Source organism: Myotis nattereri (assembly GCF_964212035.1).
Source record: "Myotis nattereri genome assembly, chromosome: 8".
Taxonomy (NCBI): domain Eukaryota; kingdom Metazoa; phylum Chordata; class Mammalia; order Chiroptera; family Vespertilionidae; genus Myotis; species Myotis nattereri.
This window is the reverse complement of record NC_138083.1, coordinates 84,132,219-84,202,154: the sequence shown is the minus strand read 5'-3', so window position 1 is coordinate 84,202,154 and position 69,936 is coordinate 84,132,219. Positions and strand designations below refer to the sequence as shown.

At 54.3% G+C, this 69,936-nt stretch overlaps 1 protein-coding gene across 1 annotated transcript; it reads left to right on the top strand.

Moving 5' to 3' along the window:
- The first annotated feature begins 38,800 nt into the window (after positions 1-38,800).
- On the top strand, positions 38,801-68,335 carry SMAD7 (SMAD family member 7). Its single transcript, XM_081097938.1, has 4 exons — positions 38,801-39,884; positions 41,187-41,240; positions 46,894-46,968; positions 66,413-68,335. The coding sequence occupies exons 1-4, from the start codon at positions 39,275-39,277 to the stop codon at positions 66,949-66,951; spliced, it is 1,278 nt and encodes a 425-aa protein (XP_080954064.1). The 5' UTR covers positions 38,801-39,274; the 3' UTR covers positions 66,952-68,335.
- The last annotated feature ends 1,601 nt before the right edge of the window (positions 68,336-69,936 follow it).

Here is a 69,936-nt window from a genome sequence, read left to right as displayed (position 1 = left end):
GGGGGGCAGGAGCTCCTGGGACCAACCACAGGTCTGGAAGAGTCATGCTGGGCTTTTCAGAAAAACATGACTCTCCTCAGTACAAGCAAATTTTGGAAAACTTTTAAACAAAGAAACCACGTGGCGAGAGTGGGAAAGGGAGAGAGGGGAGGGCGGGAGAGGGCAGCTTTTTTCCCTGAGAACACTTATTTCTCTCTGAGTAGCCAAGCAAGGCCTAATCCCAGCAGTTTTGGGGCCAGATTCAATAAAAACCCTGTCTGCAGAGGCCCGAGCAAAGCCACAGAAAATAAATACTTCGTGGCTTGTCCGGTCTCCTGCCGCCCGGAGCCCGGAGGGCCGTTCTGTTGACTCTGGGCCCAGTGGGATAGGGCTGAGTGTGGAATTCTCTCCCCAGCCAATCGACTTCCTCTCCCCAGTCAGGACCATTTAAAAATCATAAGTAGAGTTTCCGGCGAGGAGGGGGAGCAAGAGAGCACATTCGGTTGAAGGAAGAAGAGGACTGCGGAAAGGCCAGCCCCCTTCGCTCGGAGCAGAGGCTGTCGGCTGTCTGGTTTGTGTGAAACCGAACTTGGGGTTGGGCCTTCCCGGGCGCTCACACGTCCACCTGGGGTCTCCCAGCGCGTTCTCGGCTCTGCCTCTGCGGGAGGGAGCCGGTGATCGGAATGCGGCCTCATGGGGCCTTCCAGGCGCCCGGGGCACAGGCCTCCTCCCCACGGGGCCCTGCTCCAGGGGCCACGGGACAACCCCATCCTGCAGGCCCCGCCAGGTGACAACTGGGAGATATAAGAGCACAAACAGCATTGGGAGACCAAGAGAGCAAAATATTCAGGGCCACAAACAGTGCAGAGATGAGCTGAGCCTCACTGGTCAAAATGGAACAGACCTGGCCCTGGCCGGGGAGCCCAGTTGGTCAGGGCGTTGCCGGACGCACCAAGGCTGTGGGCACACACGAGAAGCAACGAATGCATAAACGAGTGGAGCCGCAAACTGAGGTGTCTCTCTCTTCCTCTCTCTCCTCCACTCTCTCTAAAATAAATAAAAATGGGACAGCCGATAGAAGCGGGGAAGTGTGCAGCGCGGTGCTGTGGGATGGTGGCTTTTCCAGGAGCCCTGGGGAGAGCAAGGGGAAGGCACCGTCCATCGGTGGCTGGGTGGGCCAAACAGAAATGAGATGATGGGGGAGGGAGCACTAAACCCAACCAGGGCTGAGTCCAAAAATCCCCATCTTCTTATAGGGTGACAGGTCAAAGCATTGGGACAGCAATCTTGGGGTGTGAAAAGTCCTTATCAACCCCAAGGGCGGGCTGCAAGAATGTGACCTCTTTCCACTGCCTACGTGGGCTAGACTCCCAAATACTGGGTGCTGGGTAGGCTCCAGAGGGTGGGGGTGAATTTACGCTGCTCCCCTCTCTCTCTCACGCCATGTCTGGGAAGAAAGCAATGGTTGGTTCTTGTCTTCCAAGGGGAGGACAAAGCAGAGGGCTGGAGGGCTCAGGCCCAGGGTTCTGCTGGGGGCAGCCTGTCCCCGTGTCCCCCTCTTTCTGCCTCGGCCACCCTCAGGTCCTGGCCGGGCTGCCGGAGGGCCACAGACTCTCCTATAAACACGGCCCAGACTTGACACTGCACCCTCAGAGTGACTCTATTAAGAAGTTAAACACTGCCCTCCTCAAGTTCTTATTTGAAAATGCAAATACTCTTGGGAGGGCCGATTCTGAGAGCCTGTGCCAACTCCTCAGGACCGAGGTGGAGTGTCCCGGCCTGACCCTCTGGGCTTGGGTTCACTGCTCCCCAAAGCTCCCCGCTGTGGCTTCGAAGTCAGGATGTGATGGCTCATTGTATAGAAGACCATCTTAGTGCTGCAGGCAGTTAGACAGACATGAGCAGAGCAAGGACGATGGGCCAGGTACGGAAGGCCACCAGGTGGAAAGCCTCAGGTGCCTAGCAATCAGCTGTAGGGTGGGACCTCGCCCCTGGGGTGACTGTTCCGCCCCTAGCTATCTCCCGTCATGTGGTTTGGACCCCTGGCTAGAGATGTCATCCAGGCCTCGGTTGTATTTTAGCTTCAGGCCCTGATAAGCAACAAAACCAGCCACCGCTGTTGTCAGGGCCAGCTGAGTGGAATCATGACCCCCTGCCCTGGCGCCAGGACTCAATCAGTGGAGACCCAACCCCGAAAGGGCCCACCTGGACAACGGCAGCACCGTCTCCTGAGCTTTCCCCTTGGGACCGCCCTAAACTCTCCCCCTTAAAACCCTTAGGACCCAGTGGCTCTCCATGCCATGCCTGTCCCTGCCCCCCTCCCCCCCACACACACACACACCTTCCCATCAGCTCCTCACTCCCCAGCTCCAAGGCCTTCTTTTACCTCCAGAACTTGTTTGCGAAGCCCACTTCTTCTAGGAATTACTTCTTCTACCTCTGTAACTTACCACATACATGTTCTCATACAGTTTGGGTCTTGCTCTGAATTCTTTCCGAGCCAGAACCCGACCCAACCAGTCATACACCTGGCGACGTTCCCATCGCCCACAACACGAGGTCTGGTCGCCACTTTCAAACCCAGGGGACTTGTGGGTAGTTTAAAAGGGCTTTGGGAGCAGGAGCTACTTAATCTCTTTGTACAGATGACCGAGTGGTGACATGTCAACTAGTCAAAACTCCAAGTATCTAACATACCTCCAAAGGACCAGGATTTAAATGAAAAAAAGTTCTGAGCAGCCAAAATAGATGTCAAACCCCTGCTCCAAGAAAAAAATAAAGGAAAAGCAACAGCACACAAGCTCTCATTGGTAAGATTTCAGTCAAAACCTTTGCACTCCTACTTGATGTGCAGTGGTAACTGCCTGCCTGAGCTGATAGCCAAGCCCACAGATGAATAAAGGGTGAAAGGCTAGGGGGGAGGGGGTACTGTTCAAAGGGAAAAAAAAGATCCAAATTCTGCTTTCTGTTTGCAGCAGGAAGAGGCACTCACCTTCACAGCACTCCAAGGTCACGGCCCAAGGAAATAACAATTCGCAAAGAGGGCCACAGGTCACCGAGAAAGTGTTCAATTCTGCTCGGGTGTGTGTAAGAAGGATTTATACTAAAACTCAAACATGGCTTTGAACAATGAACTTTCTATTTTTAAAAAATATGTTTTTATTGATTTTTAGAGAGAAAGGAAAGGAGAGAGAAACAGCAATTGGTGTGCCTGGCCCGTGTGGCTCAGTGGTTGAGCGTCAACCCATGAACCAGGAGGTTCGATTCCCAGTCAGGCTCGAGCGTCAACCCATGAACCAGGAGGTTCGATTCCCCGGTTGCAGGCTCGATCCCCATGGGGGCTGGGGCGGCGGTATGCAGGAGGCAACTGATCAGTGATTCTCTCTCATCAATGATGTTTCTCTCTCTCTCCCTCTCCCTTCCTCTCTGAAATCAATGAAAACATATTTTTAAAAAAATAAACATCCATGAGAGAGGAGCATCATCAATTAGCTGCCTTCTGCAGGCCCCCTACTGTAGATCGCCTTGACTGGGAATCGAACCAGCAACCTCTTGGTTCCTGGGTTGACACTCAACGGCTCAGCCACACTGGCCGGGCCATAGTTCAAACTTTTAAAGGGATAAACACTCGTTTGTTGGGCCATCAGGTTTCCCCTCCAGCTGAACTGGGAGTGGAGATTTTACTGCCCAAAGCCCTGTCCCAGCAAGCTCTCCACTCCCTGAAACACTGCTGGAGACAAGAAGGGACGTAGACCGTGCCCCCGGGGAATGAGTGAGCAGCCCTGGCCGTGCCCAACAGCCCGCAGGCCCATGAGCTGTTGACCTGTCCAACTGGGGCTAGTGCAACAGAGGATGTTTTCGTTTAAATAGCCACAGCCCTAACCGGTTGGCTCAGTGGGTAGAGCATCGGCCTGTGGACTGAAGGGTCCCAGGTTGGAGTCCAGTAAAGTGCACATCTCTTGCCTGGGTGACCTAGAACTTGACCGAGGACTTACCCTTTCCCATTCTGTCCCCTATTTGTAAAACTGAGTAAATCTCCTTAGCTTCCAGGTCACTGGAAGGTCAAGACAAGCATCACGGAGGAGTGAGAACCTTGAGGTTGGGTGGGAGGCAGGGCTAGGGGCGGGTGAGGAAAGGGAGCCCCCAAAACCAACGCCCTGTAGCCCTTTCTTCCCTTTGGGAAATTTTCAGCTTGGAAAACATTATGTTCTAATTGTATTCTGGTTCAACTGGAACGCATTTAGGAAGTGCATAGATCTGCTTCCAGCTCAAACTGGTTCACTGGGTACTTTGTGAGTAATCAAAAAAGTTGGATTTAAGTAATGAGTCAGTTAAAAAAAAAAAATCTGAGATCAGGATTGAACACTTTGTTGTAGGCGGCGGAACGGCACCAGGAGTCTGACCCGGGGGGTCAGACCAAATCTGGGTTCAGCAACCTCGGTACTTGGGTTCTGGCTCAGAAAGAATTCAAAGTCCAGACCCAAACTGTAAGAGAACATTTATTGGGTAAGTTACAGAGGTAGAAAAAGTAATTCCTAGAAGAAATGGGCGTAGCAAACAAGTTCTGGAGGTAAAGGGAGGGCCCTTGGGGCTGGGGAGTGAGGAGCTAGGCGGAGAGGGGGAGGGAGAGCGCTTGGGGTTCTGTATCCTGGAGGTTTTAGGGGAGGTCCCGGGAAAGATCTTTATTTCTTTTTGTTTGTTTGTTGTTTAATATATTCTTATTGATTTCAGAGAGGAAGGGAGAGGGAGAGAGAGATAGAAACATCAATGATGACAGAGAATCACTGATCAATTGCCTCCTGCACGCCCCACACTGAGGATCGAGCCCACAACCTGGGCATGTGCCTTGACCGGGAATTAACTGTGACCTCCTGGCATTCAACCATTGAGCCTTGCCAGCCGGGCCCAGGGAAAGATCTTAATAGGATATTCAGCAGTACTCTGGGTGTGTCCTTTCGGGGTTGGGTCTCCACTGATTGACTGGCAGGCGCCAGGGCAGGGGGTCATGCTTCCACTCAGCTGGCCCTGACATCAGCGGTGGCTGGTTTTGTTGCTTATCAGGGCCTGGAGCTGAAATACAACCGAGGCCTGGATGTTATCTCTAGGGAGGAAAGGTGTGTGTGTGTGTGTGGGGGGGGTGTCCAAACCACATGACCAGCGATACACTAGGGGGGAACAGTCACCCCGGGGGCGAGGTCCCACCCTACAGCTAATTGCTAGGCACCTGGGGCTTTCCACCTGGTGGCCTTCCGTACCTGGCCGATCGTCCTTGCTCTGCTCAAGGACATCTAACTGCCTACAACAGTTTCAGGTGGAAGGTTTTGATTCATTGGTTCAGTTTAAATCAACTCAACAAGCATTATTGAGCACCTAGTTTGTTCCAAGACTGGGTATGGGACGGCTCAAGGAAGTTGTGCCGGAGAAGGAGACGACTACACAGTCTTACTCCACAAGAGCAAAGGCCCAGGAACCCCCAGGAAGCCGCGAGTTCTGGGTGAGCTGGTGTGTGGGTCCCGGCCCTGAGCAGTGAATGAGGAGGGGTTCCCAGGCAGTGGGTGATGAGAAATGAAAACGTGGCGGTCAGAGAAGCTGCGGGGTGCACATAGTAACAGAAGGAAGGGGGTGCTTTGGGGGCCGTGGGCTTAGAGGGGTGTTTGGAGGATCCCTTGAGGGCCCCATGCTGGGCCTCTGCCCCTGGCCCTGAGAGAGGTAAACAAACAAACGCTTTGGGCAGAAAGAATGGCATTGTGTGTATTACCTGTTTACTTGTTTGGTTGTCATAACAGTTGTATTGAGATATAAGTAATTCACATGCCATGCAATTCATCAATTCAAAGTGTTCAGGCGAATGGCTTTTAGAGTATTCACAGATATGTGCAACCATCACCACCATCGATTTGAGAACATTTTTATCACCTGAAAAAGAAGCTCCATATCCTTTAGTTATCACTCTCCTACCTGCCCCCACCCAAGACCCCCACTTCCACCCCAGCCCTAAGAAACCACACATCTACTTTCTGTCTATACATTTGCCTGTTCTGGACATTTCAAATGAATGGAGGTGAGGCACGATGGTAAGAAGCAGGGGAAATTCCTTGGCATGTTGAATGGGGAAACTGAGACCGCTGCACAAACCGGCCCAGCGATGGACAGCCCACACGGAAGGTCGCCAGGGCAGAGAGCCTGGGTGCCTCGCCATGGGCCAGACAAGCAGGGCGGCCTTCCCTCCACGGGCATATTGCATATCGCTGACCATGTGGTTAGACCCCCTGACCTTTCACGTTGATGGTCCTGCGGTTTAGACCTCCCTGACCTCTCCACCCTAGAGATAACATCTGCCTCAGCGTATTTCAGCTCCAGGCCCAGAAAAGCAGCAAAACCAGGCAGGAGACACCTGGGCCAGCTGCACTGACCAATCAGTGGAGACCGTAACCCTAAAAGGGCACACCTGGAAATGCTGATGAATATTCTATTGGATCCTCCCCTAAACTCTTCTTTTTAAAATTTAATCTTTTAATCTTTTTTTGTCTTGGGGTTAATCCTCACCTGAGGATATGTTTTCCATTGCTTTTCAGAGAGAGTGGAAGGGAAGGAGGGGGAGAGAGAGAAAAACTTTGAGGTGAGAGAGACACATTGACTGGTTGCCTCCCATGCACACCCCTCACTGGGGCCAGGGAATGAACCCACAATCCAGGTACGTGCCCTTGACTGGGACTCAAACCCACAACCCTTCAGGGCTCAGCCTCTAACCGTTGTGCAACACCAGCACAATCTTCTTTAAAAAATACATGTATTGAATTTTTGGAAAATATTTTGTATTTATTTTTTAAAATATGTTTTTACTAGAGGCCGCGTACACAAAATTCAGCATGGTGCGGGGGGGGGGGGGGGGGGCGGTCCCTTAGCCCAGCCTGTGCCCTCTCGCAATCCGGGACCCCTTGGGTAGGGTCCCTAGGCCTGGCCAGTGATCAGGGCCTATCAGGGCTTTCATTCCCCCCACCCCCCACCCCTAGTAGCTGGCAGGGCGTGCTCACGGGTGCAGTGTCCCAGCCCAGGGTGCTGGCTGGAGTTTCCCAGCTTCTGGGAGCTTAAGGACCATTACCGGGGAGCAAGGGGGTACTGTGTCAAAAAAGCTAGCCTTTCCCTGCCCTCACCTCCAGGACCAGCTGGAGAAGCACCGGATTTGATGCTTCACCCTCCACCATCTCCTGCAGGTGGAACAGGGCAACCTGGGCCGATGTGCTGCGGATGCGGCCCCTAGGGGTCTGCTCCACACCCAACAGGTCCCCTGGGCTAGGTGGGGTGAGAGTTTGTCCTCCTCGGGCTCTTGGGGGCGGGCCGTGTGCTCCGAGGGCATGTGGTGTTCGTGGCCGCCTTGCAGAGGTGGGTCTTGCCAAAGTGGGTGCAGGGGAGGGAGGGGCTGTCTACCCGCAGGGCAGCTTCCTGCAGCGTCACTGGTGGCACTGGTAGCACGTGAGGCTGAGCAGGCGACCCCACAGCCCTCCTGGGGGCGGCGCAGCCCCACCCCCATCTGCTCCAGCACCTTGCGGGGCAGCTGCTCCCGCTCCTCCGGTCTGGAGGAGGCCTGGGTGCTCCCCTCGGAGGCCTGGGTGTCAGAGGCTCAGCTCCATGCTCAGCTGTGCTGTGGTAGCTGAGGCCAGCCTTGGACTTGAACTGCTTCTGGTGGTGCTGGCACTTGTGGGGTCTTGTAGCTCCTGACACTCCTCTGTGTGCTTCTTAGGCCCAGAGGGTCTTTCAGGCAACCACGCTGCAGGAGGGGCAGGGGAGGGGGAGCTGGAGCTGGCTGTCGGTCTCCAGGGAGCACAGCCTGGCAGCTCTGCTTTCAGAGACAAGTTAAAGACATCAAGGTCAGGCAGCATAAAGATACATGTTCAGGGTCACGTCTCCTGAGCTCCTACTGTGTACCAGGGATTGCTAAGCACGTAGGACTCACCATGGGCCCCTCACTGCTGTAAACCCTTTCCTGATCAAAATGTTTTACATCCTTCCAGCAACTCTGTGAGGGTGTGCCCGCTCTAACTCCCATGTTTCGAATGAGGGCACTGAGTCAGGGGTGAGCTAGCTTCCCAAGGCTGAATAGTTCGTAATGACAAGGCTGGGATTCAAAGGCAGCCTGTCTGGCTCCCGCATCACCTCATTAAGCCGCCTCAACTATTCTCTCACAAGGACAAGGTTGACATTCTCGTTTCATTGACAAGGACACTGAGGCTGAGTCGGATACCCTTTCCCAAGGCTGAGGACGCAAGCCCAGTCTCCACCCCACGCCAGGGCCTCCCTCTGCAACGATGGGGACAGAGCTCAGCACGCTGAGTCACAGAGACTGGCGGTATAGGCACATGTCTTCACTTAGTGCCGCCTCTCCCAGGAAGCCCTCTCTGACTGCTCACTCCTCCGGTGAGGTTAGAGGTCCCGTCTGGGCTTCTCCAGCTCCCAGACTGCGCCTACCTGGTCCTGTTCACTGTGTGTGACCACTGGCCTGTAGGTGGGATCAGCCCACTGACCCTGAGCTTGACCTCAGCCCCTTTGCAGGTGCCAAACAACTAGGTGGGGGATAAACCTGATGGTGGGTGGGGTCCAGGTCACCATGACAGAAGGGCTCAGGGAGGGAAGACCGGGCTGTGCCTTAAGCCAGGTCCCAAAGGTGGAGCACCCAGAGCAGTGGAGGGGTGGGGGGACCCCCCATGGACAGGGACTTCCAGTAGGAGGACTGGGGTGTGCTCGGGTCCTGAGGTCTAACAGTTCAGAGAGGCCTGGAGGTGGGGGGACTGCTCTGCTGGGGGCACAGGCCAGAGCTACAGCGAGTACAACCCGGGGCCTTCCTCCCTCAGGGACCCCCAGCCCTGCCCAGGACTGGGAGTGTGTATGATGTGTGTGAATTTGTGGTGCAGTTTCTAAATCTCTCTGGCTGGTTGGCCTCTGAACAAGGAGGGGTGGGAAGCGGAGGTGTGAAGGTCCTGCACCCCCAAATCAGAAACCCAGGGTATCTTTTAGAGGAGGTCACAGGGGCTCTCCCCTGCTCCCCAGGAGCAGGGCTGATGCAGGCCCCACAGTGTGCTGGGAGCAGATGTCTCCCCAGTGGGCAGGCCACAGTGGGTCTTCACATCGGGCAAGGCCCTCCTTCCTCAGCCTCCTCCTTAGCTGATGTGGGCAAAGGTCTGGACAGACAGGAAGGAGGAATCTGGGAACTGTTCCCGAGGGGTCAAGGTGCCTGGTCACAAGCCTGTGGCTCAGAGGGAGAGACCCAGGTAGACAGATGGGGTCCATGTCGGGAAGAAGGCTTTGGAAACCAGAGATGCCTAATAATGGAGGGGGGCCCCTCATATAGGAGGGAGGCTCCACCATGGGGCAAATCCCAGCAGAAGCCGGGGGCCCCCGCAGGGGTGTCTGAGGAATCCGTGTGGTGCACACGTGGGCCAGAAACCCCCACAGATCCCTTCAGCTCTGAGGTCTGCAGGGGAAGCAGGGCCTCCTGGGGGCCTCCCTCCCAGGAAACGCATTGCCCTCAATCCCTGGAAACCACTGTCCTTTTCCCCAGCGGAGGCTCCCAATGCTCCAGGCTACCAGGGCGTGGGGGCATTGAGAGCCCACCCTCCCATTTTACAGATGAGGAGACTGAGGCCCTCACAGGAAAGGGACTTGCCCAAGGTCACAGTGGTAACTGGCACTTAGGGGCTATGTTAAACCAGGCCCCCAACTGAGCACTTCCCGGCCTCTCAGTGCACCTGAGGGCACCATCTCCATTTCAGGGACTGAGAGAGGCTGATTTGCCCCAGGTCACATCCCTAGAAGGAGGGGGGAGGTTGGGGGAGACAGTATTCTAACGGGGTCCCCTCTGCCTCCAAAGGCCTTGCTGGTGACTCAGCACCTCAAACCTCCATGTCCCACACACAGCGATAAAATCAGATAAAATCAGCTAAGTCCGCAGAGAAATGCAGACAGTCCCTTTCAGGGATGGCCCCGGGGATAAGTCCAGTGAGGCCAGCAAGTCATTTTACCTTTGTTGTGTAATGGGGATGATAATAGTAACAGTAACATTCGGGCCTGTCCGATTTCAGTAAATAATGTGTGTAAAGCCCTCCCTTGGAGCCCTCAGGAACATTAGTTCTTCAATGTCTTTCCCATCCCAAAGCGGAATGAGTATGATATTTTAACTTACTTCGCTCAAATGTTAAGGATGATGCAAGAGGCTGAGCAGCCACAAGCCCTTGACAAAGTTTCCAGATTTCTGAGACTAACGGCCTCCATTCACTGAGGTGTAATCTGTGTACAATAAAATGCACCCATTTTAGAGTTTGGTGAGTTTTGACAGCTATATAGCACTTCTTATAACCATGTCAATCAAAATGTAGGGCGTTTCTGTCCCCTCAAAGGGTTCCCTTGTCCCCACCCCAAGTCGCCGCCCCTCACCCACCCCAAAGCGCCCAGGTCGGGCTTTCCGCGGAGGATGGATCCGGTTGATCTGCTCCAGGGTCGTTGCAAGGGGGTCCTACAGCCTGTATCCTTTGGTGTGAGGCTCCAGTTCATGCGCTGTTGCTCGTGTCAGTAATCGGATCCTTTTTGTTCTTATGACAAGGATCTAACAGCTGAGCGGGTTGCTCCAAGGTGCACCACGGACAGACGGACAGACGGGGGCCCAAGAACTGTCCGGCCTCCGGCTCCGCCGGCTCCTAACCACGCGGGGCCTGGCCCAACGTGGGCCTTCGCGTTTGTAGCGAGTGAATTAACACGCAATAGTTGTGAAAAGCCTAACAGGCCGGCCCCCGTTGGTGAGTCATTAAATCGCTTTTCAAGCAGCTCCACCGGAATGGAGGGAAGGGTAGCACTTCACTGTGTTGGAGAGGCGAGGACGGTTTAACACAGAGTGTAACCGGCCTGGGGTTAGTCCCTGTGCTCATCAGGGCCCGGCCTTCCCCGCCCGCCCGGGGCCCTGGGATCCTGAAAAGCTCGACGCCGCGGTCCCTTCCCCGGGGAGGCGGGAGGCGGCGGTGCTGCGGTGAATGGGCTCGCAGGAATGAATGAGGACACACTGGCCTCTTTGTTAGGCGGCCGGGGAAACTGAGGCCAGAGGGCGGGAGGGCGGCCGGCGGGTGACTGGCGGCTGGGTCACCGCGTGAGTCAGCGGCGCAGACGGGCAGGATTGCTGTCATTAAGGTTTACAGTCCCCGCCGCCGCCGCCGCCGCGCGCCCGGCCCCGCCCGGCTCGGCCCGCTGCGCTCAGGCCGCCACGCCTCGGCGCCCCGGGGGCCCCCACCCCCCACCACCACTCCAGTGCGGGAGCCGGGCCGCCCGCGGGGGGCTGGGGAAGGGGCTCGGCCGTCTCGGCCCCGCCCAGCCGCATCTCTTCCTTCGCTTGCAGCTTGGCTCCCCTGGCCCATCGCGGGCGGCACGGTGCTTGGGCCCCAGCCTGGACGCTGGAACCTGAGCCCGGGGCGGCCCCCAGCCTCGCCCCGGCCTCTACCTGCGGCGCCCCGGGAGGCGGGCGCCGGGCAGACTGCGCACTGCCCGCCTGGTCCCCGCCCGGCGCCGCGGCTGTGCGCGCTCCCGCCGCCCCCGCCCCCCCCAACCCCCCCACCCCCACACCGCGAGCAACCAGGACCCCTCCGCCACCCGTTACCGCCCCCAGTCCCATTCCTGGATTCCTGGGCCCGCATCCCGGACCCCATTCCCCTCCCCACCCCAACACCGATTCTGGGCGTGCGCAGCCCGGACCCCATTCCCCACCCCTCAACGCCCCCAACACCGATTCTGGGTGCGCGCAGCCCGGACCCCATTCCCCCACCCCTTACCGGCTCCCAGCCCAGATTCTGGGCGTGCACACCCCGGACTCCACTCCCTACCCTCACGGTCCCCTAATCCCGCTCCCGGGGGCGCGGACCCTGTACCCTATTCCCCAACCCCTCACGGTCCCCTAATCCCGTCCCGGGCGCGCGCCCCTGGCCCACTCCCCCACCCCGGCTCCGGGGCGCCAGAGTCCTCGGGGCTCCCTGGGCCTTGTCGCCACCGCCATTGTCACCCAACGGGAATCCTGGGCCGCGCACTCCAGGCGACCGCACGGATTTCTCGGGCCTCGGGGCCCCTGCACCCGGAAGAAGGGTGGGAACCCCGCTTCCCCACCCCTGTCACCGGGATGTTCCTGGCATTTGTTTGAGGGGAGCTGCCAGTATCCCTATCCTCCCCACCCGATTCGTAGCCCGATACCTGCCTCCCCCACCACTAACCCCCGCTGGGAATAATGTGCCCCCACTTTCTCTGTCCCCCTTCTCCCTCCTGTCTCCCAGCCTGACCTCCTTGCCAGCACCCGGCAACGGCGGGGCCCCAGTGCCCCATCTCTCAGCCCCTCCTCGGATAACTGGTCTCTTGGCCACCGAGTGAGACGTGGGGAGTGGGTGTGGGGGGTTAGGATGCAGTTTCTGAGGGTACCGGGGCATGGGGCGCCTCGGGTCGGCAGACCAGGGTCACCGGGAGGGGAGGGGAGGTGGAGCCGGCGGCCTGCCCAGCCTGAGGGGCGGGGGAGGGGGGAGGTGTGGACTGCCGGACTTGGTGTGGACCTGAATATGTCCTTAAATTTTTAAAAATAACCTTGCTGTATAGAGAAGAACACTGGAACCTTTAAGTCGTCATCCCCGCCCCTGAGTCCAAAGTGAAACTCCAAACATACTTATTAAGAAACTGTTGCTTTATTTTGACTCGTTTACATAAATTTTCCACTTTGGGGGGTGGGGGTGGGCTTGTGGAATCCCTAAAATAACTTTTAATGAAGCGAAGCCTTCCATTATGGGAAGCGCCCGGACGCAAAAGGCGCCTGGAGGCCGCGGTTCCCGGCACAGCCCTGCCACCACCCCCTGAGCCCGGGACCTCGCCGCCCTCCTGCCCCTCGCTGCCCTCCCGCCGGGGTTAGGAGAGTGGACACCCCCCTTGAGAAAGGAGAGATGAAGCAAGATGTCTGGACCAGTCAGAGACAGGAGACTGGGTTTTTCTTCCTTCAAAGGCTCTCCTGGTATAGAGACCAAGTGGAGATGAGCTTAAAAATAAGGTGAAAGCGGTTTGCTTTTCTGAATGGCATGCTCTATGCCTAACATCACATTGACCACTCAGTCAAGGTCAAGGTCACCTTCACAGCCTGTGCAGTTGCCATGATCTGTTACCCTACTGCTGAGACCTCCAGGGAGGACTTCATTTCCCATTTCACTTCAGAACCTGTAGATCTCTGCACCGTCCTCCCCCACGGGCTTTCTGGGAGGGGCACCCGGCCTGAGACTTCTGGTCGAGGGAGAGAAGAATGAAGGTGGACAGGTGATGTCAAGCTGCTGTGTCACCGGTCAGGGAGCCATAAAAGGTTTATGGCCCCTCGCAGGGAGGGCCTGCCCGCCCTCCCCCACCCTCCCACCTGGCTCTGACAGGCTGAGTAAGGGGGACACCCTGGGTAGTCAGCCATGAATCTCAGGACTACCTGGTCCTGTGCTCTGGTGACCTTCCTGGCTCCTCTCCCCTGCCCTTGGTTGGGGTGGGGTGAGGGTGGCACCGAGTCCACAGTGGTTCTGTGTGAGGCAAAGCAGGAGTCACAGTGTCGTCGTCCTGTCCCGTCCGTCCCCCCCCCCCCCCATCCCCATGGTCCCCCAGCAGCAAGCACTTGTGTGATGGGCCAGAGGTGGCAGCCGGAGAAAAGCAAGTGGTTTAATTTAAAATGATGAAATGGTGGGAAGAATGAGAGAAGGCCTTCGTGCTCACCTTTGAAAGGACGCAGGGAACAATTACTTTAAAACGTTTTAATTGGTCCTGTTCTGAAGAACTCACTCCTCCTGGGCGAAAGCCCCAGGCCAGCTCAGACCTGCCCCTCTGGATTGCCCAAGCGCCTCCCTGTTTTTCCCCTTTGAACACGAGCTCTGAGATGATGCCTCTATTGCCCTCCCCCTGCTGCCTTCTCCCCTTCTCGTGTGTGTCTGTGTCTGTGTGTTTGTGTATGTCTGTGTCTACCAGGCTACTTATATCTCTTTATATAGCAGTTTTCTAGGCTGGCAGGTGTGTGTGTGTGTGTGTGTGTGTGTGTGTGTGTGTGTGTATGTCTGTGTCTACCAGGCTACTTATCTCTCTTTATATAGCAGTTTTCCAGGCTGGCAGGTGTGTGTGTGTATGTGTGTGTGTGTGTGTGTGTGTGTGTATGTGTGCGCGCGCACGCGCGTGTGCAGCAGGCTACTTATCTCTCTTTATATAGCAGTTTTCCAGGCTGGCAGGTCGGAGGCCCTGAGGGAGGAGGTCCTCTAATTTATTCTCCCGGCGCGGCAGCCTGACTCACGTGGGGCGGGCCTACCTCACAGTCTAAAGCGAGGAAAGTGGCTTCAAGCACACTGAACACCATTCGAGAGAAGGGACAGGAAGGCATGCAGGAGAGTGCATAGCTACTCAAACCCTAACAACAGGCTAAGATCCATGGGACCCCCCCCCCCCCAAAGCGCCACACTGCAAGCGGCTGGTTTGTGCCAGATCATCAGGCCGGGCCAGTTCCCATCATGGGGACTGCTTGCATCTTGAAGGGAAAAGATGGGTCAAAACCAGTCAGTCTGCTCTTTGAACGAACGGCTGATTTGAGGGCTGGGGCCGGAAACACCAGATGAGTCTGGAGCATCTCGTAGTGCCAGGAAGGAAGGAGGTGCCCCAAGATCCAAGGATGTGGGTGTGGCGAAAGGACTCGGGAGCCAGCCTGACCGAGCTCCTGATAGCCGAGGCTGGGACAATTTGAGGGGTAAAATCATGTCATATTGGATTTTATTTTATTTTTTCAATTTATTGATTTTTTTTCTTTTTTTGAGAGAGTGAGAGGGGGAGAGAAAGGAACATTGATTTGTTCTACTTATTTATGCATTCATCGGTTGCTTCTCGTATGTGCCATGACCGGAGATCGAACCCACAAACTTGGCATTCCGGGTGATGCGCTAACCCAGTGGCTGGCAAACTCATTAGTCAACAGAGCCAAATATCAACAGTACAAAGATTGAAATTTCTTTTGAGAGCCAAATTTTTTAAACTTAAACTATATAGGTAGGTAGGTACATTGTTATTAACTTAATTAGGGTACTCCTAAGGCTTAGGAAGAGCCACACTCAAGGGGCCAAAGAGCCGCGTATGGCTCGCCAGCCGCAGTTTGCCGACCACTGCTCTAACCAATTGGGCTACCTGGCCAGGGCCATATTGGATTTTAATCCAGAGAATAAAATAAGTATCCATGAGTGGATCCATGCTGATCCAAATAAATGATAGATTAAGGAAGTCAGTAAGTGAGGAAGAAGACTCCAATCTCCCGTACAGATTGCCCCAAATGCTGTATATAGCCTTTCTTTAAGGAAGTGGGGCTTGGTCCTCCTCCCTGGAGTGTGGCCACACTTAGTGACTTGCCTCCAAAGGGTATGTGTGGAAAGGGCGATCGGAGAGCGAGCACCTTCCCAGTGGAGGGACCTGGCAAACACCGCCTGAGCCAGGGGATCAGGGTCAGCATCATCAGTGGCAAGTCATTTTAGTAGCGTGTGTCCCTGATTTGATGTGGTGAGAACAGCGCTTCACCCCTGTGATCGTCCTCCAAAACCCAAAACCCCAGTCTAATCATGAGAACAGCATTAGACAAACCCCACTGAGGGACATTCTACAAAAGGCCTGACCAGTACTCCAAATGGTCAAGGTCATGAAAAGCATGAGAAACTGGCCCAGCCCAGAGGAGCCTGAGACGGGGATTAAATGTAAGGTGCCATCCTGGATGGGGACTGGGAGAGAAAAAGGGTGTTAGGGGGAAACTAGTGGACTCGGAAGAAAGGATGGAATTTAGTTCATAGTAATGTACCAGTGCAGTTTCTGAGTTGTGCCAAATGGTACCATAGTAATGTAAGATGTTTACAATAAGGGAAATTATATAGGAACTGTCTGTACTATCTTTGTAACTTTCCTGTAAGTCTAAAACAATTCTAAAAGAAAAAGGGTTTTTTGTTTGTTTTTCTTAAAAAGCGTGTCTGGCTTGGCTGTTAGAATTCCAGCTTTAGGTGTTCTCAGGAGGAGAGAGTGGGCTAGCACTGGATCCCCAGGAACCTGAGAGAGACTGCCAAGACAGTGCATTAAAAATATGTGGTGGGCCCTAACCGGTTTGGCTCAGTGGATAGAGCGTCAGCCTGCGGACTGAAAGGTCCCAGGTTCGATTCCGGCCAAGGGCATGTGCCTTGGTTGCGGGCACATCCCCAGTAGGAGGTGTGCAAGAGGGAGCTGATTGATGTTTCTCTCTCATCGATGTTTCTAACTCTCTATTCCTCTCTGTAAAAAATCAATAAAATATATTTTTAAAAAAATATGTGGTGGTCCCATTTCTATAAAGTTCAAAAGCAGGCGGTAGCCATCCCAGGTGTGAGGAGTCTGAAAGCGGCCCCCGCGTTGGGGGTGGCTGGGAGGGAATGAGGAAATGGCTCCTCGGTACTAGCGACGCTCTGGTTTTTGACCTGGGAGCCGGTTAGCTGGGTGTACTCTGTTTGTGAAAATTCATCCAACTGTATGCTTTCCTGTGTGTAAGTTATATGTCAACAAGGAGTTTATAAATCATAACATAAATTGATTTCAAGCATTAAACTTTAGAGCAGGAAGAGACCAACATCCCTCTACCCATCCACCCGCCCACCAAGCAAAATGCAGAAGGCCCAGGAGCTTGCCTAAGGGCACAAAACAGAGGCAGTGGGCCACCCCAGGACCTTGGAGCCGGGCTCCCCCCCGCCCCCCCCCCCCCCCCCGGACCACAGCAGCAAGAACCCTTTAACCTGGGCACAGGCAGGTCTGCAGGGAGGGAGCCCCAAGGAAGGGCAGCATCTGGGGGACCTTAGACCCAACCTGACTCACCTGTGCCTCAGCCTGCCCGCTGGTAAAGAGAGTTTCCAACACTTGCACGCTGTCTGCAGCTCAGCCAGAAAGGCCCTCCCTCATTGTGAGACTAGCCTTGGGCCGTTCGATCTCCCAGATTCCACTGTGTACGGAGGTCCCTGGAAAATAGGGGCGTGGTGCAAATACTGGTGACGATCGCCCTGTAACAGGGGACACAGGGGAGAGGCTGGATGGAGGTGGGAGGACAGAGTCTGCCCGAGGCTCTGTCTCTCCGACCTCAGAGGGTCCTTCAGAGGATGGACGTGTGGTCCAGGGAAGAGGCTGCTGAGGCCACAGGGGTGAAGTGACTTGCTCAAAGTCACCCTGGGAGTGGGATCCCCATTGATCCTTAGCTCAGGCGTGTCCTCTAGCAGTCGGCACTGTAACCATGAGTTTTGTTTCCTTAAAGTAGATTTTTTTTCACAATTTTATTTTATTAAAGAAAATATAGACAAGTGAAAAGCATAAAAAGCTGAATTTACTTGTCATTCCAGGATTCGAAAATGCAATTATCTGAAAGTTTTACTTATACTGTGACATTGCATTTTGTATTTTTAAAAAGTGTTTTTATTTTTTTAATTTTTTTTTTTTTGAGAGAGAGAGAGAGAGAAAGGAGGGCTGGGGGAGAGAAGCGTCAATCAGTGAACCCGCAGCCTGACCCTAGAATCGAACCAGCAACCTTTTGGTGCATGGTGCGTGGGACTACACTCAACCAACTGAGACACACTGGCCAGGGCACATTTTGTATTTTTTTAATATTTCATTTTTGTGGCTCAGTGAAGCAGGAGAATGGGAACTCTGCGTTTGCCATTGTTGGGAGTGCAGTGGGTCTCCTGAGACTTCTGCGGAGTCTGGAGATGGGTGCAGTTGAGTCGTCCTGAGGGAGGAGGAGTAGGGACATGGCCAAAAGGCCTTACATCCAGGAAGTCCTGTGGGGGCCTTGGAGGGGTGTCTCTCCTGAAGAATTATGCCACCAGACATCAAACTCGCCAACCAGTGCTCTGAGAGCCTGGGTCAGCTTTAAGTCATCTTTTTAAAACCTTTATACTTTTTGCTTGTTTTGAGCGTTGTAGCTTCATCTGCAGCTGTAAGAAATATGAGAGAGATCCTGTAGACCAGTGGTTCTCAACCTTCTTAATGCCACGACCCTTTAATACAGTTCCTCATGTTGTGGTGACCCCCAACCATAAAATTATTTTTGTGGCTACTTCATAACTGTAATTTTGCTACTGTTATGAATTGTCATGTAAATATCTGATATGCAGGATGTATTTTCATTGTTACAAATTGAACATAATTAAAGCATAGTGATTGATCACAAAAACAATATGTAATTATATATGTGTTTTCCGATGGTCTTAGGTGACCCCTGTGAAAGGGTTGTTCAACCCCCAAAGGGGTCGCGACCTACAGGTTGAGAACCACTGCTGTAGACCCTTCCCCCAGTTTCCCCAGGGATCACATCTGGAATTAAGTTTGTCTTCTTACGTGATCTGATGGACTTCAGGAGCTGAGTGGAGATCGTTTAGCTAGATCCTCTTGTAGTGATGAGAAAATGGAGGCCTGGGGTGACTGGTGAGTTCCCGGGGTGCACACTTGGGAATACCAGGGTCCTGACCTCTCTCTGCACCCCTATGGCTTCATCAGCATGAGGTTTCGTTTTCTGTCCCCTAGGTGCCTGGGATTGGGTGGTTTGGTAGGTAGAGGTAGCAACCTGTTGTGTGCCCCACCTTCCTTTCCACCCCCCAGCCCCCTGCTAGTAACAGAGGTTTATTTACACACATACACACTGGTAAAGTAACAGGTTTATTTCTCACTTGCCCACGTGCACGTGGGTTGGCTGGGAGGTCTGAGGGTATTCCACCTCTGCAGGCCTGAGTGCCAAAGGCAGGGAAAGGGAACATGGCGGTTGTACAAAGGCTCTTCCACTCGAATTGTCAAGTCACTGGCTACCCCTAACCTCAGGGAGGCAAGGGAGTGTGATTCTGTCTTTTGCCTGTGAATGGAACCAGAACTATTTGTTGAGCAGCCCTAATGAACACCCCAATAACACTCGGTCTGTTAGGAGAGACCAGACCTTTGGGCCAGCCACTGGCCAGCTTTCTTTGCATGATCAGAGTCCCTGTTTTCTGATTTCTCCCCTTCAGCTGTGCAGCCTTCTTTGGCAGTCCCCCAGAGGGGGCCGGCATCTACAGTGGCTCCTGCAGCTTATCTCCCCAGGGAGGGCAGGGATCTTGGGAGGCATGCCTGCACCCCAAGCCAGGGAGCTCTGGAAGCTCCTCTGGGAACTGCTGTGTAATCAGAGGCTGTGTTAGTAAAAGGGAGATGATATTTCTGGTACATAATGACACTAATTGGACTTCATTCATTCATTCATTCATTCATTCATTCATCATGCCTGCCCAGGACATGCCAGATCCAAAACATTGTGATCCAGGTACAAACTGTCAACAGGAATACTGACCAATTGAGGGTCCCCAGAGCAGGGTGACTGTGGTGGTGAGGGATGTGTAGATCCAGGCCTGGGACGATAGCCCGACAGAACCGGGGAAGGATGTAGGAGAACTAACTCTTCAGGCAGGGCTGGCGTGGAGGTGGATTTGCTAGGAGGCTGCTGAAGGCAGGAGTTGGGTTAATGAGTTGAAGTTATAAACAGGCAAACAGTTCACTCTAGGGTCAGCCTTTCCACTAAAAAGTTCATCAGGGGGAGAGCAGGTTTCCTTGAAAGCAGGGAATTTACAGTTCCTGCGTCTCCATTAGGCCAGGTGCCTGTCTTGTCGATTATGTCTAATGCTGTTCCCAATTCTGAGTCCATACTTCCTGAAAAGTAGACTTTCCAGCATCTCTTATTTCAGGATCTAAAATTCCATCTTAAACTAAAAATGGAGTTATCTGCCTCTTAGCATAAGAGCTGGTATTTGTCATATGAGGGTCAAATTAAATGATAATGTATCGGTGGTTGTTGCTTTGCCCTTAGAGAGCACTGACGATGTGTAGGTACTTTCCTAAGTGCTTTACAGATACTGATAAAACTACTGATTTACGTAGTTCTCAGAACAGTCCTACCACCACCGTGCCATGACCACCTTCCTCCCCATTTTACAGATGTCAACACGGAGGCACGTTGCTGGTACGGAGCGAAATCAAACGTGAATCCAGGCAGTCTGGCTCCAGAGCTTCTAACCACTGCCTCTCATGACCCCCTTTTTGGGAGCTGAGGAAATGGTGCCCAGCGGGCATTCGTGATGTGTCCATGGTCACAGGCTTTGTTGAATAGTGGCCCTTAGATCTGGATGGAACCCGGCCTGCTGAGCTCAGTGTGGAAGGCTTCGATCACCCAGCACCCACACGTCCGGTGAAGGTCCTGGACAATGGATTGCATGAAAAGAGGCGATTCTGCTATGAAGACCGAAGCACATGCCCCCATGTCCCAGCAAATTGAGGACAGAGCTGGGATCATCCCGGCGCTTTTCTAACACAGTGAGCCGAATGCCTCTCCATTTCCCAGGATTTGAAATGCTTCCCTCGCTGTCTATCTATGTAAGTCCCACCAAACATTCAAGACCCACTTGCTGCCCACGAAAGTTCCCGAGTCCTAACCTCCGACGGCATGTAGTTTCTGCACATGTTCTGCATGCGTGATGCCCAGGGCCGGGAAAGGGACCATGGTGTTTGCACGAGCAAGGGCATGATGGCTTACGCCAGCAAAGATTTGGGGATTTTATGTAGGCTAAATTTATCCATCTTTTGAGCTTGGACTGAGAAAAACTTTCCCTACCGTGAAATTTTAAAAGAATTTCCTTTTGTGTTCTTCTAATATTATTATGGCTTTAGTTTTTATGCTGAAATCCATGATCCATCTGGAATTTCCCTTGTTATATGGAATGTAGTCGATGACCAGTATTCTTTTTTTTCCATGTCCCCATCGAGCTGTCCCCGCGCTATTTATTTTGGATAATCCATTTTCTCTCAACTGGTTTGAAGTACCATCTATATATAAAACTAAATTCCATATACATTTTGAAATCATTCACAGTCTAGTTGCTCACCACTGTGAAATTAAGACTTAAAAAGATAGCTAGAAAATCCCCCAAATGTTTGGAAACTCGGTAACAGACTTTTAAAATAACCCATGGGTCAAATGGAAAGTAGAACATATTTTTAACTAAATGATAATGAAAATATAAAATATCATCAACACTTGTGAGCTACAGCTAAAGCTAATACTGAGAGAAATGTATAGTCTTATGCATATATTATAAAAGAGGAAAGACTGAAAGTCATTGATCTAAGTATTTATTTCCATTAGGGGAGAAAGTATATTAAGCCCAAAGAAAGCAGGAAGAAAATAATAAAGAATGGAAATTAACAAAATAGAAAACAGACATGTAATATAGAATTTTTCAAAGCCATAAGTTGGTTCTTAGAAAAAAAAAACCATATGTGTTTAAACCAATGTCTGGCCTCTCCATTCTGGGCGCTCTACGCATATGTCAGTGAAAAACTATTTTAATTACTAAAGCTTTATGGTGTCTTAGTATTTGGTTGTGCTAGTCCCTGTCCGTCACTCTTTTTCTAATTTTACCTAGCATTTGCCTTTCATTTAACCGTTAGGCTTCGTCTATCAGCTCGGCCAGTTTGCATGCCTATTTCTTGTTAAACCCTACTGGCAAGTTAAATTACACATTCATTAGAGAAGAGTCGACATTTTTATGATTTCTGAGTCTTACTAAGAACAGGGTATGTCTTTTCAATTATTCAAGTTTTCTTTAGGGTTTGAAAATTTTCTTCATATAGATCAGCAGTTCTCAACCTGTGGGTCGAGACCCCTTTGGTGGTCAAACGACCCTTTCACAGGGGTCACCTAAGACCATGGGAAAACATATATAATTACATATTGTTTTGTGATTAATCACTATGCTTTAATTATGTTCAATCTGTAACAATGAAAATACATCCTGCGTATCAGATATTTACATGACAATTCATAACAGTAGCAAAATTACAGTTATGAAGTAGCCACAAAAATAATTTTATGGTTGGGGGTCACACAACATGAGGAACTGTATTAAAGGGTTGCGGCATTAGGAAGGTTGAGAACCACTGATATAGATCATCCAGATTTGGGGAATGCTTTCCCTAAATATTGTATTTTATTGGTTGCACTGAAAATGGGAGCTTTTCTTCAATTATATTTTGTAGTTTCAGTTGGTCAACTTCTGAGACCTCTATGTAACAGGCAATGAAAATTGTGTGGGACATTTTAGCTGAACCCATATGAATCATACTTGTCAACCACATCCTCTTCAAATGTGAAACATACACCCGACCTGGCGTTTCTTGCGTAATTCTGGCATCTAATCTTGAGGCAATTGCCGTATTTGTCCCAAAAGTTTCAACAGAGCTGCTGCAGATGACCCGAAGCAGCATCAACGACTGAGGGCGGCAGTTGCCTAATCACAGATATTTATCTCAAGTGTCCACAGCGTGCCCTGGCTACTCTGCAGGCAGACAATGTGCAGTAGGGATCTGATCCCCCCCAGGAGAGCTGATGGGAAGCATATGCTGCGGCGCTGCCCCTGCACCAGCCAGCGAGCATCCCCAGGCCCAGCGGGGGTCCAGAGACACTTCCGCCAGCTCTGCGGTCTCTGCGCATTGATTTATCATTTTTCTGATACAAAAGTAATGAATACATACTCATCACAGAGCCATAGGAAACATAAGAAGACGAACACAAGCCTGCGCCTATGAGCCCTGCCTCCCGGGAGAACCACAGTTTCCTGACGGTCTCTTTTCCTTGCCTGTGCACTGGCATGCACAGCCCCGAGTTGAGATACTCTGGGCGGATGGTTGTGAACCCTGCTTCTCACGGATACTTTGCCATCTCATGCATTACGTTCTTCAAAAGCAGGCTTTTCAGTGGTGGCCTGGTGCTTCCTAACGCAGTCAGTCTAGGACCTATTTAACTTACCCATTCTATCATTTTGCCTTTGGGTTTCCGATTTTTCCAAAATAAGACTAAACATCTTTGCCCACTCCTCTGATTATGTCTTTTGAATACATTCCTAGGTGGATTACTGTGTCAGAATGGGGAACATTAAAAAATACCGTGGTAAAATACATAGAACATCAATTTTACCATTTTAATCATTTTTTTAAGGGTTCGGCTCAGTGGCATTAAGCACATTCACACTGTGGTGCAGCCATCACCACCATTTGTCTCTCGGACTTTTTCATCTTGCAAAACTGAAACTCTGTACCCACTAAACACTCACTCCCCATCCCCCCCTCCCTCCGCCCTCTGTTCTACTCTCTGTCTCTATGCACTTGACTACTTTAGGTTCCTCAGATAAGCGGAATCATGTAGTATTTGGCCTTTTGTGACTAGTCGTTACGTGTTAAACAGAGGCATTTATGTAGCAACGCGTCCTCAGGATTCATCCCTATTGCAGCATGTGTCAGAATGTCCTTCCTTATGAGGCTGACTAATACGCCATTGTACATATAGCCCACATTTTGTTTATTCATAGAAGCATTTGTAAGGCTCTAAATCAAATTGTCTACCGCTGTCCAGAAAGATCACACCACTTTACATACTGGCCAGGAATGCCTGAAACTTGAATTCTAAGGTTTATGCACCTAACGCTGTATTTTTAGTAACTTGTGGTCTAATTTATTTGTATTGCACATTCATAGAGTTCCTGCACTGAAAATATGCAGGACCAAGGTATTGCAGAGGGACCCAAGAGGACTCCCCTCCCTCCTGATGTGTGGGATACACATGTACAGCATGGGCTAAGGTAGGTTACAGTTGTGAGTATGAAAAACACAGTTTACTCTCAGATTATTCTTTATTATTGTATTACTAGGGGCCCAGTGCATGAATTCGTGCACCTTGAATGGAACTGTGGGCTTCGAGGCTGTGGTGGGCACAGGGGCAGGTCTCGGCCCATCCTCCGTGCCCCATCCGGCCCCTCCCACCATGGCCCTGGGTCCCTTGTCTGCCAGCAGCCCTGCTGCCACTGCTCCCACATGCTGATGGCGCAGGCCCCGCTCACACCCGCTGACAGCACGGAGCAATTGGGGCTGGCGCCAGCAGCGGGTGTGTGAGTGGCAGCTGCTACCCAATCACCCCTCAGGAGCAGGGGGAGGTGGAAGAGCCCTCGGGGCAATCAGGGCCAGCCACCGCCGCTGGTACCCACCGATGGCTCCCAGTGATCAGGACCGGCGCTGGGTACCGGCAGGGGGTGTGAGCTGGGCCAGCAAGTGGGTGCAAGTGGGGCTGGCGCTGGCAGCAGGTGCGAATGCTGGGCGGGACCGCGGGGTGCGGGAACAAAGAATTTTCAGTAACCACCAGAGGCTTGCTCCGATGACAGTGACTGGAGCCTCGCCTTGGCCTGGCGCCCCCACTCACCTGTTCCACCATCCGGCCGCAGCCAACACCCGCCATGATGGTCAGCGCACGTCATAGTGGCCGGTTGTTCGGTTGTTTGGTTCTGTTTGTTCTGCCGTTTAGTCTATTTGCATATTAGCCTTTTATTATATAGGATTTTCCGTAAAAACAGCTGTTTGTCTGTAACTGAAGGTGAGCATCCTTAGCACTATCAAAGGGTAAAGGAGCTTGCCACAGTTCAGATCAGAGCCATGGAATTTAAACTCGCGTCATAACTGGCTTTTTTATGTTGTTGTTAATCCTCACCTAAGGATATGTTTCCATTGATTTTTTTTTTTTTTAATAGAGAGAGTGGAAGGGAGGGGGAGAGACAGAGATAGAGAAACATCAATCTGAGAGAGACACATTGATTGGTTGCAACCAAGGCCAGGGATGGAGCCTGCAACTGAGGCACGTGCCCTTGACTGGAATTGAACCCCAGACCCTAAGGTCCACAAGCTGACTCTCTATCCACTGAGTCAAACCGGCTAGAGCACAGTGGCATTTGTGCAACTTTGACTTCCCAAGGATTCGTTCTTTTCGATCTGATTCCATTTTTGTGCCTGTCAGGAAAGGCACCAAGAATTTTATTTGGGAGGAAACATCTGGACTTCGTATAGCATCTTAAACTTTTCAAAGGGTGTCACTTACACGATTTCACCTGGATCTACAACATCTGCAGCCCCAGGAGGCAGGCAGGGGGATATTGTCAATCACATTTGTGTAGAAACAGGTTCAGAGAAGTCACACTACCTGCTGGAGGTTGCACAGCGGTCCGGAACCCCGGGACTCAAGCGCCTGCTCGGGAGCCTTGTGGACGGCCTCGGTCCGCTCACTCACTCCAGCTCACTCGCGCTGTTGCCAGGGTGTGCTGCTCCTTTACTTGGCATGTCAAGCCTCCTGGGTTGTCCAGGAATGTACTTTCTTGGAGAGGAAAAGGAAGAGATATTTTAGCCACACACAATACACCGTGCTTGCCAGGCACCTAATAGGGACACTCGATAAATATTAATTAAAAAATGCAGCCACATTGGCTGGTGTGCTGGCCAGATCCTAAAGTGTCAGGAATATTCCGTGAATGGGAGATGGAGTGTGAGCTGGAAGGCTGTGTGGAGGCAGAGAGGGCGGTGGAGTTCTGGAGGGATGAAGCCGTTCTCCTGAGAGTTGAAAATGCCCTCGGGGGTCCCTGTCCACAACCAGGAGGAGAAAGGGAACACACAGGCTTTGAGTGCCTGCTGGGACCCGTGTCTTCCTAGCTGGGCTGGAATTCCCTCTGGCCCCCACCCCCACCCTAGATCTCAAACCAGTGGAGAACACTGGGAGACAGCTGGCTGGGGCTGGGCGAGTGTGAATCGTGGGGTGTGGAGGGGGTAGGCGGAAAATGGAATGGGTGTGCCCACCCTCTGGCATCCTGAGGGATTCACTTCCCATGGCGTAGGTCCCCTTAAGTGTCTCTGCCTTGACAGAGAAGCAGCAGAAGTCTATTTGGTAAGCGGTTCTGGGCTTACGGGCATTTTTGGAGCCTCTCCCGTGGTTGGGGCCCACGGTGGTTCCCAGGAGACAGAGCTGGTGCCCCTGGAGTCCAGGGCCACAGGAGCGAGGAAAGCTAGGCTGGGAGTAGAAGGTGAGGCAGAGGACTGCATGGGCAATCCTTGGGGGGCAGTAGGAGGACTGCCGCCCAGCGGGCTGGTGTGCCAGGAGGAGGCCAGAGTGGGAGCCGGAGGTGCTGACCCCAGCCAGGGCCTGGGACCTCCCTCTCTTCGCATCAGGCTCTGTTAGGTGCAAGAAGCTCATACAAGGAACAGGGACCCGCCCCCAGGTTAGGCCCCGGGGGCTTTTACAAATCAGCTTATACCTGTTTCCTAGGCCTCTTTTGGCATTTATTCTTTTATTTTTTCAAAAGTAAGATTTTAAACAAAACGATCGATTTTGAACAAATGATCAATTACAGATTATTTTAATGTCAGAGGGTTTCTTCACTATCTTCATCAAATTGTACTTCATATGTCCCTCTTCATTCAAGGAGAAAAAGAGGAATGGGCATAAGCTAGAGCAGCGGTTCTCAACCTGTGGGTCACGACCCCTTTGGGGGTCGAACGAGCCTTTCACAGGGGTCGCCTAAGACCATCGGAAAACACATATATAATGACATATTGTTTTTGTGATTCATCACTATGCTTTAGTTACGTTCAATTTGTAACAATGAAATTGGGGGTCACCACAACATGAGGAACTGTATTAAAGGGTTGCGGCATTAAGAAGGTTGAGAACCACTGAGCCAGATATTTGTACATATAGCCATGAAATACTAACACACAAAGGCATTTAGCAGGGAGGCTGCCATGGAGGGCTTACTGGTCAACCAGCCTGTGTACGTAAACACTCCTAGGGTCTGGGTACCGAAGGACTATCCCATGCTGGGTTCAGATAGGACTGATTAGAGTTTCTTCTGACATCATGATTCTGTAGCTCCATCTCTACAGCGTTCCTCCACATACATCATCTCGTTTAATCTCACGGCAACTCTGTGTTGGTGAGTGTCATTATCGCCATTTTTCCATGGGAAAATCATCCATGTCTTTGGTGACACAGCCGATGGTGACAGGCTCTCTGGCTCCACCGCTGGGCTGTTCTGTGCTCCCCCCGATGTATTTGTGTCCGCGATCTGGGGTTTGCCCGTACATTCTGTTTAACAAGCACGGACACTTGGGGGGCCCTGCCCGACCCAGCCCCTCACTAGCTCTCTTTCCCTCAATTCCAGTCCCTCAGCCCCTGCTGTCACCTCCCCAGCCACCCTGGCCTCCCAGCCGATCCTCTCACCTGTCAGCTGACCCATCTCAGGCCCCGGGCCTGGCCCTGGCGTCTCCCTTTCCTAGAAGGGCCCTGCCTGACCCTTGCTTCTCCCCAGACAGGCGTTCCTGGACCCCAGATCGGGAAGAGCCATTCTCAGCCCCTCACCGCCCCAGCCCTGCACTGTTCCCCAGAGCTCTTGTAACTGTGTTCTAGTCTTTGTTCTCTTAGTTATTATCTGCCTCCCCCTGGAACCCAGGCCCCCCTGGAGCCATGCTGGCCACGTCCTTGGGGTGCAGGAGAAGGGAGGAGTGGGCTCCGCTTGCTGGGCTGCCGCCGGCCAGGGTGACGGGCTCGGGACTGTGAGACAGGATCCTGTGAGGGCACAGGGCATGAGCGCTGTTTGAGCCCCAGAAGGGAGGTCAGTGACCATTCATTCGCTCTCACAGAGCACCTACTCCGTGGAAAACAGCCGGGGTCAGCCGGCCAGAGAGAACTGGACTGGCTGTTTTTTTGTTTCCTTTCTGTTTATTTTTTCTTGAATATTTGCTCTGTTTTTTAGATATTCAGGACAACTGCGCATTCCTGGGTGTAGAGACTCGTAGCCGAGCAATAGACGTCTGGACCTGCAGCCCCTCTGACCAGCTGGGTGAGCTCAGAGCTTTCCTCTCCATCTGCACGGAGCCCCTCGGGAGAGAGCGAACGTGAAGAACCTCAGGCGGAAAAGGGATGGAAGGGGCGGACACTGTGTCGGAAGTAATTGAAGAGTTTTAACTAAGTCCCCTCGACTTTGGGGCGCCTTATTCCTCAGTAAGGTATTTAGAATCCTTCATGGTCTTTCTCAGTCTGAGAGTATATGCTTGAGGTGTCAGCAGTAGCTTGTCATCTTTAGGGTTTTGAATTGAGGGACCCTCAGTTCAATTGCCAGCATTTAGTTTTGCCGAATAAGTCTGGAAAGAAACACCATCTGTTACCACCCCCATCTCATAAAGGCAGGGCCCATTCATTCCTGAGCTCAGAAGGACCTCATCTCAGAATAGAGGGTGTGCTCCTTCGTTCTTGGTCACACATTCAGCGGATGTCGGCTGTGTGCTCGCTCTGCCCCGTCACAGTGCTCCATGGACTGTTATACTTACTCCCTGCCCTCGGAGGTCACAGAAATTGCAATTAAATGTACAATTTAAAGATTTAAATACTACAAAAGGAAGATGCCTGGGGCTCTGAGGGTACACAATAGTCGGGGCAGGGCGACCCAATCTCAAAGATTGGGAGCCTGGCCCTAGCTGGTTTGCTCAGTGGATAGAGCATCGGCCTGCAGACCAAAGGGTTCCGGGTTCCATTCAGGTCAAGGGCAAGCACTTTGGTTGCAGACTCCTCCCCTAGTGTGTGTGTGTGTGTGTGTGTGTGTGTGTGTGTGTGTGTGTGTAGGGGCGGTGGGGAGGGAGGAGCATGCAGGAGGCAACCCATCGATGTGTTTGTTTCTCTCAGTCCTTTCCTCTCTTCCACTCTCCCTAAAAACCAATGGAAAAATATCCTCAGGTGAGGATTAACAACAAAAAATAAAGATTGGGAGCCTGGAGGAGCCTTAGGAAAGGAGAGGGATGCATTTCAGGCTGAGAGACAGCCTGTGTACAGGCCCCAGGGTGCGGGGAAGATACTGAGGGCACAGCAAGGGGAGGAGGAAGCTCCAGGCTACTCACGGCTCTGTAGGTCTAGGGAGGGAATTTGTCTTTGTTCTTTTTTATTTTTAAAATTTGTATTTATTGATTTTAGAGATGAAGAGAGAGAGAGATTTGTTGTTCCACTTATTTATGCATTCATGGGTTGATTCTTGTATGTGCTCTATTGGGGATCAAACCTGCAACCTTGGCACTCTAACCCACTGAGCTACCCGGCCAGGGCCTGGCTTTGTTCTAGGGGCAGTTGGAAGAGTGTGGGGTGCTGGTGCGGTCAGACCAGCACTGAGCCAACCTCAGCAGAGGATCTGAGCAGGTGGGTCTGAGTGAGGCAAGGGCAGAAGTGAGGGGCGCGCTGGGTGACAGGCTGGTGGCCGAGGCGCAGGAGGTGGGCGGGCCTGGAGGAGAGTGGATGGGCCGAGAGGCAGCTGGAGGTAAAGTGACAGGAGGTGGAGGCTGTTTGTGTATGAAGGGGGCTGCTGCTGGCTGATGCCCCATTTCCAACTCCCCCCCGGGGGACGAGGGGGGGCTTTCTGGTCGCGGCGCTCTAGAGAAGCCCATTCTGGGAGGAAGATGCCCTGTTTGGGACGTAATGAGCCTCTGGTGCCTTTGAGATGTGTCAAGTGCGCATGTGGATATGTGGGACTAGAGTTCAAAGCAGAGGCGAGACTTTCAACTTGCTTCCTTTTCCATATCTCTGGCTGCCAGGCTGGCCGCCCCCTAAAAGAGCAGGGGGCACCCTAGCTGGTGTGGTTCAGTGGATAGAGTGTTGGTTTGCAGACTGAAGGGTCCCAGGTTTGATTCCGGTCAAGGGCACATGCCCGGTTTCGGACTCGATCCCCAGTAGGGGGCGTGCAGGAGGCAGCTGATCAATGATTCTCATCGTTGATGTTTCTCTCTCTCTCTCTCTCTCTTCCCCTTCCTCTCTGAAATCAATAATATACAATCTATATGTATATGTATATATATATATATATATATATATATATATATATATATAGAGAGAGAGAGAGAGAGAGAGAGAGAGAGAGAGAGAGAGAGAGAGGTAGAAGGAAGCTTTAGTTTTCTCTTTATGCCTCTTTGTACTCTTTGAATTGTGAGCCACTAAGCATGTATTATCTATGCAAAAAAAAAAAATCAACAAAATATCAAAAGAAAACGAAAAATACCAACTATCTTAGCATTGGGAAGAAAGAACGTACTACATGATGCAAACTTGACCCTGGGCGACGGGGTCTGGGGTTTGGACAGGAAACCAGGCACCTCTGGGCGATGCAGCCTTTACACAATCCCTTCCAGCAGTTTTCCTTATCTGCTCCGGTTGGTCTGCCAGACAAGCGATGCTAATTCCCATCACAGTCCACCCACTTCCCCACGAATTTTCATGGGGTGACGGTGATGGAGACCGACGGCCGAGCAGCGTCCTACCACCCGGCCCCTCCTGCCCCGTCCCACCTCCTCCTCGCTGGTCATAATGACCAACAAAGGCATTTCTAGGACATAGGAAAATACTGATGACTCATCGAAATGCCAGAAAAGAACTGGAAAGAGTTTTCTTTTTTTAATTGTGTTCTCACTCATCCCTATCTCGGCCTAAGAAAAAGATTTCCCAGGCTTGTTTGTTTGTTTTTAAGCTCTGATGCTGGTCTTGCTTCTCGGATGCTGGTCCTAGCAAAATCCACACCAAGCCCCAGACACTAGAAAAAGTGGCTTCCTTCTTCATTACCCTATCACCTGGACACTTCACGCCTCTAAAAAGTCATTTCCTAGGCTGGGGGGGTTGTCAAAATGATCTTGCTGGAGGCTCCGACCTCTGCATCCATGAGAATCGGGGGAATTAGCATCTGTATTCCACTTAGTTTACATAGTGCTTGTGCGGCCGAAGTCCCGCGGCCCAGCACCCCTGGTGAGGGCTTTGTTTTCCGAGCCTCCCTCCGGGTCTGGCACACCTAAAACGTTGTTAATTCAGTGTTTGTTGCCTGAGGAAGGCAGCCCGACTACGGAAACGGGCTTTCCTAAGGCCTCACAGCTCCAAGGAGCAGTAAAGTATATTTAAGCCTAAAACTGGGCTGAGGGTTTCTTCCCCGGCCCCCCTGGGTCCTCACCAGTAGGAGTGCTTTGACCATCACTGGGGGGGGGGGGGGGGAGGGCTTTGGTGGGTCCCAGAACGTGCCAGGGGCGGGGTGTGTGGTCACCTCTGACTCGTCACTCCTGCAGCCTGTCCAGCTCACCTTTACCAGATGTGTTCCACTCAGATCCTAACCTGCGCTTACTGGCAGAGGTGAGCGCCAACGGCATCCTTTAATGACTTCCGGCGGAGAAGGGGGAAGATAAACGTATACGAAGTCAGAAAGCAGCACAGGCTACCTCGGCAGTCCCCTATGACCAGGGGCTTGGGATCTGTGTGAGGTGGTGAGACGAAGGAGAGCCACCTGCAACATGGACAGGGAGATGGCACCAGGGCTCACCGGGGGCCTCTGAGATATGTACTGACTTTAGAGAAAGAGGAGGGGAGACAGAGAGAGAAACGGTAATTCGTTGTCCCACTGATTTATGCATTCATTGGTTATTCCTTGTATGTGCCCTGACCGGGGACTGAATCCGCAAGCTTGGCGTATGGGGACGCCATTCGAACTTGCTGAGCTACCTGGCCAGGGGCCTCTGATTCGGCTCAACGTGTACTTCCTTGCTTTGCTGTCTTTCAAATCCATTCTTTTAGTGCCCGTGGGTAGCATCCAAACCGGGCGAATGATCATTTTTCCTCGTTGGCGCCAAGAGCATTATCTAAGTGCCCCATCGCAGGCCAGGTCCCCGCAGAAGGCACGCCCCTGCCACTTGTGTTAAAACCAGCGCCGCTTCCCGACTGTTTGGCACTGTGAGGCCTGGCTGTGGACTTGGGGAGTGGAGGTCACAGAGACGCTCCCCGTTGTTTGAGGAGAAGGGTCCCTGTGACTGTGCATGAGCTTAGGTTGTTGCTGCAATAATTTTCTACAAAGAAGACTCCATTCTGAGGGCCTTCCTGCGGCTAAGGAGCAGTTGTGGGTCCTTATAGATGTAAGTGACAAGCAGGGCTTGGGTTTGTTTGGAAGAGAGCATGAAGTTGACAGAAAACTACAATTTTTTTCCCCTTTCTTTTCTGTTTCCCTGGCTAGTCGACTCAGCTAATCTAGTCCCAAATATTTCTTCCTTTGTGACACTTTTTGAGACCCTTTCCAGACAGAAAAAAAAAATGCCTTGATTTTCTGTTCCCCAGGCAGTGCCCCCCCGTTCTCGCTGCCAGGGTAGCGCAGATGACATCGGGTTGTTGTCATGGTTCTGGTCCTGCCTGAGTGCAGAGGCTGTTTAACATCCCCCAGGGTCTCACCTGGAACCTGGCACCACTTCTTTTCTTTAATAAAAATAAAAATCAATTTATATATATTGATTTCAGAGAGGGAGAGGGAGAGAGAAAGAGAAAAACATCAACATCGATGATGAGAATCACGATCGGTTGCCTCCTGCACACACCACACTGGGGATCAAGCCCACAAGCCGGGCATATGCCCTGACCGGGAATTGAACCGTGACCTCCTGGTTCATAGGTTGACGCTCAACCACTGAGCCACACGGGTCTGGCGCTGGCTTGAATCGGTGCTGCCTACAAGGATTGAGAATCATGGGAACCCATTTCCATTCCAGAAAGCCAAGCTCTCGCTCTCTGAGAGCAGGCAGGCTCCTTCCTGTGTCTGTGTGACCCCGACATCAGTATTTACGAGGCTGTCCGTCCCGGGTCAGGACTTGCACCTGATTGGACTCTAGAATGACTTTTGATCAAGACGGGCATGTTTCCTCGCTGACTCCTGCCAGGGTCATGACGAGGCAGCCTCCACCCTTGCCGTCTGGGATGACACACTGGCCTCCGCTGTCACCGCCTTCCTGTAGTCACTGCCCCACAGAGAGAAGCTGTCTGCAGCCTCACTTCCACGGGGGACCTCGCCAACCCGCCCCTTTCTACAAGGGCATCAGGAGAGCAAAATTCAAGCCTGCCTGGCATGGCTCCGGCTTGGAGTGTCGTGTCATCAGCCCATGCACCAAGAGGTGGCTGATTCAATTTCAGTTCCTGGTCAGGGCACATGCCTGGGCTGTAGATTTGATCCCGTATTCGGAAAGCAACCAATCGATGTTTCTCTCTCACATCAATGTTTCTCACATCGATGTTTCTCTCTCTTTCAGTCTCCCTTCCTCTCTCTAAGCATGTCCTCAGGTGAGGATTGAAAAAAAAGAAGAAGAGCAAATTTCAGGAAATGAGAAAAGCAGGCAGGGATTTAAAAGATAATTTTTAAATCTGTATATTTTTTGAATAAGTAACAGGTTCTCATGGTGCAAAATTCAAAAGGTACAAAAACCATCCACAGTGAAGTTTCCCTCCCAGCTCTGTTCTTTAGTCAATCAGTATCCTTCCCGGGAAGAAACCGCATCTCATGTGACCACATATTTGAATGTCTCTCTTGTCCTGGACTTTTACTTTTTTGGGAGGTTTCTCATGTGTTCTCCATAAGCAACATGCATTTCCGCCTGCCCCTCCCTCAGCTCCCAGTACCTGGCTGAGCGCTCTGGACAGCCACCTGGCAAGTGTTGCGGTTCAGCTGACAGCTTGTCTGGAATACAAGAATACCTGATGAGTCAGGGCTGAGAGCATCTCTGTTGGGTTGTGAATTACCTGCGTTTTCATTCACTTAGGTTCCTGTTCTTCTAAGATAAGCCAAGAAGTACTGATGGTCACATGGGCCTCACTCCCGCCCGCTCCCTTTCCTGAACCATCGCTTCCATGTGTGTGGCTGCCAGTTCAGGATGGTTTGGGGCTCACTCACGCATTTTTCAGTTGTGCAAGAAATGTCAGCATTTTCCAATACTTTTTTGGCCTCTCCGATTGTTTTTCTCTTTTGGCTTCTGCAAGGAGAAATCCTTATCCCTGCCTCATCTCTGCTTCACCCCCGCCCTCACCCCTGTCCCTGGCTCCACCAACATACACCCACTTGCACTTCGGGCCTCCTTCCACCCTTCTTTTCCAGGAACCCCTGGAAAGGAGAAAAACACTGCAAGGAAGAATCCTGTCTTCCCTGGACAGGACTGTCTGTTTGCTTTTTTTTTTTTTTAAATACTTCTTTATTGATTTCAGAGAGAAAGGAAGAGGGGGAGAGAGAGAGAAACATCAATGATGAGGATCATTGATCGGCTGCCTCCAGCAGATCCTCTACTGGGGATCGAGCCTGCAACCCAGGCATGTGCCCTTGGCCGGAATCGAACCTGGGAACCTTCAGTCCACAGGCCAACGCTCTAGCCACTGAGCCAAACCAGCTAGGGCTGTCTGTTTGCTTTTGCTCAGGGTTGCTTGTAGGTGTGCAGAGTTCTATGGATTCTTATTTTCTGCCTTCCTCTTTCTCAAGGCAATCTCCCCTGGCCATTGTGGACAGTTCACCGGTGTGTCCGCCACTTCCCGTGCACTCTGGGGCCCTGAGTGCTGGGGACCAGGGGCCTGGGAGAAACTTCCCTCCGGCTTCCTCCCTCCTCTGGATGCTTCACCAGCGGTCAGTCAAGTGGCAGCCCCCGCAGCCATCCGGGTGCCAGGGGCCGGTGATTAAGTAGCCAGGTCTTGAGCTGACTCCATCCTGGGTTGTCATAACTCGGCTGCAAGTTATTTTGGTCTCCGTGACTTGTGGCTGCACCATGATTTCAGTTTGATATCTATCACCAAAGTGACTAAAAGATGAAAATAGAAGCCACAACAGGAAATAAACAACTGCACATGAGATATTTTATTCCATATTCCCTGCCAGCAAATGATTAGAATCAAACTCATTCACAATAGTTTGGTGAACTTCTAAACTTTTTTTTTTTCTTTCTTCCTTTTAAACGATCAGAATAGTTTGAAACAGGGTGCTTGTCGGTCTCATTTAGGCCCATGGAAAGGAAAGGAACTCCCTTTCTAGGCACCCCAGCCAGTCAGGAGTTCTCTGCGCCCCAGCTTCTTTCTTGGAAAGGAAAGGAATAAGAATGTGACTGGGTGGGGCCCGCTCTCAGGAAGCCTCAGGATGTTAACCGATTCAGGGAATGCCAGGGCGCCAATAAAGCAGCACCAGCATTGTAGCTACTTGCCCAGCATCCCACCCATCATCTACTTAGGGCAGTAAAATGGAGGAGGAAAGCCGCGTGGAGAGGGCAAGAGAGGGGTGACGCCTGAATTAAAACACCCACAATTACACTATATGGGAACATATCTCTGCAAGTGTATGCATGTTCCACCCAGACAAGCTGTGACGTCAGATTCAACTCCTGAAACACCCACTACCCCTCCCTGCCCTGTGTGTGCCTGGCCTCTCCTTACAGAGTGTTAGCACCATTGGCCAGATTTCCAAACGTTCAGATTCTCCACAATCCGAAGCTTACTTTGAGTGATGACATTTGCTTTTCAGTTTAAGTCCTTTCTGTCACTTCGAGAGCCTTGCCTTGCCTCTCTTGAAGAGTGAAGATCTTCTAGGGAGGCCCGAGCAGAGAGAGGAATGGGACCCCGAGCAGGAACCTTGCCCAGGAAGCTTCTAAAACCCTGCCAACTGCTCTCCTGATATGAGGATTACCACCAGTGCAAGTTATTTAACCAGTGAGTGGCAGGGCCCTAGCCAGGAATCAGGTTTTCTGACTTCCAATCTGGTATTTTTTTCGCAGCTTTTCTAAGGTTATACATTTCTCAGACACCTCGAAAATCTCATGTATGCCTCTTCTGTCTTTCCTGGCCTATGCTGATGGGATCACCCACATCTAAACCTTTCCCTCACCCATTTTTCTGTTTTTCTCCTGGGCTTTCCAGGCTGCTACCTTGGCAGGTTGCTTCTTTAGAAAGTTAAACACACACACACACACACACACACACACAGTGTCTTTTCAATAAGCAACATTTTTATTACAAAATTATGAACTTATACAAGTGCAGCCTATGTGGCCTTACAAAGTAATGTATACACTGAATGGCCAGATTATTATGACCACCCCATCAGTACTTCACTGACACTTGCAAAACTGAATATTGAAAACTTCCTAAGCAAATACTCAAGGTTTTATCATTATTATTTTTATTATTTGCATAACTAATTCACTTCATTGTAGTGATGGGGTGGTCATAGTAATCTGGCCACTCAGTGTAGAATGCCAGCTTCTTTCCCATGCTACAATGTTTCTGCACTTGTCATCTCTGGGTAGTCGGGACCCCCTTGCTTGGAGATGATTCTGTAATCAGTGTTCCCGATTTTCTCTCATATTTATATCTCCAAGGGTGCTTTAGGTGGGTTTGGGGTGGGGTCCAAATGGCCCTTTAAGTCCTATCCACTATGTTGATTCCTATGTATTTATTGAGCATCTATTGCATGCCAGACATCTGTAAATTGCTGGAGGAGAGTGGGGCTGAGCTATAACGCAAAGAGTCATTTGTGCTTTTTCCTTTTATGAATGTGTAATTTAGCTGGAAAAATGGAAATAGTACATCTCACCTTTTCTAAAGATCCCTTCAACTCCCCAATCAGTTTCATTGTCCTCCTGATCTCACAATTCTAAATGACATGGAAAAAAATCGTATTTCATGAAATAAGATGTGAGGTTAGATCACCATGCCAACTAGCGGCCTCGTTAATACCGATGCCTATATATTTCAATCAGTACGTTTCTCAGTACCATCTGCTTTCACAAACTAAACGCTTCTGGTCCTCTGCCCTAGCAATGTTTTACCCGTTTCCATGCAGTCATCTGTCAGCGGGTCTACGCTTCCTCCAGATCTGGAGTCAGGGGATAAACTCTCTGACCCTAAGCACCTTGAAAGCCACCGGGCCAAAGAGGGCGCAGAAACAGCCCCGCATGCATATGCATGTCCTGGGCAGGTCTGCTCCAAAGGTAACCTTCCCGCGCCGGGAGGCGGGGTGACTGAGGTCTTCCGGGCTCCAGAGGAAACCTGGCGGCGGCGGCGTGCGAGCCCCTCCCGCTCCCCTTCTCTCGCCTGGATGCTGCCCCTCGCAGCTCGTCAACCAGCCAAATGCATTCCAGAGCTGCGCACAAGACACACTTCTCCAGGCAGTCCTAGAAACCCGAGCTCGGAGCGGGAGAGGGCGGGAGGAGCGCGCGCCCGCCGCTGAGGTCACATTCGCGCCGCCTCCCCGCCCTCGGCGGCCCGGCTGTTCCCTCCAGCGCACACCTCCCAGGGCCTCGGTCCAGTCCAGTGTAAATGTCTTTTAAACCGAGACAGCGCTCTCCTCCCCCTTCCCTCCCGCGCGGCCAAGGGATCTGCCGCCAGGGCCTTTAAAACAAAACGAATGAATGAAGCGCTAGGGCGAGCGCGCGGGACAGCCACGGCGAAGCTCCCCGGGCTGGGTCTCCATCGGGCCACCGACCGGCTCGTTCTGCTCCAAAACTCGTCTGCGAAGCCCGCTGGGTGCCCTCGGGGCTTCCCATTTCTCCTCTGATCGGGCCAGATCTCAGTCGACTCTGGGAGCTTCTTTGCTCCCCACCTTTATTCGCACCCCCCACCAAGGTTCCCCTCTCTGCAAACCCCGGAGGGGGTGGCGGTGGCGGGGGGGGGGCGGGGGGAAGAAATAGCTTTTAGAAACCCGATCTGTTGTTTGCGAAACACAATCGCTTTTTTTTTTTTTAAAGCGACAGGGTGTCTAGACGGCCACGTGACGAGGCCGGAGCCGGGCGCGCCACTGCGCAGTGGAACCAGCAGAGCAGAGGGCCCGCGGGGGGTGGGGGGGGAGGGAGGCGGCGGCGGCTGGGGGCGGGGGCGGGAAGGGGGAGGAAGGAGGAGGGAAGGGGGCGGGGGCGGGAGGCCTTGCGGGAGGCGACGAGCCTGGGGCACACTCACTCGCTCGCACGGCGCGCGGAGGATCCTGTCCCCGAGCCGCGCCAGCCGAGCCAGCCGGGCGCCTTGCTCGGTCCGCTCGCCGCGCCGAGAGAGCTGCTCCAGACAGAGCCAGCCCGCCGGCGCCGAGCTGCCGAGAGCCCGGCCCCAGAGCCCCTGAGCGCGGCGCGGCGAGCCCCCGGAGGCGGCAGAAGGACCCGAGCGCCAGGAGAGGGCGGACGGGGGACAAGGAGGCTCCCGGCGCGACGAGGAGACTCTCAGAGGAGGAGGCGGCGTGAGGACACCGGGGCCTCCTGCCGCCGCAGCCGGGTCGAGGCGAGCAGCCCATACCGAGAGCTTGGCGGCCAGCAGCGGCCAGGGGAGGGGGCGCCGGCGGCCCCCGCACTAGCCAGCAGCTTGCGCCCAGGAGGGCGAGAGCGCGCGACCCGCCAGGGGCCCGCTGCCGCCGCCCCGCCGCCCTCCCCCGCGCTGTCAGCCCCGCCGGGCGCCGCCGCCGCCGCCGCAGCATCTTTTGCCTCTGCGCCCCCGCCAGCCCCGAGGAAGTCCCCGCCGAGGACCAGAGCTCCTGGGAGCGAAGGAGGAAAGACCAGAGACTCCCCTAAAACGCCCAGATGCAGAGGATTGGAGAAGCCTCGCCAAAGCTTTCTGTGGATTAAAAAGATATACGATTTTTTTTTCTTTTGGCAGAAGAAACGGAGAGGAAGACCAGCGGGGATCTGCAAGGAAAAAGGGGAGCTGTAACTCGTGGATACATTTTTTTCCACCCTTCAAACGTCTTGTTCTACTTTGTAAACATTTTCTTTTTTTTCTTTCTTTCTTTTTTTTTTTTTTTTAACCCCAGCTCAAGTCTGACGGCCCCAGATCTCCAGTGTGCGAGGAGGTGGTGGTGGTTTTCATTCGGGGCTTTGCATATTTGGTTATTAGATTTTGAGCCTTTATTTCGCCAGACATCTCATGCGGGGTGAAGTCCGCTCGGCCCCCTCCTCCGAGTCTTCGTGTGCACGGAATTTGAGGAGATCCGGTTACTAAGGATATAGAGGAAAAAAATAAATCGCGTGCCTGCTTTTTTAAAAATTGCCTGCTTCTCCCCACCCCCAAATTAAGTTGCTTAGCAAGGGGGAAAGAGGCTTTTACCTCCCTCCAGCAGCTCAGCCGAACGCCTTCCGTTTTTTGCCCCCGCGGATCTTCCATGTAGGAAGCCGAGGCTGGCGAGCCCGACAGTCGGGAGCCGCTGCGGGGGGGCCTCTTTTTGGGGAGGCGCCGACCCCGGCAGGCTTCGCCGACCCCAGGGAAGCGGCGGCTGCGTTCCTCCGGGGTGCGCCGGGGCCCGAGAGCCGCGCTCGGCGCGGGCCGCGCGGGGTGGGGCAGCCGGAGCGCAGGCCCCCGAGCCCCGGCGGGCGCCTCCGGGCCCCCGCGCGCGCCCCGGCCTCCGGGAGACTGGCGCATGCCACGGAGCGCCCCTCGGGCCGTCGCCGCTCCTGCCCGGGCCCCTGCTGCTGCTGTTGTCGCCTGCGCCTGCTGCCACAACTCGGCGCCCGACTTCTTCATGGTGTGCGGAGGTCATGTTCGCTCCTTAGCCGGCAAACGACTTTTCTCCTTGCCTCCTCGCCCCGCATGTTCAGGACCAAACGATCTGCGCTCGTCCGGCGTCTCTGGAGGAGCCGTGCGCCCGGCGGCGAGGACGAGGAGGAGGGCGCGGGGGGAGGTGGAGGAGGAGGCGAGCTGCGGGGAGAAGGGGCGACGGACGGACGGGCACATGGGGCCGGTGGCAGCGGCGCAGGCAGGGCTGGCTGCTGCCTGGGCAAGGCGGCCCGAGGTGCCAAAGGTCACCATCCCCACCCCCCAGCCGCGGGCACCGGTGCGGCCGGGTGCGCCGAGGCGGATCTGAAGGCACTCACCCACTCGGTGCTCAAGAAACTGAAGGAACGGCAGCTGGAGCTGCTGCTCCAGGCCGTGGAGTCCCGCGGCGGTACGCGCACCGCGTGCCTCTTGCTGCCCGGCCGCCTGGACTGCAGGCTGGGCCTGGGGGCGCCCGCCGGCTCGCAGCCCGCCCAGTCGCCCTCGTCCTATTCGCTCCCCCTCCTGCTGTGCAAAGTGTTCAGGTGGCCGGATCTCAGGCATTCCTCGGAAGTCAAGAGGCTGTGTTGCTGTGAATCTTACGGGAAGATCAACCCCGAGCTGGTGTGCTGCAACCCCCATCACCTTAGTCGACTCTGCGAACTAGGTAAGAAGTTGTTCGGCGCCCACCCCCTCCCCCCGGCGCTGCAGTGATGGAGGAAAGCCCCCTGGGCTGTGTGTGTGTGTGTGTGTGTGTGGAGCCACCGCTCCGGAGGGGAGTGTCCAGCCCTTCCTGGTGGGAGACTTGGGGACGAGTGAAGAAGGGACCGGGAAACTGGAGGGCGTTCCCGGGGGTTCCCTTACAGATGCTTCTCCTGTGCTGTCCCGGTGGCGGCTGTGACGCTGCTCGTGCACACTCTGCAGACACGCGGTTAGAAATTAGGCGTCCTCACTTCCGGATCAGCTAAGGGGTGCAGAGAGAAGTAGGGGTCACGCCTCCCCCGCACCCGGAAAGGCGTTGAGGTGTGTGGCCGAGTTGGATTCGGTCCAAGCCCGCCAAGGAAGGCTGGGAGAAGCGAGCTGTAAAGGCTGGGAAGTCTCTGCTCCTTTAGTCAATACGGAGAGTCACTCGGGCGCGGGGGCCGGGATACTCCCCTGGCCGCGCCGCTTTAGGGATCTGGGGGCAAAGAGGGTTAGGATGGGAGGCCGGACCCTCACAACTCTACCCTCCACGCTGCCAGCCCAGGGTCACAGAGAACCAGGAGTCAGAAGTTGGTTGCTCCCTGCTTCCCTTCCTTCCCGCCCCAGAAAGCACAGCGTTCACTGGAGGGGGTGGTCTGCCGGCCCCCTCGGGAGCTGCCCCTCTCTGCGCTGGGTCTGGATCGAGACCCCAGCCGCCACCTCTCTGTCCGCGCGGCCTCCTCCACTGCTTCCCTTTTTTCTGGGTCTAGGTGCAGCGGGGGGAAGGGTGCGCCCCGGTGCCAACAGAGCCTCCTAAGTTCACCAGCGCACTTGGGGTGTCTCTGGGGTGGGCTGGGAAGGGGAGCCGAGTGCTCCCCCGCGGGTGCCTCCCGGAGCGGCGGGGGCGGTCCGGGGCGGGGGTGTCGGGCGCTGGGAGCGGGGTCTGAAGTTCGGGGACTAGGAAGGGGGGGCTCCATCGCCCCCCGCCCTGGGAACCGAAGTGCGCGGCCCGCAGAGCCGCGGCGGGCCGGGTGGTTTCCAGCCGGGGCCGGCGGAGCGCCGCGGTGGCGTCCGCAGACGCGGAGGAGCGGAGCCCGCGGCTGGCGCCAGGCGGCCTCTTTGTTTATCTGACAGCTAAATATCAAGGCGATCGCCGCCTCGCGGCCCTGCCTCCAGCCCCCACAGCTAAGACAAACAGTTGGGCTGAAAGAATGCCTCTGTTATCGTAAGTTTTTATCTCTGGTTCTCATGGCTCGGCCTTTATTTTCTCTTACTTTCTTAATTCCAGAGTCTCCTCCTCCTCCCTATTCCAGATACCCGATGGATTTTCTCAAACCAACTGGTGAGTGGATGATTTTAAAAATATCCTTCGTCTCTGGAGTGAGACACAGAGCCTCTAGAACGCGGGTCTTTATGTCCTGGCAGCGGCCTGGGGAGGCGCTGGGTTTGCCTGGAGGTGGTTATAGGATTCCTGTGCTGGAAGTTTGGATTTTTCTGTTTTTGTTGTGGCTGGAGATTATATGTATGTATATGTGTGTGTGTGTGTGTGTATAAATTTTTAAAGGGTTTCTTAGATGTGCTTTACAATTTGTTCTTTTTTCCACGTATTTGCACCGGGATCAAATTGGCTCAGGTTTATTAACACGTGGAATTGGATCCACGCAGAAGTGTCTTGGGAGCCAAAGAGGACAGGTTGATGGGAACATTTGGAGGCTTTGTGAGCGCCAGTGGAGTCAGGGGGAAGAATGGATAATTCGGTGGAAGGGAAGGCAGTTTAAAAAGGTGCAGAGAAGACTCTGGTTGGGAGTAAAAGGTTTAGAAGATGTAAGAAACCAAGACAAAACCACCCTCATGGGCTTCCTCTCCTCCCTCCCCTCCCCGGCAAGTCAGCACTCCTCCCGGATTTTCTCAGAATTCTAGGTCGGGGCTATAAAAGTTTCTGGCATAGCTCTGCCTGCCTGTTGCTTTGTCACCGGGTGGCATGGGGCCAGGCCAAAAGCTCATTGGAGACTGGCACCAGCCCTGTTGTGATTGTCTGCATTCAACTCCTGGCTGGCAGTGCAGGGCTCACCCTATGGAGCTGGCAGTGCCCGGGGGAGTGGAGGGCTGGGGGGGAGCGGGGGAGGGTCAGCAAGGCAGGGAAGGCAGGGCCGTGGGGGTGACCAGGGGGTGGCCCTGTGTCCAGGAGCCCCTTCTTACAGAGGGAGGTTCCTCAGCTGAAAAGTAGTGATTGTAGCTTTGAAACTCTGTGCTCCGTGTACTGGATGCCTGGAAAATAGAGTGTTATTTTTTGCCAAGGTTCTGAGAAAAGTGAAGGGTTGGGCCTCATTTCGCTCTTGGAATTCTACAAGTCCTTCGCCTCCTGAGTTTTGCCTGCTGGGCTTTCCCCCCACTAATTAAAAGTTTTGCTGGGGCGTTGTCATAAATTAAATACTTTAATGAACGGTGTAACCGAAGCCCACAGCCCTCCCGGGACTCCGCGCCGCTCCCTCAAGTCGGGCAGGCGTTGCTGCTTGCCTGGTGCCTGTCTAATAAGTGGCCTGCAAAGCATGTGATATTTTGCTTTCGATTTACAAAACACCAGATAAATGGTCATTAATGAGGAGATAACCAGCTCTCTGTATTTGCAGCAAATGTTCACGGAAATTATCAAGCCCGGTTTTCTCAAAGAATAACTTTGACAGGGTTTTTTGGCTTCAAGACCCAAGAATTCTTTCCTGAGGTTAGCTCTCCAAAGGCCACCTCTGTCCTGTTTTTGTTTTTTCCTTCCATAGTCTTCAAATTTGGAAGAGTTCCCCAAAAGAGAGACAGACCAGTCACCTTGACCACCCCCCTGGAGTAAAGGCAACTAAGGGTAAAATGTCCCCAGAAACCTATACCCATAGAAGAAGAGGGTTATATTATATTCTCTTGGGTTTCCTGCAGAGATACCGGAATAAGCCTGTTCACCCGATTTAAGCGGCCATCCTGCCAGGCCAGGACATTTCAGTGAGTGGAGTGATATATTTATTCATTAGCAAGTGTTGACATTAGGTAGCAAAATGTGTGTAAACAGAGAAGCCACAAAGACAGGAGTGTGCCATTTCCAAGGGGGAGAAAAGTTCTGCAGATCAGCCAATAGGAAGTGATTAACCTGCCAATCGGAAACTGAAACAGCTGGTTACTCACCCAAAATGCTTTGTGTAAAATAAAACAACAACAACAACAAAAGAAATGAAGAAACGGTGGTGGTGTTTGAGGACATGGAGGGTGGTAACAGGGGAAGCCCCGGGGAAGGAACTGTCCTGACACTTGGAAGAGGCTGGGGCTGGTTTTGCTGGCTACTCGGGCCAGGGGTGATGAGGTCAGATACACAGAGGAGGGGGCTGCCCAGGTTTTTCTCCTCACCTTATACGTGGGAGAAGAATATTTGGCTGGGGAATTTAGATCTGCCACTTACGTGCATTCTTTATTACTAAAAGTTTTAAAATAGATTTCAGAGAGGAAGGGAGAGAGAAACATCAGTGATGAGAGAGAATCATTGACCCGCTGCCTCCTGCACACTCCACACTGGACCTGCAACCCGGGCATGTGCCCTGACCGGGAATCGAACCCTGACCTCCTGGTTCATAGGGTCACTGAGCCACGCCGGCTGGGCTGCCACTTACATTCTTAAGTTTCTAAGCTCTGGGTGGAATTTTTGGTCTTGGGTTACTAGGTGAGAACCAGTCCTAAGGCTTTTACAATGGACAACTGTTAAAATCTTAACCCGTTGCGCAACTCAGGGAGTCCTTTCTGTGAAGTCCTCCAACTTGAGAAGCGGCAGGGGGAAGGGGGCTGGATCCTAACCTGCAGCTGTCAGAGGGACCCGGGGCTCGCTCCGTTTTGCTGTGGTTCACTGCCCCCTCGGTGAGGGCCTGACGTTTGTGGACCTGGGTGCCAGGCGGTCCCAGCCAGCAGCATTTTCTGGGACGGAGCGTGAGAGTAACCTAGGGGCAGGGTGGCTGTGTGTCCTGGGGCAATCAGAAGTGACGAAGACCCCCTCCTTCCCTCATTGCGCCAAGGGTCAGGGCATGGTGTTTGCAGTGAGATCTCACTTCATGGGGGGGGGGGTGGCTCTTGTGCCCCATGGTTTGAAGCATGGCTGGGGACGGGGGCTGTTGCTGGGGGTTAGGCCCAGGGAGCTAGTGTCCATTGGCAGATGGAGCCTCCAAGTCCAGTTGGGAAGTTAGGGCCCTAACCTGCCTTTACCTGCTAACTCGGCCTACTCTGACCTTTTCCAGGCCTCTTTATAAATCCAGATGGTCAAAGAGTTACCATTCATTTGCTCAGTTTTTGCTTCATTCATTCATTCATTCTGCAGGCCTGATGATGTGCCTGCCTAAAAACTGGGATACTTCCAATGCAGTAGGTTGTCCTTCTGTGACCAGGGTTATGGATTGGGGCAGAGCTGGGCCGCTCCGTGTTTGGTGGTGGTGGTGGCGGCCGTGGGTCCTCTGTCCTGGACAGCGTTTAGGAAGCTCGGAACTAAGTTGACAAGACTATCCTGGCTCTGGACACCTTGTACTCCTCCACTGATCCCCAGGCTTGCATCTCCTAGGACAGTGGTTTCCAACCGGTGGTCCGCGGACCCAGTGGTCCGTGAGGTCCGAGAGGTTGGCGACCGCTGTTCTAGGACTCTCGCTGCTCGGAGAGGGAGTGAGCTCCCACAGGCCCCACACTTGCTGGGTGCTTGGCCGTGTTTAGGCTTTAGGAGTGTGTGCCAGCCTGGGCTCTGGGGAGTGGGCATCACCAGCCGAAGCGGAGCCCCTGGCTTTGCAGCTGTTCTCTGGCTGAGCAAGCGATGGAGGTGTGGCTGCCTTGACCTTACTTTACAAGCCTTGGCCGTAGCTTGGGGCCAGTCTGGATGCGGAAGCCTCTTGGCCTGCCTGCTGCAGGGCAGGGAGCGAGGGCTCTGGTGGCCTGGGGAGGGAGCGTTTGGGACAGGTGCTGAACCCTTGGGCATGGCCCAGCGCACCGGGTGGTCCCTTGGGCTAGTCAATGACGCCTCAGTTTACCTGGGTGCCAGTCGAACAGGTATACTTTGCTACTTCACAGGGGTGGTAGAGAGGCCTAATTAATGTTTGTAAATCCCTCCTGAGATCAAAGACTCTGCAGAAGGGCAGAGCACCATTTCATAAAAACGCTTGTGGTTGCCAGTGCGGAGCTGGCTTACCTTTGATCTGAGACAGGCCGACACCCTGAATGTGGTCCCAGCTCTGCTCTGAGAGGCCGGGCCCTTCCTTTGAAACACACCTTGCCCTGGGATTCAGCCAGCCAGGACTGGGTGGGGGGAGCAGAGCAGAGCGGAGCGCCCTGGATAAGTCATCGTGGTTGATGTGGGAGTGTCTTCCATTTGGGGGTAGGTAGCAGCCAATCTGTAGAACATGCAGAGACCATCCAAGTAGCTTAGAAAGTGCAGGGGACACACCATGCAACAAGCAACTCCATTTCCTGCCCTCCCCCATTGTTTTCCATTTGATTAAGTGTATCCTGTAAAACTGTATATTCCTGTTAGGAATTGTACTTTACACTGATACAATGAGATCAGACACAGGCTCTCCCTTCCCTGCCTCCCACCACTCCTCGTTTCGCCCTCTCCGGGTTAAGAGAATCCTTGAAAAGTTGTTTTTCCAGCCTGAGAGAATGCCACAGGATGCTGGAGAGGGATGAGAGAGAGCCGAGGGGGGTAGGCAGCAGAAACCCAGAGGTGCCTGGGCGTTACCTGTAGGCCCCCTACCTCCCTTTATCAGGTCATGGAAACAGCTGCGGGGCTAGTGAAAGGCTCCCGTGGGCTACTGGCCTCCGGACTGTTCTTTTGCTTGGTTTCCTATTGACCAGGTGGTTTCCGTGGGAAACTGTAAAGCTCATCCAGGTACCTCCTGCTAGTGGCCCGGCCTGGGGACCGGCATCTGCAACGTCCACCCTGGTGTGGTGTTTGCTGCCCAGCCGGAAGCCCCTTCTCTGAGCCAGCCTTTCTCGCTGGACTTGAGTAAGACGGGGTCTGGTGTAGTTTTGTTTCCTGGGACTGATTAGTTCTGATTTGTGGGCATTATTTTTTGTTTTGTTTTAATTGCTTGGCGGGAACTTGGCAAGTCTGTCTGTCGAATTCTCAGCTCGGTTTGTCATTATTCTCATTGGCTCTCAGGTCACTGGGGCTAGTACCTAAGGTTTCCACAGTATAGTGAGCACAGACAGGATCTGAAAGGAACTCATGTGCTGGGTGCCAGCAAGCGAGGGCAGAGAGCCTTGCAGGTCCGGGGTTGCCTGGGAAGGTTTCCAGAGATGGGGAGTGTGGACTAGACCTGGAAGCAGGTAGAGAGCATTTCCCCTCCGGCTGGGAGTCTTGCTGGGAATGTTCTTGCTCTTGATCTGGTGGTGGCTCTACACAGGTGTAGGCATGAGTACAGGTCATGGAGTTATACCTGAGAGGTAGATTCTCTCCTGTGTTTGTTGCACCTCAGTTAAAAAGGAGAAAGAAGCCCCTGTAGCCAACCCCCGTCTCGAGAAAGTCCTAAGAACTGGGAAGTTTGTCTTGAAAAAGATGAGGGTGAGAAGACATTGGACCATGGGGGTGGCAGAGAGACCCCTGGGTCCAGGCAAGGAGGCCCTGGGATCCATAGCAAGGGAGACCGCCGCCAGGGTTGAGAGTCAGAACCTGGGCCCCTTTTGACCTTGGCAGCTACCTGGTTTCCTCGATGGGGGAGAAATTCCAGCCAGTCTGCGATGGAGCCTGACTTGACTAATGATTAACTGGCCTCGGAGGAGCCCAGACGGGGGACAAGGTGCTGTGGTCTGTCTTATGATGGGCAGCGAGCCCTGAGCGGCCCATTCATACTCAGCCTCGTGGCTGGGAGTCAGCAGTTTGGAATGTGTGGTTTCTCTTTAATGCTGGTTAGAATGTGCTTAAAAATTAATCTTGGTGTTTTTATTTATTTGTGTATTAATTTCTTTCTCTCCCCTTTTCAAATCCGCAGCAGACTGTCCAGATGCTGTGCCTTCCTCCGCTGAAACAGGGGGAACGAATTATCTGGCCCCTGGGGGGCTTTCAGGTAAGACACCTTCTCGGATTTTCCTGGCAAGTTCCAAGACCTTGAAATTACTGGAGACGGAGGAACGGGGGGGGGGGGGGGGGTGCGGGGGGGGTGGCCAGCCTTCTGTCACCCCAGCTGGTCTGGGATTCTCACTTTTCTGTGTGTTAAACTGGATGTGATCTTGGTGTCGCTGGGGCCCTTCAGCTCATCATTCTGAAGCCCTGACACACCAGGACACAGGGCCGCTCCCTGGATGAGGAAATGGGGTCCACCTGGGACGGGTGTTGTGCTGTGTTTTATGGTTGTTGTTAAGCAACCCCTGGCTGGGGGCTTCCACTTGGCGACCTTGTTGTCATTAGTTCATAGGTTCCAGCTCTTGTTTTTGCTCTTGTCATGTGGGCTTTGGGCGTCTCCAAGGGGAAGGGGTCCGCTTTTCGGGAACTTGTCGAAGACAGATCCCAAGTGTAGGAGGGGCGTTCAGAGCAGAAGCCCTTGGTGCTTCTCCAAGTCCTGATTCCCCATCCAGGTCAGGGCCTGGGCACAGACACAGGCACTCAGGCTGCTGCTTCCCAGGAGGGAGGGTTTTCCTTAGAGCTGGGGGATATGGGATTGGATGAGGGGCCTTGGGTCGCCCGAGCATCATTGTCCCTGAGAGAGGAGAAGAGAGTAGTGATGAACTCGGAGAAACTCACTAGCAATGTACCTGAGAGGCATTGCTGTTCTTTTCCAAAGCCATCCTGTTTCCACCTGTCTTTCCCGCCCCAGGATGCCACCACTGGATTTTCTAAAAACTAGCTACAGCAAGAGGAAAGTAACCTGGGGGAACATTCCAGCAGAGTCTGGGCATTTGTCCTTTCTTGCCTTTGTTTGGGGCACTGGTGTAGGACCACGGCGGCTCAGAGGGACGCTGTAAGACTGTCTGTGGGGGACTGTGGTGCATCCTCTCCTGTGAGGTGCCCGACTGGTCGAGCGTCGCTCAGGCCCAGGTCATCCCGGACAGTCCCGCCCAGCGCCTCTCCAGGAATGGAGCTTGCGGAGAGTGTCTTCGGGGAGACCTTGTTTGTTTTTATTTCTATGCAGTATATACTCGGAGTGTTATCTGAGACAGAAGGGATTGTTGACTCAAAGCTCCTAATGAAGACTGAGCTGGACAGAGTGGGACCCCCAGAGTGGGGAGGGAGGATGGGAGTGAGCTGGAGCTTGCGAGGAGGGGAGGCCACGCGGGAACGCGGAAACTGTGTCTTTTCTGCTTTCTAAGGCTCCGAGAGTTCCCGAAAGAAAGAAGGCCAGGGAGAGGAAAGGGTCTCGGCACAATAACACTGAGGATGCTGTTAGACGGTTTTGTTTTTAAATCCTGAGCTTGCAGGAGGCACCCGGCCCCTCTGAACCACATGAAGTAAGCGGGGGAAGTGGCAGCTTTTGAAAGGGGGCCTTGGGAAGGCTTGTCTGATTGATAACATCTTGTCTGTCTCCTCTGCTGGAGGAAGTGACGACACCTCCCTCTGCGCCCCACAGCTGAGCATTGCGACCCACTAAACAGGACACCCCACGGAGCCCCTTCTGAGATGGGTGGGCTTCTTGTCCCAAAAGCTTTTCCAGTTCTAGAAAGAAACGGGGTGTGTGTGTGTGTGTGTGTGTGTGTGTGTGTGTGTGTGCACGCGCGCGCAAAACAGTTATTAATCCTGCCCCCCCCTCACCCCCCCGTAATTGCAACCAGTTAGATGAATGAGGAGCTGCTAGGAAGGCGTGCTTGCCTCTGAAGGGATCCCGTGGTTTAACAAAACTGCAAGAAGGAAAAAAAAGGGGGGGGGGGCCTAACATGAAAGAGCATTTGTTTTGAATTTCAGCTCTTGATTTACTAATTCCCAAGGCTTCAAAGTTTGAGCTCTTTCTTCTTTCCGTTCGGAGTTGGAGCAGTTTATTAATAATGTGCCGCGGGGGGGAATTGAAGAAATTGTGTTTTGGGTTGGTGCCCGCGGTTTGGGGGTGTCTGGAGGGGAGGTGATGGGCATGGAGAAAACCTAGGGTTACACCCTTTGCATCGAGAATGCCCCCCAAAAGATGATTGTACTGGCCGGGGGCCAGGGCAGAGGGTTTTGTAAATGGAGACGGCCCAAACCTCCTCCTCTGCAAGAAGTTGATCTTTCCATGGGGGCGTGGGGGGCAGGGCGGGGTGTGTCTGCCTTGCAGAGGATGAGGCCATTGGGGGCTGCGGTGGCTGCAGAGCCGGGGAGGGGGCGGCTGCTGGGCAGGGGAAGGGGTTAGCAGAGGCAGGAGGGTGAGAGCCTGCTTTGGGGATGGGAAGGTAGGCATCAAGGTGCGAGCGGTGAAAGCGCCCACCAGGATTGCCCCCTCCTTCCCCTCCTCCGCCTTGAAATAACCTCTCTGAGTGTCTCTTTCACAGGCCCTGTGTGCTGTTTTCCTTCCTGTCCTGCCCCGGCCGAGAGCGGCCTTAATGAATGGGGCTCAGTTTAGGGTGGGCGGCAGGTCGGCAGCGGGAGCCAGGGCTTGATGCTCTTGGCACGGGAAGAAGGGAATGAAAAACAGCCGAATGTGAAAATGCGGGGCCTCGGCGGTGGGGGTGGGGCTGTGCTCAAAGGCATGCCCCTCCCGAAATGCAGGGTGATTCCAAGGCGGGCCCTTCCCTTTCCTGCGAGGAAGGGGAGAGGAAGGGGAGTGGGCGGCCGGAGCCCTGGGAGCCGGCCTGCTGGCTGCGGGTCGGAATTCCAGCCTCGCAGCGGGGCTGGCCGGGGACAGGCCCTGGCCTTCGGGCCTGCGGCGAGCCGACCCCACCCCTGCACGCTTCCCCGGGCTGGGAAAATGGCACATTTTTAGAAGGCTGGGACTCGGTTCCAGGAGGTCGTACTTTCATTTCTGACAGCCAGCGCTCCGAGACAGATGGATTGCTCCGCGCATGGCGGGGGGGCGGGGGGGGGTGCGTACATGCGCACCAGCAAGCTGTGCTGCCGACCGGGGGTCGCGGGGGTCGCGTGCACAGACCCACGAGCAGACAGGTGCCCGCAGGCGGGTCTGGGACGGGCCTGGGCCCCTCTCGCATGGGATCGATGGCCTTGAGCATGTGCGCTTTGGGGGCAAGGGAGTGAGTGTGGGTGGGTGGGTCGGTCCGGAATTGTGGCCCGAGTTCGGTGCCTTTAGAAAGGCATCCGACTCTACGACTCCAGAAGCGGCCCTTGCTGCTGGGAGGCGTCCTGGCCTAGGAAGACCCGCTTGGGGAGGGGCGGTCCGACCCTGACAGGAGCTTCCAGGTTCGGCTTGCTGTTGGGAGTGGAGGGGATTGGCTCCCAGAGCTCTCGCTGTGTCTCTGGTGATGGAACGCATGTGCTAGACGCTGTCATCTCTGCAGCTCCCATCTGTGGTTGCAGGGAGGGGCTTGTATTGAGCGTGCCTGCTGTCCTGGTTTGGGGGAGGGTGAAAGAAGCACCCTCTCACTTGGAAGTTAGTTGTAGGTTGTTCACCGGTTCTCCGGCCTCCTCCTTGATCTACTGCAGTGCCTGGAGCTGGCTGGGCCTCACCCCTGCAGACCTCCCCGGTGGGGGCAGGGTGTGGAGGCCAGCCACCATTTGCACGTGTTTAAACTTCCAAAGAGATGGCACTGTGGGCTCCCAGGAGGGCGGTGGGAGGCTCTGTCCCACCATCCCAAGGGAGGCCAACTCCTTTGCTAGTCCTTAAGGCCCTTGTAGAGTTTTGTCTGAGTCCGTGGTCGGCAAACTGGCCCCTTGAGTGTGGCTCTTCCACAAAATACCACGTGTGGGCGCGCATGCACAGTACGATTGAAACTTAGTGGCCTGTGCCACGGGGCCAAAGAGCCGCATGTGGCTCGCGAGCCGCGGTTTGCCGACCACTGGTCTGAGTGATGGGAGTGTCCTTACAATGGCAGCCCCTTCCGGAACCCTCCTTGATCCCTGCTGTCATCCATGGTAGTCTCAGGAGTCTTCAGAAATACCTGTATGATCTGAAAATTGGGTCTTGGCTCAGTCCAAGTGGCTTGGGAAAGCTTGCTCCATTTTTTAAGGAAAGCTATTCAGCCTCATGTGAACAATTATGTATTGTCTGGCTTGGGTTGGTGATGGCAAACTGGGAACCCCGGCGGCTGTGGCTGGGTTTTTGGGGTCTCCTTCCCCTGCCTGGGAACAAGCAGCCTGTGGTTGCACTGAGCTCTCTGATGCCAGGTGGGGGTGGGGAGGTGGATTGAACTCATCCAAGTAGCAAGAGCATTAGGCTTGGAGGGATGAGTCAGATAGACCAGCACATGTGACCCTTCCCTACTCCCCAGGCCACGGTGAGAAGTGACAGTCTAATCTCTAGGGACCCAGTCCATATCTCGCTAAATGCCAGCATAGTGACTCAGGGCTAGGGCCCGCTCACCTGGGGCACACCCACGCCGTGAAGACCAGTCCCGGACAGCAGCTCGGGCTGTGGGCTGCCGCCCTCTGGAGAAGGGCTCACTGCTAAAACCCCTTTTGTCCCAGAAAGAATGAGGCTGACGGTCAGGCAGGGGTTAAATGCAGGGTGGCAGCATTTAAAGTCTGGGGCAGATGTGGGCTGCTCTGCCTGCCAGACTAGATGGGCTGCTGCCTCATGCATCCTGTTGTTGAGGCAGAACAGGCCACGGCGAAGGGGGAGAGGGTCAGGGGAGGGCTAGGTGCTGGTGTAGCTTTTGGCTATGGTCTAGCACACTGCCCCGCCCTCCCCCTCGGGCCTTTTCTTAGCAGAGCCTGGCTGGGGCTGGGTTATTCTTGAAGACCTGTGGGCCCTGACTGGTTTGGTTCAGTGACTGGAATCTCCTGAATGACAGTCTATTGGTGGGGTGCTGGCATCTGTAGTTTTTGAAGACAAGTTGGGGAACCCCAGGTGTAAGGGGTGGAAGGCTCTGTGTTCCCGCGGGGAGTTTCTTCGGTGGCGGAGCAGGTTTTCTGTGATTCTATACAGTGGCCTCCCCTTATGCACCGTTTCATTTTCTGCGGATTCAGTTTCCCAGAAATAAAGCAATTCCTAAGGTTTATATTGCGCCCCCTCTGAGGAGCGTGATGAAATCTCTCTCCATCCCATCCCATCCAGTCCCATCCCATCCCATCCCATCCCTCCCCTCCTCCGTGAATCGGCCCTTTGCCCGGGGTCTCCGTACGGTAGACACTGCCTAGTGGCCTCACAGTGATCAGATCCACCCCTTACTTTACTGCCTGGTGGCCCCGCAGTGTAAGAGCAGTGACGCCGGTGGTGGGAGTGGGCCACAGAAGCCTACAGAGCTTCCTTCAAGCGGAAAGGTGGCCGTCCTCAACTTCCACCATCACGAGAAGGACGGTGAACAGTACAAGGCAGTTCGAGAGAGGCCACACTCACACAAGTTGTGTTACAGTTCGTTGTTGTCATTGTGAACCTGTTCCTGTACCTACTTTATCAATTAAACCACCACAGGTCTGTCTGTCTAGGGAGAAACACAGTATATATGGGGCTTGGTACTTTCCGCAGTTTCAGGCATCCACTAGGGCAGTGGTCGGCAAACCGCGACTCGCGAGCCACATGCGGCTCTTTGGCCCCTTGAGCGTGGCTCTTCCACAAAATACCGACTTCTGCCCGTGGGCCACGAAGTTTCAATCGCACTGTACGCGCGTGCCCGCACGTGGTATTTTCTGGAAGAGCCACACTCAAGGGGCTAAAGAGCCGCATGTGGCTTGCGAGCCGCGGTTTGGCGACCACGGCACTAGGGGGTCTTGGAACGTATCCCCCTCAGATAAGGGGAGCCTGCTGTATATGCTGCCGTAGTGAAGCAGATGAGTACCTAGCTTTTTGAGCCTCTCCCCAAATAAGGCTTTTGCTTGATTGCAGAAACTTGACGAGGTGTGTTAACGCTGTGTCTTTGACGAAGAAGTGGCCCATGGGACAGGCTTTCCCTTTGGGGTGATAAGAATGCCCTGGAACCCGATAGTGGTGCTGGTCGCGCAGTTCTGAGAACGCACTCCATATCACTTGGTGGTAAATTCCATGCTGCGGGTAGTTTGCCACAACTTTAAAAAGCAGTGCCTTGTGGCAGCTTTTAGCACGTGCAGATATTTAGATAATCAATAAAAAACAGCGACTCTGAGGATAAAAATGGAGACACCTGTTGGCTGCCTGGGGTCCACTGTTGCTAGACCAGCCGTGGGCAAACTACGGCCCGCGGGCCGGATCCGGCCCGTTTGAAATGAATAAAACTATTGAAAAAAAAGACCGTACCCTTTTATGTAATGATGTTTACTTTGCATTTATATTAGTTCACACAAACACTCCATCCATGCTTTTGTTCCGGCCCTCCGGTCCAGTTTAAGAACCCATTGTGGCCCTCGAGTCAAAAAGTTTGCCCACCCCTGTGCTAGACACTTGTTTCCAAAGCCCCTCTGAGGTCTCCTGGGGCTGGGGTGTGCGTCGATGAGCCCAGCTCTCTGACTCAGTTTACCTGAAGGAGAGTGCCCTATGGTGTGTTTTTTGAGCCTGACCTTTCTGGATGGGAGGTGCCTGCACGGGCTCCCCACCAGCTCGAGGCAGAGGCTGTCTCCCAAAGCCGGGGGTCCCCCCGACCTCACACTGGCTGATCAGACCCCTCCTGTGGCCCTGCTGCCGGAGCCCCGGTCCCCCTGGTCCGCGTGACATCCTCGCCCAGGTTCTAGGGCGGAGGCGGGAGGCGCGCCGGGAGCCCTCCCTCCGCCGGAGCCGGGAGGATACTGTACAGCGCGGCCGCCGGGAGGTCACCACTGGCCCTACCGTCCTTCTCGCTCGTGCTGAATGGCGAGCCCGAGCCTGGCGGCCTGCCTACTGTCACGGAGAGGCTTCCTCCCCGGGCTATTTTCAGCGGGAAGATATTATTAACTGCTGAGGCACAGCTCTGGATTTAGTGGCTAGCACACCGGGAAAGCAACCATCACCTGGTGGTGGCCACGCCACCAAACACGCTGGCTCGTTGGGGGGCTTGGCTGCCTCCCGTCCCCTCCACTTCTCCCCACGGGGACCCGGGCCCTGGCCTCGTCCCTGGGGAAACTGATGGTAGACCCAGTACCTGCCGAAGAGAGAGCGAGGCTGTTTTTTCTTAAGCCTCCTCTTCCCGGGAGTAGGAAATGTTAGTGTTTATATTCTAAGACGGGGAGGTTTGGGGACAGGGACGGGGCCCTGGGTGGAAAAAAAGGAACTTTCTATAGAGTTCAGGATGGGGGTTTAAAACAGGGCGATAACTTTCACCTTGTAAGCGGACAGGAAATATTGGGACAAGACAGGAAATTGCATCATGCCTTTTATGAGAAGAACTCCAGAAAAAAGTTGTTCCGTGAGAGGTAGTGGCCGGCCCGGTTCAGCCCCTTCTTCCCTTCCAACCCCCACGAGAACTTTGCGGCCCTTTCTTTAAGAAAGAGGTGGTTTGAGAACTTTGTTATTTTTATTATTTCAAAAAATATTTTACCAGAAGGGTCACCTTCAGTTGAAATGTTCGCGGCAGCCTTCGCTCCCAGTTCACTAAGGAATCTTTCAGGACTTGCAGCTTCCTTCCCCGGGCGGGCGGGCGGGCGGGCGGCGGGGCCAGGCGGCGCTTGGCTGGAAGTGAGTTTTGGTTTGGCTGTGCAGCCCTCCGCACTGAGCCCCACCCTGTGTCATTAGCTCTGTTTTAACTTGCAAAAAAAAAAAAAAAAATCGTATGTATTTTATTTTGGTGGGGTTGGGTAGGCATTTCCTCACGCCCTCCGTCCTTTTCGTCCTGGGGTCTCCTTCCCCTAAATGGAGGTGCCTGGCATCGGCAGGTTGGAACTCAGGGCTGCTTTTATTTTGAAGCCACTGAATTGCCCCTGCCCTCTACCCCCCTCCAGTTCCTTAACTCCTGAGACTGTTTCTAGGGCACCAGTGGGAGTGGGGAGGACATAGGCAGCAGCGTGTCCCTGGGACAGCCAAGCCCTGTGGCTGTGCTCTGTTCTGGGGGGGAGGGGGCTTCTCCCAAAAAGAGAACTGGCCGCAGTCCGGCCCCATGGTGGTGTGGACTAGATGATGTTGATCTGGGTATGGAAACGGTTTCCATGGACTCCTCTCTGGGCTTCTAAGTCGGATGATGCCATTGTTCTAGTGACCTGGGACCGGCCCCACCTGTGCTGCCGAGACGCTGGAGACAGAAAGAAAGCCGTGTGTGTGTGTGTGTGTGTGTGTGTGTGTGTGTGCGCGCGCGCGCGCGCGCGCGCGCGCGGCCTGCTTGCTCCCCAGTGCCCCCCTCCCCCCAGCTTTTTCCCTTAGCGTGCGGGGTTTTGTTTTCATAACACGACGAGAGCCCTGGGGTGTGTAAAAGCATTGTTGAACACTCGGGGAGGGTAACTTGTCCAAACAGAGCAGGGCGCCAAGGCAGAACGCTGTGGGCAGGTGGTGTGCCCACAGAGGTTGCCGGGCCGGCGCCTGGCTTGGAGACGCCTCTCAGGACCCGCGCAGCTGTCTGGGAAGTCGCTGAGGACAGGGGTTGCCCTCTTGCCATCTCCACGGGGAGCCCAGGACAGGGCCTGGGCCTTTCTGGCTGACCCCTGCCTCCCTGGAAGGCACGGTTCCTTCCAGGGTGGGTTCACACGTGTCTTCCTCTGCCAGGTGTAAAGCAGGGCTGGCCGGCTGCTTTGAAGCCAGCATGTCTCTGGCTCATTCATTTAGCAACTATTTATTGAGCATCTACTATGTGCGGGCACTCCGGGGCATGGAGACTGCCGTTCTTGGGCCCTGATAGAATGAAGGGCGGCAGATGAGGTGGCTTCTCTCAAGGTGCCGTTGGGTGAGTGACGGGGAGCCAGGCAGGGGGCTGCTTTCCAGGCAATCTCTCCAGGACAGAAGGAGCCAGGTCCCGTGGGCTCGGAGCCAGGCCTAGGGGTGCATGGACAGTCCCCTGGGGTGATGGGAGCTCGCAAGGCAGGCCGAGGACTTCTGTCACCGGTTTGCCCTCCGCTTCGATTGTGTGGTCTGTTGAGAGTTGGTAACTACAACGCTTGTGGATAAACAAGAGGTCTGTCTCCTCCGGCTCTGGTTCCAGCCCCCTCCCGCCACACTTGTTGATTGTGAGGTGACAGCAGGAGGCACAGTTAGAATCCAGACCCTGGCAGGGGCCTGGGTGTGCAGAGAGGTGACCAGCCAGGCACCGGCTCTTCCAGGGACCACGGCCAGGGACACCTGGAAGGATGGTGCGTGTTCCGTGCCCTGATAGCCACGGGGGAGGTGGGATGTCTGGAAAGCCTGGGAGTTCGGACTTCCCTTTAGAACTCGGTGGGCTTTCTAACTTGAAATCTGATGGGCAGGCCCCTGTCAGGTCCCAGCCCGGGTGTGAGGCCTTGGCCTGTCTTGGGGGGAGGAGGGGTTGCACGCAGTCACCTAATACTCAATTACCAAGGTGTTTCATTTTCACACTCATCCTGCGGGTCCCTTCCCTGGGGGCTGACTCATGCTGATTTAATCAGTCTTGCTCCTCAGTAGAGCCCGCCGCCTCTGGCTGGGAGAGCTGTTTGGGCCTGGAGTTAGATCCAGGGCAGAAAGGGCAGGACGCATGTCACCTCCAGTTTCATCCTGCAGGGGGGGGCGGGGAGGGCGTGGCTCCTGCCCTTCAGACAGAAGACAGCTGGATCACCAGGCCCGGGGGTGCTGGTGGCTCTTGTCTGTTCACTTCTGTTTCCGTTTTGCTTTCTAACGTGGCTGGTCGCTTAATAGGAACCAACACCGTACGAGGCCAAGAAAGGACTGGGCTCTGCTGTCCGTGGTCGCACCCCTGAGGTTACCCCAGGGGGGGGCAAACTTTCTGACTCGAGGGCCACAGTGGGTTCTTAAGCTGGACCGGAGGGCGGAACAAAAGCATGCATGGAGTGTTTGTGTGAACTCATATAAATTCCAAGTAAACATCATTACATAAAAGGGTACGGTCTTTTTTTTTTTTTTTAGTTTTATTCATTTCAAACAGGCCGGATCCAGCCCGCGGGCCGTAGTTTGCCCACGGCTGGGTTAAACTGTTGTCTCCGTCCACCTACCTTCCCCACCTCCCACCACCACCCGTCACCTAATGAAGTTGGGAGTGTGTCCTACCCCAGGCGGTGAGGTGGACTTGTGAGGCTGGAAATGGGTCATGAAGAACCGTTCTCCCCCCCCCCCCCCGCCCCGCCCCGGGGAGCACTTGGGGACCAGCATGGCCCCTTCCCCCCATGAATCAGTAACCCAGAGGGAAAAGCAAAAGTGTTGAGCTCTTCTGTGATTTGGGGTGCACGGTACAGTTCTTAAAACGGGTGGGCCCCCACTCCCAACTCAGTGGAGTCACAATGAAAACCCGCTGAGGGGGAGGCCTGGAGTGGGGGCCTCCCCCTCCATGTTAGCTGGAGGCCTGGTCAGGGGAGAGGGCTGAGAGAGTTGGAATGGGAAGGAAAGCAAGTGGTTGGACCTAGTCTTCCGAGTTCCTTGTGGTTCCGACATCCTGTGATTTTGGGTTTTTGGTTTTGTGGTCGAGTGGGAATGAGACCCCTGTTGCTGAGGTGGTGGGATGGCTAATGGCTCCTTCCGTGCATGAATAGAGATTGTACTTAATCCTGTTTCCTGGCTTACAAACTCTTCCTAGAATGAGTGACAGCCAAGGAATCTTTCCCCAGAAAAATGAAAATGCATACCGCTCTTGCATATATTTCCAGGGGTCCTCAGGCTTGCGGTGGGACCCCCTGCACTCCGGGGACTGTGCAGGGGGAGCTTTGGGAGAAGCAGGGCCTTTTTCATTGTTCAGGGGGAGAAATATACCTAACATTTACCATCCTAACCGTCTACATGTGTATGGTTCAGTGGCATGAAGTACGTCACGTAGCAACCATCACCATCATCGCCAGAACTTTTATCTCCCCAAACTGAAACTCCGTACCCACTAAACACTAACTCCCCCCTCTTCCCAGCCCCTGACAACCACTGTTCACGTTCTTTCTATGAGTTTGGCTATTCCAGGTACCTGCTAGGAGTGGATCGTACAGTCTTTGCCCTTGTGTGTCTGGCTTAGGTTCATCCATGTTGTAGCATGTGTCAGAATTGCCTTTCTTTAGATGTGTCTGTATACGGCTGTGTATCCGTTCTCTGTCGGTGGACACTCAGGTTGCCTCCAACTTTTGGCTGTTGCGAATAGTACTTCTATGAACACGGGCGATAAATCGTATCTTCAAAACTCTTCTGGGTTGAGACCAGAAGTGGGATTGTGGGCCATGTGGGAATTCTAGGGTGAGTGTCATACAGCAGGGCCATCTTGACTTGTGTATCTGCATAGACTGAGCCCGCGGGCGGCCTATCTTACTTACTCCTGGACGTGCAGCTGGGTGGGCCTGAGGGTGAGCCCTGGGCAGGGGCAGTGAGAGAAGGGCAGGGGGAGTGAGTGAAGAGCAGGGGTGGGGGTGGGGTGACTAAGTCTGCAGTAATACAAGCCAGACTGGAGCCCACATTTTACAGGGCCTCTAAAATATGGGGCATAGCACAGAGCAGCCATCTCTTGGCGTTGGACTCCAGGGTCCCTGTGGTGGCAGCCCAGGGTGGGGGAGACTTTTCTGTTTTCTTTTCATTCCGTTGGCTTCCTCACTGGAGGCTGGGAGGGCCCTGGAGAAGGGGGGACCTCCAGCCCAGGAGGTCCTGGGTGCTCTGGGGTGAAAGGGCTGGGATGGCTGAACAGTGAGTGTGTCAAAGCCAGAGAGATTAGATTACAGAGGCAGACAGAAGTAATGATTAACTTTCCCAGTCTGCACACTGTCTCCAGTCTGGCGTACTGTTGTTTTTCCCTGTAAGTACAGTGTGGGCCCCGGCCCCAACCCCCGGCCCCGGCCTGGCCAGGCCCTGGGTTGTAAAGAAAGAAGGAATGAGGTCTGGGAGTGAGCAGGGGGTGGGGGGCGAAGGGGGCGGGGAGCCGGGGGGCCTGCTGGAGGAGGCGGCTTTTCCATCGGCTCCTGCGCTGGAATTTATTGGCAGGAATGCAGTAAATGTTCAAAATGTCATCCCATCCAACAGTTTTCATAATTGTTATGGAACAAGGGGAGCTGGGGACGGGGAGGGATGAAAAGGACTTTTGTTTCCTACTGTATTTTTCCACGTCTTCTGACGGTTTTCCCTACCAGTCTAGAAAACCTGGAGTTGAGTTGGAGCTTGGGGGGGGGGTTGGGGGGGGCAGGGCGGGGCCTGCGGCCAGGTCCTGGAATATCTTTCTGGGAGCTGGAGGTCATTGTCCACAGGGGGATTGATTAAAAGGGGCCCACAGAAAAGGCAGAACCAGGCAGAGCTGTCCTGTACCTCTAGGTGTGGGGGGGTTGTCCTTCGGGAAAATTGGCTTAAGCATGCATTTTTATTAAGATTCTTACAAGCTTTAACGTGTAGGCAACATACTTACAAGTGGTCAGTAAAAAGCAGAAAGTGAGGGACATGTAGTGGTTTCAGGAATGGTTCCTTTGTTGGAGTCACGTGTGAGTGTGCGTGCATTCCCAGTTGGGGATCCACATGCAGAATTTGGTGGCGGGGGTGGGGGGAATCTCTGGACTCCCTCCAGGTAAGAGGTGGGTGGGTTTTGAGATCTGATTTGACCACCTTCCTGTTGCCACCTTCACATGTGTCTTCCTGGGAGTGGCCGGCGGGGCTCCATCCCCTGAGGGCGGGCAGGCAATGCCGGGCAGGCCTGGGGGGCTCCGTGTGCGCGTGTGTGCGGACCCCTTTGTGGAGAGCGCTGCGGAGGTATTTGGGCGTGTTGATGGGAACTTCGTGGTGCCGCGTGGAGTGGAAAAGTCTTGACGTGAAAACTGGAGAAGTTTTAATGAGGCTGGATGTATGCGAAACAACAGCCAGAGAGGCCCATTTACTGTAAATATTATGAATGGAGTTGGCTGGGCTGGAGTCCCCACCCTTCCTCTGAGGCCTCTGCAGCGGGCAGGGCTGGCCTCCTCCGAAGGCAGGCAGCCGGGTACACGCTATAATTTGCATGGCTGACGGCGGGCGCACAGGAAGCCGCGTCAGCCGGGCTGGCGAGACAGACGGGAGCTTTTTGATTTCTGTGGCTTCCCTCCCCTGCCCGGCTCTCCCCTCAGCTATATTCTCAGATGGCCAAACACTGTTCTTAGGAAGGACCCCTGGGCTGGGGGGAGGGGGGGCTCAGACTTGGACATTTGAGGGGCCTTGGGAGGTGGGGGTGGGGCCCATCGGGGAGCAGGGAAGTACATTTTAGCTCTAGTAACTGATTACTCATCACAATCTGTCTGGAAGGCACAGTCACACATGAGTCTCCTAGACCAGCAGGACCTGCCGATCAGTCAGCTCAGCTCGGAGAGTTTGCAGGAGGAGTGTGATGGTGGGAAACTTTAGGGCACCAGGCCCGGCACAGAGGTGGGGGGTGGGGGTGGGGGCGCACACGTTGGAAGGAGGGTGGGGAGGAAGGAGACCCTTTTCCTGAGGGCCATGAGTGACCTGACAGAGAGGACGCAAGTGTGTGACTCCCTGAGGTTGAAATGTTGGTTTAGAGGTGGGCACAGCACAATCTGACCCAGATCTCCTCGTCCTTTGGATTTTGTTTTGTTTTTGTTTTATTGTTGCAAATTAAATGCAAAAAATGTGCGCTCCTCTCCCAAAGTGATTTTCTTACTGTCCGGAAGGTAGTGAAAATAAGTGGAGCCAGCGTGAGTACTTTGTGAATCATCGAGCGCAGCCAGAGACCGTCAGAGCCCGGAGTGGGCCCGTGGCGCTGTGTCGCCCCAACCCCCTTCATGTTAGTTAGGGACCGGCCAGCCTGAGGCTCAGAGAGGGCAAGCCACCGGGCCAGGGTCACAGAGCAGCTTGCTTGGCAAAGCCACTTCTCGGTGTGAGCTGGACCCCCACACTCAGCCCTAAAGTAGGCATAGCATTTCCAGGGTGTGTTCTGAAGGGCATTGGCGGAGGAGCCCTTGGGGTCTGGTAGCTTTCGGGGCCTGGGGCGGCTGCCCACCCACAGCTCACACCTGGCAGCGTTCTGGCCATGCATCCCAGTCCTGCTCTTTGTCAAGTGACTGTGCCTCCTGTCCCCTTTGGCATAAGGACAGTAGTCGTATGCAACCTCTGGAGGGCTGTTCTGAGTCCCTTTGGAGCAGGGCCTGTACACAGTAGGTGCCTATTAAGTGTAGGGTGGGGCCCAGAACTGTTCTTCCACAGGGGTGGGGTGGGCAAAGGAGAAGGGTGGTTAGTGTTTTCCCAGCAGCTGGAGACCCCGAGAGATGAGACCCTAGAGTGTAGCTGCAGGCTGAGCCCTGGCTCCCCGCTGCTTTTGTATGGGATTGCCATAACAACCCTGTGAGGTTGGCACCCGGACGCCCGTCGCTGCCAAGGTTCCGTGGGAGGTCGATGTGGGGTGGGGTGGGGTGGGGTGGGGTGGGGTGGGGTGGGGTGTGCGTGGGGGCGTCGCACCATAGCCAGAAGTCCCTGAGGGGCAGGATTTGGGGACCTCGGTTGGTTGGGCCCAGGGAGCTGAAGTACCCAGCCTTTGAAGGAGACCCTATGGCTCCCCCTGCCCACCCCTCTGTCCAGCCCCCTTCATGGAGAGAACCTTGTTACAGAAGTTCCGCTTTCTCAGCCCTACCGCCCACCGGCCAGAGCGCGGCCTCGGACCTTTTGGTGCAAGTGCTCGGCGCGGTGGTGCAAGGGTGGGTCCGGGAGAGGCGGAAGCGCTTGGAGTTCATTTCCACCCCGTGGGCAGCTTGCTCCAGACCCCAGAGCTGCCCGAGCTGCCTTGGGAATCGGAGTCCTGGCGTGATCTCGCGTGTCCTGACGAGGGTGAAACACGGCCGATCAGAGCTGACCCCAGAGCCCAAATGGAACCCAGACACCACATCCGGTTTTTATATATTTACTTTAGTTCTTGGTCCTTTGCCTCTTGAAAACAAGAGCCCAGTAAGGGTCCTTGACAGTTGTGAGTCTTTGGGATGAGAGCGGATCAGACGGATTGGCACCGGGCGCCCTTTATCTCGGCCCTTCTCCCTGAAGTGGGCCGGCTGCTCGGGGAACTGCCGTTTCCTGAGTTTCCTGACGGGGTGGGGAGCAGGGCCGAGGTGCTGTTAACCTTTGAGATGTCTGTCGGGGGAGGCAGGATGAGGCAACCGCTGGTGGCGCCGGCGTTCTGAGGAGAGAGGACCCTGGACCTGTCGTGGGCGAGGCGCGGTGATGTTTGCGTTCCAGGGCCGCCGGCTTTAACTTCTGGGTCTGCTTTGTGCCCTCCATCCGCCCTCCTCAGCCTGGGTGAGGCCGCCGTTTCTGCCCCACGCCCCTCTCCCCTGGCTTCCCCATCCTCGGCCTCCTGCTCGGCTGGGACCCTGGGGAGGGGCGCTCACAGCCCATCCCGCGGTTGGATTTTGGCAGAGAATTATCCCTTTACAATCCGGTGCCTGCAGAGGTGAGCTGGAGTTGAGACCCCTCCTTGCTCACCTGGTTCTCCAGCCCCCTTGCGCCCTGGCAGTGGGGGGCACTGGAGGCAGTGGGCACCAGCTGTGTGCCTCTGTCCTGCTTCTCAAGTGTGTGCCTGTCCTGGAAGGCCGGAATCTGGGGGACCCTCTCCCCATTAGCCCCACCTCAGATAGCCTCCTCCTCACGCATGCCCGTGCTCTCAACGGCATGGGGTGACCAGATCCCAAGGCCAGATTTTAGGTAAGGGAAGCGTTTTCTCGCTGGGCGCTCTGGGAGGAGCCTTGCCTTCCTGGTCTCGGGGTGGACTTCATAAGCCGGAGTCCAGAAAGGGGGGCGGCGCCTGCGGCACTGGACTTGTCTCTCCGTCCTTCCTCTGTTTCCTCCTCATCTCTTTACTCCTTCAAATAAAAAACTTTAAAAGGGGAAAATTCTTCCCTTACTTAAAACCGGCCTTGAGATCTGGTCACCCCATGTCGTTGAGACCCCGGCAAGAGCTTCATTCATGGGCCTCCGGTCTTCTAGAAGGGCCTGGTCTGTCCATTCATGACCAGGGTCTTCAAATAGCGCTTTGTGAGCGGCAGGGAGCTCCTGCTGCATGGCCTTCCCTAATGCACATGCGCACACAAGGCCAAGGCCTTCCTCGGCACCCGCCTCCCCTTCCTCTGCAAGGGTCGATTTTATGCTCTAAGGGAAATGGGGCCGGGGGGCCGGGGGACAACCTTATAGGAATTTTAGGCCGATTCAGCATTTTTTCTGGGATCGCTCCAAAAATTCCCCAAACCATAATAAAAAGGAAAAAAATTTGTGAGCAGGCCGCTGATGAGTTAGCTTTTTACAACACGGCGTTTCTTTTTGATGCTTAAAAACGCGCAAATACAGTTTTAAAACAAGCCCCTGTGCAGCGTTCGGGGGAGGGAAAACGCCGGAAAAGGCCATAAAGCCGAGGGAGGTTAACGAGGGGCGGCGGGCTCGCCCTTGGCGTTTGTGCCGGCAGCCGCGACAGGAGCCAAGCTGGGCTTCCGAGGCCCTCGCTCAGCCCTGGCACCCGCTGAGATCCGCGGGGTCCTCGCCGCGAGGCCTGGGGAGCCCCCGGAGCCACGCAGGGACCTGGGCGGGGAGACGCTTGTACGTGTGGGCTGTGGGCCCAGTTCAGGGAACTTCGTTTCTCTGAAGATGATGGTGTGCGCTTCCCACAAGTGAGCCCAGTGACGGGGAATTTGGGGCAAAGGAGGAGTGTGCGGGGCCCGCAGCGTGCATTCAGGGGCCTGAGCTGTGCATTCAGGGGGCCTGAGCTGTGCATTCAGGGGCCTGAGCTGTGCATTCAGGGGGCCTGCAGCGTGCATTCAGGGGGCCTGAGCCGTAGCAGCCGGTTGTGCTCAGGGACGGCCCGGAGCGGCGGGCAGAGGCTGTGGGGTGACTGGGGGTCCCCATGCACCAGATCAGGGCACCCGGTGAGCTTTCAGGGGCCTTGTTCACACACAGGGACACCCACACGCTGCCGTTTATCTGGGCCGGGCCATTAACCTCAACAGAAAAAGGCTTTTTCCAGGGATGTCTGGCAGCAAATTGCTGGGTGGACTGGCAGGCTGCACAGATGAAAGAGAACCCGCCAGAGCGCTCCCCTCTCCCTCGCTCCCCTCAGGCGCTGGGCTGGGCTGGGCTGGAGTCCAGCCGACCTCAGGCCCAGCCCTGCCCCAGCCCCTCCCGGCTTCCTCTGCCCCCAAGAGGCCCGTGGGGCGACACGGCCCCCACTTCTTGGCCTGGCACGAGGGCAACTGATCCCAGGCCCCCACCCCACCCCACCCCACCCTGCAGCTCCTCCCCCCTGCTAGCCGGGGGCCGGGGCCAGGTTTCAGGGGGCCAGGCTCCGTGAAGCAGAGTATTGTAAGGGTCTCCTGCACCGCCCTCCCCATGGCTCCCTTCCAGCCAGGTTTGTTGCCCAGAGCTGGGACAGTGAGGGAGAGCTGCTTACGTTTCCGACGCCCTCCCCCTCGGGCGGACGCCCCCTCTCCCAGAAGAGGCGCCCCGCCAGCGCCCCGCATGTAGAGCCCTTGTTTACGTGGCTGCTGTGGGTCTCGGTGTAGCCTTCAGGGCCGCACTCCCTCGGCAAGAAAGTTCAAAGATTGCCAGCACTCACGAGTTTATTAGCAGTTGACGGATACTTTGCAGAAACAAGTTAATGCCTGATGAGTCACCTTCTGCTCGGAGCCCTTGTCCCTCTCTTGTTTTTCCATATGTTCCCATGTGTGCGCATGCAAACACACACACGCCAGTGTGCTCACATTGGGGGACACACAGTCTCACTTACACTTGTGCTTGATAGGTGCATGCGTGGGGGGTGGGGGGGTGACGGGCCCGTGTTCCGGGTTGGCTTTCGGCGGGGGGGGGGGGGGGGGATTGAGGGAGAGGAACCGGCCCTCAGTTCCCCGTTGTGTGGCTGTCTGGGCAGGCATCTGAGAAGGCCAGGTGGGGTGTCTGCAGGGTGTGTGCGTGGCTGCCTCAGTGGGTCCGAGGGCACGGTGTCCACTTACTTCATGGGACGCCTCCATGCGAGACTGGCTGCTGCCTAAAAAACAGTTCATGGGGCTGACTGGCTCCTAGGTCCTAACATGCCTGTCGCCACTGGACGGAGTTGTGTGCTGAGCTGCACTAGAGCGGCAGACGGGGGCCCCCAGCCCCCCTCCACCCCGTGGCCACGCTGCAACAACCCCTCTATTCTCCAAGCCCCACTGTTCCAAAATCAAAAAGGCCAAGCACACCCCGAAAGACACCTCACAGCCAACCCCTCCTTCCTGTCCTAAGCCTTCGCCTCCCGCCCCCCACCCCTCTCCCCATTTTTGTTAACAAATACAAGACTTCCGGTCTCCGCCCTGCCACCACAAACCGCAGCCGGGTTCCTGCAGCCCGGCCTGGCTGGGAGATTTATGGTTCCCAGTCTGAGGCCTGCCCCGCTGGCTCCAGCTTAAGGAGGAGTCGGAATGCCAGCCGCCAAGGGCTCCCTTTCCTTCCATACGTCCCCCTTTAAAGAGCCCCGTGTGCCGATTTAGGAAAATCACCTTACCAGGATCTCACCAGCCTCCCAGGCTGCCTGCGGGGAGAGACTCTTCTGGGACGTCCCGGGTGGGGCCTGCAGGGGCGGGAGGAAGGAGGGGGCAGGCCAGGTGCCTAGATGCTGCTGGGAGGGAGGGGAGAAGGGCACTTTAAGGGTGGCCATGCCCAGTTTAGACACACAGTCTCGTGTCGGCTGGAGGAAGCTTCCTTAAGGTGGTCTGGGTGAACTGGACTGTCCTCGGTTGTGATTTGGCATTTTGGCGGGAATCCACGCTCTGTGCACAGCGCTGCTGCCGACAGACGCCGAGGGCTGTTTCTCCGTTAGGAAGATTCTTTTGCCCCCAAACACCTCCATTTACATTTTTACCAGACAGCTCTTACGCCAAAGCACTGAGCTGAGAACTTGGTGACAGCCACAGAGACCACGGAGCAGGTGGTCCTGACGTCTGGCGATCAGGTCCTGCCTGGCCCTGGCTGTGTCGTGCTCCGGGACCCCAGCAGCAAGCTTTCTGGGGCCCAGGTTTCTCATCAGGATGGCCAGGGTGCAGAGCGCTGGCCTTCAGGATGCCATCAGCTTACAGAACGAACTCTAGGCCATCTGCAAGGCCTCTTACGGCTTTAACACCAGGACCAGCACGTTGCCAGGGGCCCCCTGGCCTCTGAGCGCACAGGGATGGGCCTCCTTAGGCCAGGGGGGCACACGTACTGGTGTCTGGGTCTCTGACAGGATGGGGAAGGGGTGGGATGAGGTGCGCCCAGCGAGCCCCCTGCTTAATTAAAGTCGGGACACTTCTACCAGAGGGTCAGATTTTCAGCCCCAGTGGGAGGCCTGGAACCGGTAGGCCGCCCAGCACCACCAGCATCTCCTCCTGTCCTGTGCCGAGAGCCGAGCTGGTTGTGGGTGCGTGGGGATGCGCCTGTGTGTGTTGGGGTGGGGGGGTGGATTCCAGGAGGAAGAGGAAGTCCCGCCCCCACCAAGCACGTCTGCCGTTTTGTCTTGTAGATTCCCACCTTCTCCTGGAGCCTGGGGATCGGTCACACTGGTGCGTGGTGGCATACTGGGAGGAGAAGACGCGCGTGGGGCGGCTCTACTGCGTCCAGGAGCCCTCCCTGGACATCTTCTATGATCTACCTCAGGGGAACGGCTTTTGCCTCGGACAGCTCAATTCGGACAACAAGAGTCAGCTGGTGCAGAAAGTGCGGAGCAAAATCGGCTGCGGCATCCAGCTCACGCGGGAGGTGGACGGCGTGTGGGTGTACAACCGCAGCAGCTACCCCATCTTCATCAAGTCGGCCACACTGGACAACCCGGACTCCAGGACGCTGCTGGTGCACAAGGTGTTCCCCGGCTTCTCCATCAAGGCCTTCGACTACGAGAAGGCGTACAGCCTGCAGCGGCCCAACGACCACGAGTTCATGCAGCAGCCGTGGACTGGCTTCACCGTGCAGATCAGCTTCGTGAAGGGCTGGGGCCAGTGCTACACCCGCCAGTTCATCAGCAGCTGCCCGTGCTGGCTGGAGGTCATCTTCAACAGCCGGTAGCCGCGCGCTGGCGGCCGAGGACAGAGCGAGCCGGGCGGGCCCAGTCCAAACTACTTTGCTGCTAATATTTTCCTCCTGAGTGCTTGCTTTTCATGCAGAAGTCTTTGGTCATTGTTCTTTTTTTTTTTCCTCTCTCTCTCCTTGTCATCCTTGTTTATGTTCCGTTTTGTTTCGTTCTTTGAGAAGTAGCTTATGAAAAGAATTGTTGGGGTCTTTTTTTGGGGGGGGGGATCATACGGTTGGCAAGATACCCCCATGTGAAAAGGGGAAGCAAAAATCAGTCCCCCTGAACACAGTGTATGAATGGGGAGCAGCCCCTAACTCTGGGGGTCATCGTTTCACTTGTCAGGGTGGGTATGTGAACAGGTGTGTGTGTGTGTGTGTGTTTGTGTGCGCACACACCCATGAGCTGTGTCTCCCTTGCCCTCTGGACATGCTCAGTGAGGCAGAGACAGCACCCGGGGCAGCCTGAGCCCAATGTCTCAGCAGTTGCCTGAAGCAAGGCTCTGCCCTCAGCCAGGGAAGCCCCCCGCCCCGTCCTCCCCTTCTAAGGACCCAGGCCTGTCACTAGGCTTCTTGGAAACAACGCTGACCCAGAATCGTTTTCGAGTTTGTCTTAACTCCCCCCCCAGCCACCCTGCTGCCATCGTCTTCCCTCTGTGGCACCTGCTCCTGGATGTGTCTGAGCTACAGTATTGCTCACCCGGTGCCCTCTCAGGCCCTCAGCCTCTCCCCTGCCCCGGACCCCTCAGGTTTTACCCGGACTCAGAAAATCAGCTCAGCACTTTGCTCTCCTGCGGCCTGTGTTGAGCTCTGCTGTTAGACCAGCGAGGGGAGCAGCCCGCTTCCCACCAAGGATTCGGTCCATCATAACCCAAGGTACCGTCCTGGACTGACACCTAACTCTTCTTTCGTTTCTTCTCCAACTCATACACTCGTATGATGTGTTGACACTGCTCTTAGCTCAATGAGCATGTTTAGACTTTAACATAAGCTATTTTTCTAACTACAAAGGTTTAAGTGAACAAGAGAAGCATTCTCATTGGAAATTTAGCATTGTAGTGCTTTTGAGAGAAAGGACTCCTGGAAAAAAAACAAAAAACACAAAACCCTGAGATTTATTAAAGAAAAAATGTATTTTATGTTATATATAAATATATTATTACTTGTAAATATAAAGACGTTTTATAAGCATCATTATTTATGTATTGTGCAATGTGTATAAACAAGAAAAATAAAAGATGCACTTTGCTTTAATATAAATGCAAATAACAAATGCCAAATTAAAAAAAAGATAAACACAAGATTGGTGTTTTTTTCTATGGGTGTTATCACCTGGCTGAATGTTTTTCTAAAGGAGTTTATGTTCCATTAAACAATTTTTAAAATGTATACTTGATTCCATGTTGTCCTCCAGCTCCTTTGTCTTATGATGGGTGGGATATGTGGGCAGGGGTGTCAGGAGTCTGGGACAGTTGGGGTCTCCCTGGCCCAGCGCTTGGTTGGGGAGAAGGGGAAGGGGGGCCGTGAAAGGAATGTCCAGAGCAGCGTGCCTCCGTGGTCAGTTCCCTGTGTGCAGAAAGACCCAGAGCTACACAGACACCCTTGTTAGGCGGGGACCCGTGGGTGTAGCCAGCTGGGTGCCCTAGTTTGTCATGGGGTCAACCTCAGGAAGCTCGGAGTTACAAAAGTGGGGAGTTTTTTTGTTTTTTTCAAAGCTTGAGAGGATTGAGAAAGGGGTTTATTTTGGGTAGGAGGTTGCATTGGGAGACGGGTCCATCCCTTCCTGCTTGCTGAAGGTCACTGCCCCACTGGTCCCAGGACAGGTTCTCCGAGGGACGCAGTTCTGGGAGGAAGATGAGGGGAGGCTGTGAGTTGGTGCCAGGCGGACTTGGGGGCCACCTCCCCAGTCCCAGGCCAGGCACTCCAGGAAGTGGAGGAACCTGAGAGCCCGACCTGCTCTGCATCCCCTTCCCCATCCACCGGAGTCCCCTCAGCCAGCCCAGCCCAGCCCAGCCCCGATGGCACTTGCTGGTAAAGTGCCTCTGTGGTACTTGCCCTGTGGTTTCTGTGGTTGATCTGAGGCATGATGTAGATTCAGGCCTGCACTAGATGGGCCCTGTGTAACTCATGGACAGAATAGGGCGGTGAAGGCCTGGGAGGGGCAGGCATGGGGTGCAGGGAGTCAATGGGAAAAAGACAAAGGGGACATCTGTAATACTTTTCAACAATAAAGATAAAACCAGAGATGGTCACCAACCAGGAGTTGTATAGGCATCTGTTGGGGCTCTTAAACCTTGGATCCAGGAGTGGGTGTCTGCGGGAGGGGTTAAGATTTTGGGTATCATAAACTGGTAGAATTTCAATAAGCCTTTTTGGAGGGCCAAAGTAAGAACGGCCAATTTTTCATTTTGCCAAATTAGTGACACGGCAGTACCTCCTCCTGGCACCACCATTTCATTCAAGGGACTTCTAATACAGCGATGTGGTAAGAAATACTAATACATGTCCATTTATGCGCTAGAGCCTTCGTGCCAAATGGCCAACTGGGCCAGCTGGGTCATTGAGGCGACGGGGAGCTCACTACCTATCAAAGAACATTGTGCTTTTTTCCTCGATTGAACTGAAACCTACATTTATTCTAGTTCTGCAACCCAGAATAAGTCCAATCCCCACCTCCGAACACACCCAAGGAGGGCTAATTACCACCCGTGCGGAGGGGCGGAGGGGCGGGCGGGAGGTGTTGGCTGGGAGCCGGCAAAGGCCTCTCAGTTTGCTCTAACTTGCATCAGCACGCTGGGAAGCTGCGGCACGATAGCCACCACCTAGCCCAGTGATGGCGAACCTATGGCACGCGTGTCAGAGGTGACACGCAAACTCATTTTTGTGGTTGATTTTTCTTTGTTAAATGGCATTTAAATATATAAAATAAATATCAAAAATAGAAGTCTTTGTTTTACTATGGTGGCAAATATCAAAACATTT

Coding starts and splice junctions, on each gene's coding strand:
- SMAD7 (XM_081097938.1), top strand. CDS start 39,275: ATGTTCAGGACCAAACGATCTGCGCTCGTCCGGCGTCTCTGGAGGAGC. Junction 39,885..41,186: donor TAGTCGACTCTGCGAACTAG/GTAAGAAGTTGT, acceptor TCTTAATTCCAG/AGTCTCCTCCTCCTCCCTAT. Junction 41,241..46,893: donor GGATTTTCTCAAACCAACTG/GTGAGTGGATGA, acceptor TCAAATCCGCAG/CAGACTGTCCAGATGCTGTG.